Consider the following 72,089-nt stretch of genomic DNA (forward strand, 5'->3'; position numbering starts at 1 on the left):
GCATCTACTGTCTCCTGGTAGCCACGGTACTGCCCATCTTGTGCTGGGTAATTAGCTCGGATGGCCTGGACAACACAGGAAGCCGATACTGTCTAAGAAAGAAAGAGAACAACATTAGCAAAGCAATATAAATTATGCCTTGAGTATGCCTTCAAGCTAACGTAACGTAGCCTATGCTCTGCCAATAAGATCGGCTACTTTCGGATAACTACATTGTGTCACGCCGAGTCCTGTTACGCGGTCCAACACCCCCCATCTAGTGGCCACTTGACGCAACTGTACCTAATTTTTCCATCACACCTGTCGTCAATCATCAATCTCCTCTTCCTACTTCAGGACTGGATCTCCATCCAGTCAGCGCCCGTTCGTTGTTTACAATTACCCAGTTCGTGTCGGTCCTACCAGCATTCTCTAGACCCAGTTCAGTGTTCCCGTTCTCTTGATAACCCTCTCCCCTCTTCCCTAGTTCTCCATACGTCACTCTGACTACCTGTCGCCGTACCCCTGCCTGCCTGACTGTCGTCGAACCCCTGCCTGCTTGACTACCTGCGTGTTGTAGAGTCCTTGCCTGTCTGACTGCCTGCCTGACGCTGAACCCTCGCCTGCCTGACTACCCGCCTGTCGCAGAGTACTTGCCTGCCTGACTGACTCCCTGTTGCCGAACCCTCGCCTGCCTGACTACCGCTTGCTTCGCCCCAGCTTGTCACCTACCCCGTGTCCCAATAAACCCTGTTTCCTTTTACCCCGTCTCTGCCTCCCTGTGTCCAGTGCTTGGGTCCCCTCGCCCCGTTCCTTAACAGTACGAACTCGCCAACATGGACCCAGCTGACACAGAGGCATTCCGGCAGATGATCTACCGCCGGGGGACTCTCCTTGGTCAACACGACCAGATCCTGCAGGAGATCACCTCCAACCTCCCTGAGTTGTCCATATCGGTACACTCCCAGCGCCCCGGAACCCCCAGTCCCGGGTCCATCGGCTTCTTCTCAGGAGTCGTTCATTCCAGCTCCCGAACGCTATGAAGGGGACCTGGGATTCTGTCAGTCCTTTCTTCTTCAGTGCTCTCTAGTGTTCGAGCTACAGCCCCAGACCTACCCTACCGACAAGTCACGGATCGCTTACCTGATCGGCTCCTTGCGAGATGAGGCTCTCGAATGGGCAGCGGCCGTGTGGGAACGTGGTTCCGCAGTCTGCTTTGATTATTCCGCCTTCACCGAGGAAATGCGGAAGGTCTTCGATCAAAGACCTTCCGCATTCGATCAAAATGCGGAAGGTCTTTGATCAAAAAAGCATTCGATCAAAAAGCAAAGCGTTGCATTGCTTTTTAATATTACAATAGCGATTTCATAATGATAGAACGCCCGTTCTGAATGCGTGAAGTATCCCTTTAATAACAATATCTATACTTGAACACAAGCCTGTTCAGCATGAGCATTTAAAAAAACTTTCAACAAGAAGCATGTTTTTGAAAGTACTGATTGTTAGTATTGTTCTGATCATTTTACTTCTCACATTGAATAAAGTATGAAAGGCCAGCTTACATTGTGTTTGTTTTACTATTCAGAGGAAGGAAAATCAATGAGATTGCCTGTTAACTGCGTAAATGCATTTATTTGGGCTCATTTATGAAGCAACATGTGTATTATGTTTAATAACACGTGCATAAAAAAAAGTTTTGATATCCCTTCGAAATGTCTGGTTCAACATCATATATAAGGTGATGAAAAAAAGAGTGGTAATTTATGTAAAAAAAATATTCTTCTCACGATTTGTACCTCAAGCCTATTGTTAATTGGCGATGGTTTGGTGTGTAAGTTGAAAAAAAGGGGGGCCCAAACTTTTTTCTAGGGGGGGCCCTAGAAAAAAGTTTGGGAAACACTGCTCTAGATCATGTCTTTGCCTGTTCTCCAGAAGTAGACCAGCCTTCTGCCCCCTAGAGTTATCATCTGCAGGGTTGGCTTTTGTGTTCACATATCGCCATTGCGACATCTCTCGGGCCTCCCTATGCTGGCGATCCTGTAGGCAACAAATGTTGCTATATACTTAATATATACTTACATACGTATATACTAGATATATACATAGGCTGTGCCCTTCCACACACCATGCAGAGTCCCTCTGCCGCTTATGGGAAAAGTGAAGGAGGAGATAGACCGTATGGAGAAGATGGGCGTAATCACCAAGATTGAGTAGTCGACTGATTGGTGTGCCGGGATGGTGGTGGTGCCGAAAAAAGCAGGTGATGTTCGCATTTGTGTGGATTTCACAATGATGAATGAATCAGTATGCAGAGAAAATTGTATCCTGCCTTCTGTTGAGCACACTCTGGGCATGGTAGCTTGCGCAACAGTATTCAGCAAATTAGATGCAAACATTGGCTTTTGGCAAGTACCATTAACAAAAGAGTTTGCCAAATACACCACCTTCATCACGCCTTTTGGGCACTACTATTTTAACCGTCAACCCTTCGGCATAGCATCAGCCCCCGAGCACTTTCAAAGGATGATGGTGACAAAAATGGCCGGGGGAGGGGGTACTGTGTCACATGGATGTCTGGGGACAGACGCAGGAGGAGCATGATGTGCGGCTACATGCGGTGCTAGAGAAGGCACAAAAGGCTGGCATTATGCTCAACATGGACAAATGTGAGCTCACATGACACAGTCAGACTCCTGGGTCATGTTATTGCAGCAGGTGGAGTGAAGCCAGATCCAGAGAAGACAAGAGCAGTACAAGAGATGGATTAAAAAATGTCAACGAACTCAGGAGTTTTCTGGAAATGGTCAATCAGCTGGGCTGCTGCTTGCCTAACCTTACTGAAAAAGACTGTGCTACGAGACATGCTGTCCAAGAAGAACCACTGGTACTGGCGGACAGAGCAGCAGGCCACCTTTGATCAGTTAAAAACAGCTGTCATCCACAGCAGTGCTCACACTATACAACCCAAACAGTGCAATACAAATCTCTGCTGATGCCTCTTCCTTTGGCCTGGGGGCAGTCCTGCTACAGAAGAATGATGCCATGTGGTCACCTGTGGCATATGCGTCCAGGTCAATGACGCCAACAGAGCAGCGCTATGCTCAAGTAGAGAAGGAGGCATTGGCTGCAACGTGGGCATGTGAAAGGTTCAGCTGTTTCATCCTGGGAAGACCATTCGGGCTGGAAGCTAACCATAAGCCATTGGTGAATCCCCCCACTATTTGAAACACGAATTTTGTCCCCACCACTTTTAAAAATGTGCAAACTCATTGCGACTGAAAAAATCCCCACATACTCAACCGAAATCGTCGACTCTAAAATCATGCGATAGGCGCGCACCAAGACATCATTTATTAGATAGGCCTACCTAATAAACCGTTGGAACACACAAGACCGGAACCCATAGCAACGCCGGTAAACAAACCCTGACTCCTGGGAAGCCCAATCCCTATGAGCTCCCCGCGCTACGGCCATCCGGAGGCACACAGAGCTTTTGGCCGTGATATTATATATACAATTATATTATATTATATACTATTATATATAGAGCTCCGAGAGTCGCAAATGCCAACAATCACTTTCTCCTCCATGCTGCAGTTCACCCCGGACTGCACTTCACTGAGTTTGACGGTTGAACGCTGATTGGCTGTTACGTTACACATGTCACTCAGTGGCCACACTGTTGAACGCTGATTGGCTGTCATCACGCGAAATTCGTGTCAAAGTTGAAATATTTCAACTTGAGCGAATTTGTCGCCCACAAATCCTCGTGAACGTGCTCGCCTGTGCACGGCGAAAGTGTGGCGCGACAAATCAAAAAAAATTGCCCGATACGCGTCTATACGTTCACTTTGTATGGGATCTTGTCGCCCGTTGCGTTTGGTGTGAACGCACTGGAGAAGTTTCAAGACAGACAGCCAAAATTGACATTTTTATTCAGAAAATAGCCGGTCCTTTTGCTTCCTATAAAAAGCATGTTTGTGACACTGGATAACGATATGGATGCATCATCTAGCCTGCATGTGGAGGGCCACAAAAGGAAAGAAATTGGTTTACGTAAACTTTGCTGCTGGTTCTGTTTGCTCGTGATGACCTGGCCAAAGGTTACCCACGGTCCTAAGCGATTGTGATCTGATTCTGGTTGGTGCTCCAGCTAATATGCATTGTATATATAGATTGCAGGTAGTAGCAGCTACACACGGTGCGATTGCTATGCCAATGTGGTTATAGTTGTTTTGTCTGATTGAGATATGTGACGACTTGGAGTCTGGTAGGCCTATCCTGACATAAATATGTTTTCGCATAACCTGTGTGATTATCCTAAACTTTAGGGGATTTTATTTGCGGGCAATTTGCTTATGATGTTGTAACGAGTGAAGTCTACATTGGTCCTTCGCAAGTGTTTGCTGGTGGTCAGGATTTGGCAGATGCAATTCTCCTCTGGACGCTTGTTTTTTTCTTCTTTTTTTAATGCAGCATAACATGCTACCAGCAGCCCTTGCTCGTCTTCAAAAGGCTGATGCTCAGTACCTCGTTTCATTTCGTACCCCCTTTACAGTCTGGCATTGTTTGTCTGGTAAACTTTGTTGATGTCAAGATAAGTGTTAAATTGCCAACACTGTTCTTTGTCCTGTGTGTATTAGTATTACATATCCCGAGCCAATACCCTGGTGTTTCCAACGCCGTTTTGCAAAACAAGCCAAAACACAAACTGTGGTTTTCAACTTTTATTGTTCGAATAGGATTTTCAACACCTGACCATACACTATAGAGCATATTGTAATGCAGCGTTGAATGGATGAATAGCTTACATAAGGGTACCCAGCACTTTTCAAACCACACTCAAGCTTATGGTTATTGTCCCCACCACTTCTAAAAACAAACTGACGCCCTTGAGTGTCCATCCACAATCTTCGAGTCTTCATCTTCATCTTCAATCTTCATGAACTGTTGGTTCTATAGACATTTATTCATCGTCTTCATATGATTTTTCATTGAGTTCACTATTGTAATATGAGACCAATATCTCATGTAGGTTGACCAATGAAATCCTATTGGCAGAGATTAAGTGATTACTGTCACCTTTTTCTTTTCCCCCTCTCAATGGACCCCTAACCACCCAGCCTAGCAAGGTATTTACTGCGTGTGAACCCTCTTGCTCTTTTATTTACCCTCTTCTTGGCTGTTGATGATCTGCCATGGTGACATTATTTTTTGAACCTTTGAGGTATGGCCACTTGGAAAGGTCATTTGGGTTTGGGATGTTTTGGTTTGTTACAAGGTCTTCTCGGTGTAAGCATCTGGGAGGGCTATGCATTTGTTACCATGTAGCTCACTCACCTCCACACCTGAGACAATATGACTGCCTGTTATTGATCCATTGTCCATCCATAGGTCCTAATGATATACATTTTTCCTTTTCCATGCTACCTATATGAAGAACAGTTGGGTGTGTTTGAATGCGCCCTTTGCATGAGAGACGCCTACTACAGTCTTTGCTCATGTGCCCTGAGACACGCAAAACTGATTCCATTTTCCTTTAGGAAGCTGTTCTTGTCTCATGCATTGTCTTGTGCATTTTTCTTTTGAGTTGTGGACACATGTCTATTATGTGTCCACTTGAACAGAACAGACGCATTGGCTCATGTGTGAGTTAAGATGAGATAGCTGCTATCTTGAGGCTGTGGTGACCTTGAATTGGCATTAATGTTCTCCTTCTCCTCTCCTTAGACCTAGTGTTGCAATAATTGACAGATTGATCTTAAATGTTGCCGAATACAGGGCCTTTTTTATGTATCCGTTTGCGATTTTGGCAGAGTGGAAAGTTGTTATTTCTTGACAAGAGTGGCAGTAATGTTAGTTTGGCTCTTCAAGATGTTGCACAAAGCTGCCTCTTGCATGGGGTTCAATTGGGTTGAAGCACTTGGTTTTCTACGTGTGATTGGGCTTGCATAGGGATTCTTTCTTGTGTTTGAACTGTGTGGTGCGGCCCATCAACCTCCCCTTGAGCTAGGTGATGCAGTGAATGGCTGAAATTAGGTCCTTTCTTTTGGACGCACAGTGAGTGTGTCTGCATGTCTGCTGCGCCCCTTTGCACTGGTTCCTTGTGGGTGAAGCTTCTTTTAGTTTCCATTCCAGAGATTTCATGTACATTCTCCTCATAATACTCATTCATTGCATCCACATGATGAGTTTTGATTTGTGTTTCCATGGTTAGGGTTAGGGTTAGTAAAGATCACCCTTGGGCTCACTGGGTATCGGGTACATTAGACGCTTGATGGTTTGCGATAAAACTGAAGATTTCCAGATGAGATATAAATAAAAACATCTTCATTTGCTGGCGAGTCTGATTCCATAGCTGATTCAACCAAATATTAAAAAGTATTAAAAAGATCATTGTTGTAAACAGGACACTTAGGACAAGTGAAGACGCGCGTGGCCGAAAGAATATGTGCTTTTCAAGTCCAAAGGTCCTTTCCTTTAAGGATAACTGGCCCTGTAGAGGGAGCCCACACAGTATAAACAATAAGAAAATAAGTGTCAGTTTCTATCACAACAATGTCTTCTCATAATGAAAGATAATTTCACTCATTTCTATACAATTACACAAATTCTTGCTAGGCTTCCAAAATGAAGGCGGTCATTGCAGTGTGACATCATGATGTACAATGTCCTATAGCCTATCTTCAACGTTGTTCCAGTCCAGAAATAAACAGGAATACATCTCACAGATATTAATTTATAATAACTACATCCATCTCCTATACTATACGATTTTATATAATTCCCAAGAACAACCAATCCCCCAGTATTTTAACAATAAATACATTATCTTTTGTGCAAAGTCTAAATGGCATCAGATCTTTTTCTGCATATTTTTTTACTACTAGTTGTGTGAAACAAATTACCGGTAAAAGCCCGATCAGTAAAGTACCAATTGATAAGGGAAATAAATTGACTTGCGGCAGTGTTAGGATGGACCAGTGAAAAGTCTCTACTGACCCACTAGTCCCTGCGGCTCATCTATCTCCCACTACTGTCTGGTGGTAGATATCCCCCTCCCCCTGCTCGTTGATATATGGGCAAAAAAAAAAGTATTTTGATAAAATTGAGAGATTCAGTGCAGATAAATCCGGATCTTTACATTCAGGTTTCTGGCTACTTTCACATTCTGGGAACATCAATAAAAGAGCAACCTGAAAATGACAACTAATCAATAGCTTTATAATATTCTGGGGCAGTTTTGAAAAGCAGTAACGTTTATATTTAGAGAAAAAGTGGTGAATCATTGTTTACAATTGAAAGAATGCCTTGAAAAGAGGGTCTAGGTGGAAAACAATTGAGTTTGTACTCCTGTCTTGATAGAAAATTAAACCCTTCCCCGTATTTTTGTTTCAACTTATATATTGTAAACCAGCCCTATTTCATGTAAAATATGATGAATGATGTTCTTGGCAAAAGTCACAAATCTTGATTAATAAATGTTGATAATTGTTGTTGTGGATAATTGTTTTCTTCCATATACATGAAGAGTCAAACATATGATGGATATAAGCTGAAACTGTGCGTGGGTCGCAGAGAAATCTAGTGTTTGTGGGTGTGTGTTCTAGTGTGTTTGGGATCAGGTCGGTGTTTGTGAGAGAGAGATTTTATGTGCGTAAGTGTGTATGATCTAGGTGATCTTGTGGGTTCATGTGTATTTGTTTGTGTGCATGTGTGTGTGTGTGTGTGTGTGTGTGTACATGCGTGTATTTAGTGTGTGGGGGTTTGCGTGAGTATGTGTGTAATCTTGTGTGTGTGTATGTTTGTGTGTGTGTGAGCGTGTGTGATCTATTATGTGTGTGTTTGCATGTGTTCTAGTGTGTGTGTGTGTGTGTGTAATCTAGTGTGTGATCTAGATACTAGTGTGCGTGTGTGTGTGTGTGTGTGTGTGTGTGTGTGTGTGTGTGTTCCCCCAGCACATGTTCCAGCTGACTGCGTTTGACAAGGCTCCTCAGTCCGAAGGATTCAACGTCAGATGTGTATTTGGTTTCTCATTCTTTACAATGTAGGTAAGAGCAAAACAATGTGTGCTGTTGCTTAGCACAGGTGTTCCTCGGGCCCAGATAAATACAAGTACTGTTCAACCGAGATGACAATTGACTCATATAAAAGCCTACTGCTGATGCAATACCTCAACACAAAAAAGATCTGCTGTGCAATTTAAAGTGATTCACTGTTTTTGGGGTAATATAATGGAGTGATGACCACCAAATAGACACATCTAAACTCAGAATGAGGAAAAATTATACAGGGAGCCACTTTCACTGGAGGGATAGGTGGTAGGATGTTGGCAATCACAGTAAACCGAAAAGATACTTTGAATGGATTAATTTTAAACAAAACAAATGCCTCCCAAGACAGAGGGAGGGGGCAGAACTGGAGACAGACCAAATAGGGGAGCTAAGAAGCTGACTTTATCTTTTGGAATAGGACAGGAAGAGGAAATGTAAAGTATGCCCTTAAGAGGGAGCCGATAAGTGAGGGCACATCCAGGTGAACCCCCTCTTTGAAAATGTCACTTAAGAGACTATTCTCCAAGGAAGATTTCATTCACAGCGCCAAAAAAATAAATAAGTTGTTGAAAATGTTCAAGCTGGTTGTGATTATAGAATTCAATGGGAAAATCGCATTCCAGAACTGCTAAACGTATTCATTAGACCAGATAGCATGGCTTTATTACCATCTCCATCATATGTTGTGTGTACCTAAAAAACAGGTCAACATATAAAATCGGACGCGGATGCAGAATCTTAATCTGTTTAATTATTTACAGCGCTTTTAAGGGGCTGATGTGATTACAAAGGAGGAGTCTTCCCTCATATTATTCTAGGCTATGGTTTACTGTTGGGGGGGGGGGGGGGGGGGGAGAATATGCAGTTGCTCAAAGATAGACTGCTTTTCTGATTCCTACAGCTTTCCTTGACGACAGAAAGGCTATGTTAATTTAATCTTTCCTGGACCAGCATGAAGTGCCACCAGAGAAGGGCGGGGTGGGTGGGGGGGGTGGGGGGGGGGGCGGTAGAAAGGAAAGATGCTTGTCCTTATCTTTATAATCATACTGCAGAGGCCACGTGCCCTCCTTCGCCCCCCATTATTCCAGACACTAATCTTTCATTTCATCTCCCATATCACACAACACAAATGGCTCAATTTGCATGACAGGATTTGTAACACGGACCAATCAGGTGTCAGAGCCCATTAAACATGACACCGCAGCGCGCTATCATAATCAGCCGTCTAATGAGCACGGCCGGAGGTGCCAAATGCCCTGGATGGATCAAGCAGAGGGGCTCTCCATGCTGCCCAGCGGGGGCTGAGTCACTTGGGGGATTACAATTTTGAGGTGTGGCGAGGAGTCCCTCCCTGGTTCTGAGAGAGAGAGAGCGAGAGGAAGAGAATGAGAGAGAGAGAGAAATTTCTCAGCGACAAGCCGAGGTGGGCCACACACAGGTTTTTTCTTGGGGGGGGGGGGGGGGGAGAAGAACTGACCTGGAAGAAAGAGAGTAGAGGCTGCATCGGGGGACTGATTATTCCTCCTGGGTACGTCCAGCGTTGAATACTAATGCATATTGGACCATAGAGGAGAAGCCCTCTCAGTATTTCAATCTAACAGGCTATTACTGACATTTTTCAAAATATGTCATTTTTGCGATGTATGCTTTGATAATACCTTTATTCAAAGATGCTTCACTTTCCTGTTTAAGATAGCCGTCTCATGATACATATCAAGACTAACTGATTGGTAATCCTAAATTTTTTAATTCTTTACAATAATTACAATTGTACCATGAACAGATTGGTCAGATCCCCCCGATGCTCATTTTGATGTTCTGCTCATCGGTGTATAGCTTTCACCTCACAGACCAAAGATACTTCCCCTTCCATGTATCACCTCCTCAATCAACCCTGAGCAACAGGCTGCAGCCCACCTGCCCATGCCTCCTCTTCTACGGCTAACCCCCACCACCACCACATTTGGGGGTGACCTGGAGTGGTGTTCTGATGGTCCTCGCGCCCTAGAAGCTGTCAGTGGCCTTCGTCCTTCCCATGAGCAGAACACACAATAGGGAAAGGGCTCTGGCTGAGAGGTTCAGTAGCCATTAACCCTTACCAGCTGTTCCTGCCCAGGGTATTCTGTGCCACAATACATGCCCCCGAGGGGGCCCTCACGTCCACTAATCTAGCCATTGTTGGCCAGGAATGCTGACAGAAGAAAAGATTTTTTTCTTGTGTCCATGCAGGCGTGTGTATCCATGTGTGAGAGCTGAGAATCGTAGGGCTAATTTCTATAGTTGCCCGTGAAGAAGGGGGGACCATGAAGAATACCCTGTTTAGCTGCTTGACAAAATTCTTTTGCTTAGAAATAAAGGAGAAACAATGCCAATTGTTTTGAGAAAGGACTCCTTAACACTATCCATGTCTCACCGTTGAAATGCTTCATATTCTCAGAATGTCTGCCCTTATAGTGATATAACTCTTTGAGACTTGAAATAATTAAGAGTTTTCCGGATTTATTTTAAATGCATGAATGGACAAACATCCCGAAAATGAGCTATATTGGTTTGAAAGCAATTTCTAATTACATTTTGGGAAAAATTATTCAATTTTAAAGCTTTGCACTCTGAATATATTAGCAATTAGTCCATTTCAATTAGCATGAAAATTAAACAGCATTTTCCAGTCAATTTAACATTGATCCATTAGGGTTTTCTGGTTTGCTGAGCAATTTTAGACAATACAGAAGATACTCTTTGTAATTTGCAGAAAATGTATGGGTTTTATTTAACTGTTTAAAAGCAAATAAAATAAGCTGAACACAGACTACAGTGATTTGAATTGGGAATTTATAAAATGTTCCTTAAAATAAGGAACTGTGATGAGATATTGAAGAAAGCCTGTTGGAATAAGGAATTGTGTTCATAAAACTGAGTCCCAAATACAATAACCAACAAACAGAGTAAGTCACACAGGGGTTAAGCTCTGTACAATCAACAACAGATTCTCCTATCAGTTTGTTTCTCCCTCCATGGGTTAAAATCAATATATGCAATAGCAGTGTTGACGGCAACAGGAAGCTGCTCCCCATAACTTTCAACAGACCAAGAGATCCCTTATTAGCATAGGGAAACTAACAGAGCAGCACCTACAGAAGCAGTACACACATTTTCATGAAAATTAGATGCGTCATAAAAAGAGAAATGTATTTTTTTCCCAATTTATTATTTGCCCCCATAGCCTGTGCATTGTTGTCACAGACGGAGCAGCTACGTCAGTCAATTATATGTCCCAAAGACTTTTGTGCTAATGAGCCCAGGCTAGCCATCGGCAGACTTCCCCTGTTGCCCAGGAAAGATCACTTTCATCGCTTGCAGAACTAATTCAGGGCACAAAAGTGTGAGCTTCACCATTGCAGCCTCTTTTACTGCTCCTTTTGTGGTGGCTTTAGAAGTACGCTGAAGAGAGGGTATAATGTTCAGGCCTCTTCATCTCCAGTCCACTGGCTGTCATTAACATACATATCCATATGAAAAGTGGGGTACGGCCTGAACAGCTGTCCAGTAAAGAGCCTGGTGGTTCCCTTCGCCCAAACACTGAAGGAAGCCTTCAGCTTTCCTTGGGCAATAATAAACCAAACCATTTAAACAGTCTTTCAGGCAGTGAGAGAAAGCCACAGGACCATAATGCTGCATTCACTCAGGACATCCATTTGCTCCCATTGGCTCGCTACAGTCTCCAGTGGATACCGTTTAGGAGGTAGCAGGAGAGTATCAAAGAAACGCAGGGACACATATGAAATGATAAATTATAAGAAAAAATCCATATCCATACTGCCATATAACTATCATGTGTGTATTGCTTCATTTCCAAGGCACTTTGAAATTTCATAAATGTAACTGTTGCAAGATTTAGAACATTTATCTATTCACTTGTTGTTGCCCTGTGCATGGAGATGACCCTGAGCAAAATGATTTGGTCCAGAAGCACTTTGAAGAGTGTATTGGGATGGAACTGATCAATCCCCTTGTTTAAACTTGGCTGTTGAGCATGGAAAAAGGGGTTAAGTGCCCCAGTTCACAAGTGAAGTCATTAACCTAGGATGGATTTGATCACCAAACCCTTATATCTCCACTGACACTAAATAGTTTGCATAACATTTGATTCGTTTTTTGGTTCATCATAATATTTAAAAAATATATTGAAAATACATAATAATCTTTATTTCTTCATTCATTTTAGGACTGATCTCCTTGTATTGGTGTGCTTGTAAAATTCACTCTTAATCTAAAACATTATCAATCATTATTTATTTATTTTGTTTGAGAAATCAAGTCAAGCTGGAGTCACTGAGCTCCGAGCGTATCGATGCCATATCCAGAACCACGCTATAAAGATCCTTTATGAATTTTGTTTCCTTCCATTGAGTGGATTTCTATGCTTAAAATGCCCCCTTCTCCCAAACAAAAGGTGGTAAGGGAGAAACCCAGTATCCGGATCTAATGAATAAGAAAAGCCTTTCTTTTAAAGGGGACTGGTTTGTCTCCTCATGGGTCGCCTTTCATTGAGCTTTAAAAAGCAGAGGAGGGCTGATTGATAAATCCCCTCTTGGCGTCTGTGACTCCTGGGTCATCATGACACAATGCCCTGGCACCTTAAGGTTTCCAAATCTGTTTCTCTGTTTGAAAAATAGAAAGAGCGATTCTGTGTCCATTCACAGGTCTCTGACGTGCCTTTATTGCGTGGGTGATTATCCCCAGCCTGCATGCCCCAGCGGGCTACCAGTTAATATCTGCATGGTGTTTTTTATGTCCTATTTGATCCTCCTTGTTCTCCTCCTGCACCTCCTCGCCTCGAGATGCATCATTAGAATCTAAAAACGGCACTGTAATTGTATTTGTTGCAGACATCCCCCCTCCATAGAAGCAGCATACTTTTTTCTTTCTAGACGACCAGCCAGAAGCCTCAGACCAGCGGCTCACCCCTTGCTGCCCAGCCTTTATTTGTCATTGTTAGCTTGTTTGTTGTCTCTGCATAGTTTCACCATTCATTCAAAAAGGAGGAAATTTGGGAGATGAGGGGAGCAAAGGGGAAAAGGGACAGGAGCAGCAGCAAACTAAGAGGAGGAAGGGGTAACGTGGGAGGGATAAGGATGACTTCTTAAACACATTTTCTCCCCTTTGGCTGTAATTACACAAAGTAGGCCAGTGATTAGTGCAGCGTGGGGAGCAGAGAAAAAGACACCCTTATATCCCAATGGAAGCGCCTGATGGAGCATTACTGCCTGACAATGGCCCAGTTTTTTACTGAAACCTGCTTACCCTCCTGTATGGCTAACCATGGGAACTCCAGTCAGGTGGAAAGTGCTTCCCCTTTTCTTCTCACTCTTTCTCTCTCGCGCGCACGCGCCCTCTCACTCTCTCGCTTCTCTATCTCTCCCTGGTAAGCAAGGGAGCCATAGTGCAGGAGCTCTTGGTTCTGGCTGGAGGCACACTACTCCCCCATGGTAACTGAGATGTTTGAGGATAAGCTCTTATTTTTTTGGGGGGGGGTGGGGAGCATGAGCTCACACTTGTCTGCTGTTGTTGGAACGCAGTTAATGATGAGCTTCATCTGTTTTTTCCTCCACCTCCCTTCCCTCTCCCCTGTCCTCCTTCCCCTGCTCCGCCTCCCCCTTCTCCACTTCCCCCATCTCCACCTCCTCTCCTCTCTGTCCTTTTCTCTCCCTCCCTTCTTTTTATTTGAAGCTAAGCGGCTGTTTAAGTGGAGGGCCTCCTCCCTCCTCTTGGGAACGCTCTCATGGGGCTCTCTACTGGCACTGTGTGCATGACACATAATGAAAACAATTTTACGCTGCAGAGGGAAGTATCCAGGCAATTACTGAAGTGACAGCCACCTGCAGACACACCACCCGTCCCTCCACCAACAACCCCCCTACAGTCACATATTGCTCTCTCTCTCTCTCTCTCTCTCTCTCTCTCTCTCTCTCTCTCTCTCTCTCTCTCTCTCTCTCTCCCTCTCTCCCTGTCTACTGACTGACATGCCATTGCTGCAACCAGCGCCGCATCCCCCCATGCACACACACACACACACAAACTACTCCCCAGCCAATGGCTTCATGAATATGTGATGTCTTGATGATGTTGTGAATGACCGGGGGAAGGTGAGGGGGATGGTGGCTGGTTGGATGGGGTTGGTCATGTTGGAAAGGATGGGAATAGGATGGGCGAGAAGAGAGGGTAAGTGAGAAAGAGCAGAGCTGTAATAAGTTACCCAGCTGGAGGTGGTGTTGTGTTGCTGTCGCCCAGTGGCAGTCCATAGAGGGAGCTCTCTGGGGGATCTGACCCCAGGACCGGGCTCCTAAAGGGGGAGCCAGGGGATGAAGTGACAGGGGCGTGCAGGGGGTTCCCCCAAAATCTCTTGTTGGCCAATTTTACACATGAAGCCTGGCCCAAAAGCCAGAGTGGCAGGCCTAACAGAGCCCTGATTTAATTTGATAACCCGCTAAGCGAATGTGATTTAAATGAGTATTTCACATACAAATTATCTCTTTGGCCCAAAACCCACAGAGAACCACTTCTCTGGTTGCTTTATATACCCCCCCAAAAATTCTGGTTGCCCTGCACCATGTGTCACTGATGTTAAATATGTCCCTGCTTTGTTACCGTCACATGGCACTTGCTTCCACACCTTCCTGTCTCTTGCATCGTCCCCAGTGACCTGAAGATTATCTGTCATGCATCCTCTCTGAACTCTTTGTAGCATATTTAAATTATTTTGTTGCATTTAAATCTGTGCTTATTTCAGATAATTCAATGAAAGGCATCTAGAAATGCATCACAGCCCAAATACTTACATGTAGTGCCCAATGCTGGCGTGAACCGGGCCGCGTTGCTGTTCAACTAATGGTTCCGTAAGCGTCCGTGAGAAGTTGGTGATAATACAGATTTACTCATTAGTAATTTTTGAACTTTTAAACATTTAATGAAACAAGGCATCGTTTATTTTGCAAGCAATTCATTTAGACGCAGAGGCCTTCAATTATCGTTAATGGACTGAGAGCGTATTGTGGAAAACAGTCTTATTAGTTATTAAGTGATGCCAATATTTATTTCTTCACAAGGCTCTATTACTCGCAAACCTCTAATGTAAATGAGCCTATTCGCTCAAACGCAAATCATTAAAAACGTTTTTGTTTTAAAATATTCTTTTTAATGCACCTTTAAGACGCAGTGCAAAAAAGCTGACTTTTTGTATTCCCTGGATTATGATTCTCTACCTTATTCTCTGGACCCCCATTCTCTGCCTGGCTCCTGCCTGCTTTGTTTGCCCTGATTTGATCGATCTTCTGATTATGATCCTTGCCTGTTTATCGATCAAACCTTGTTGGATTACCCTTTGAAACTGATCATTTTGGTGTCTGGCTTTTGGGTTTGTAATGTTTTGAGTCTGTGATTGAAACATTATGTAAGGTGAACCCTGGGGTATATAAATCTAGAGAGCTCCCTGCTGATAGCCTGATCTGTCCTAAATGGCCCTGTTGAACTGTGGAGACAAGCAGAGTGATAAACGAGTGGACCCCGAGCTGACACATTACAGAAAGATAGAAGAAAGATGTGCTTGTACTCACACATTCACAAACTTGCACACTCACACACACACACACGCACACACACACACACACACACACACACACACACACACACACACACACACACACACACACACACACACACACACACACACACACACACACACACACACTCAATGTCTCACACACTGACACACACACACACACGTTCACATACACTCACATGCACAGACGTACACACACACACACACACACACACACACACACACACACACACACACACACACACACACACACACACACACACACACATACAAACACACACATGTGAAACTCTCTGGTACTGTGTGAACATGTACAGTGATCAAATGAAACATAGGATGGCATCCAGTTGACAAATGGTTGACTTAAAGTTGATGTTATGCAACGGTTTCTGTAACCATCTATCCAATACGACTTTATTCTCTCATTGCTGTTGGAGAGCATACTAAGATAAGTTAGGAGATCAAGGTTGAATAAGAAGGAATAAGTAAAAGCAAGATATTTTGGCATGACAAAGATCAGACTCTAATCATGTAAATGAGCAAACCTGTTGCCAGTACCGATTTGTTATAACAACTCAAGACAGATGACTACAGTTAATTCAGGATATTTCAGCACATTCAGGTAAAGGAAATGCAAGAAAGACTATACCTTTCAATTTCCTTTCATATATTTTACATTTCATATTTTAATAACATCATATATTCATGGGAGGGGGGGGGGGGTTGGGGCGCAAGGGGAAATTCATCCATTTCCCCTTGCGCCCCGCAAAGGGAAATGGATGATTTGTAAGAAATCTAAGTACAATAATGAAGGGCTTTCGGCAACAGGGATTGCCACAGCGGACACATGTGGGATGGAGGCCGTCGATACAACCTTAACAAAATACAGATTCAGACCAGAATAAGGAGGCTTGAGCATGTAACCGATCTGTGGAGTCTTCATTTATTTTCCTGTTGCAACTCAACTTTTCCAACAATGACAGTGTATGCTTATCGATTTTACACTCAGAGATCAGCTTTGCATTGACTCAGAGAAAAAGAACAGCTTACCCCATTATTACCACACTTCCCTCCGCATTCCATTCACCCACATTTGTTTGGGTTGAGTAGAGAAAAGTTTATATTGCCCCCCACTTTCTCACACACACACACACACACACACACACACACACACACACACACACACACACACATGGAGAGATATAAATCTATCCACATACACTGGCACAAGAATAAAAAAACATCCAGATTTATTTGTTCCACATTTATACATTTACATGATCACACACGCTGAACCACACACACACACACACACACAGAACATATCCATCATGCAAACACAAGACAACAGTGAGAAGTATCCTTTCTTCCTCTTCCGCCATCTTCCAAAGCATTCTCAAGACTCTCACTAACACCTCATCCTCCCCTGTCTGTCCCCAACTACTCCCGAGCCTGTGGACCTTCCATCAGCTGAAAAGTGCGGAGCATAAGTACTTGTTTGTCTGTGGTAAATTATTTGGTGCATTTTGTAGTGGAGAGTCACAAACCCACTCAAACTAGACGTAAAGTGTAGTGCTAGGTGGTCTGTTCCCCATAGACTAGACCTAGAGGGTCCAGCTTGACGTTTTTTCACAGACTAGACCTCAGCAATTTTCCCATATGAACTCAAACCCTGCTCAGGTCGTGTGCATTCTTTTATACTCGGTTACCTCCATATAGTGACTCAACAGTCCTCTCCTTTTCCCTCCCCCTTGTCAGCCCTGCTTAATGTGGGTGAAGATGGAGGATAGGCCAGAGAGCAGCCATCTTGTTGACCCATTCAGGGAGGGCAGGGCCTTGATCACATCCCTGTCTCTGGCAGCGGTAGCACACCAACACCAGCTGTTCTGAAATGACCACACTGTCATAGGATGGGACTAAAGCATGCCAATACCCGGTCGATTGGGACCTGGCATGGGGCTTACAGACATTAGCTAGGGCTATTACTTTGCACTCAGGTCGGATGGGTTAATCCAGGGTTAATTATTTTGGCCCCTCTTGTTGGTAGGGGGTATGACTGTCTAGCATAATTGAACAAAGTAATAGTGCACTTCAATGTATGGGGATAGCTAAATACCATATTGCATGAGATTCGCACAATGATATAGCATGATTGAACGCATATGTATACACCCAAAAAGTCTGGTCAAATACTGCTTTCTAACCATGTGACCAAATATTTTTATATTTTCATTATTTGTAACACAGTAAAAGGGTATTATGGGCAAACAGCTGACAGATCCAGAGAAAGGATATTTGTAAGGGAGACTATAACCAGGAGATTTCCACAAAAACGGTTGCTTAACAACATGACATCAAACAGATCACATTTTTTTCTCTATCACTGTAATATAACCAAACTGAAACCAGAAAGTTCATTTTCAAAGGACTAGCCTTTGCAATCGCAGTCCTAATGCAGTAGTTGGAGGAAAGGAAGGGTAATTGGTTTGGTAAAGATCGCTTTCCGTCGCACCATAAAGCACTACACAATAGAAAAGGTCGCCAATTAAGCAATCATGAATACCAAGTACCATAGCTGATGAAAATAGGCCAGTGGTTTAAATAGATTTGCAAGCAATTTACCTTTTCACAATGTTGGCAATCTGATGCAATTTGCTGGCAATTTTGTGTGCTTTCACAAGCACTTTGAGCTGACACTACAAAGTGCAAATGGCAAGAGGAGACCACATAGAAAATGTAAAACTATCTTGGCCACATCAAGGTATCAGAATGGCGCTTCATCAGGAAAATTACAACAATTAGCATAAGTGCTCCAAAATCAACACTTTAAATGTCAGCGCCAAAGGTTCGGCCACAGATGAGGAAGGGTGTGCAATGTCCTCCAGGATAGACTTGCCCTAGAACGCAAAGCAATCACCCATCATGCCCGGCCAGTGATGGCCCCACAATTGCTGTGACATTCTCCCAGCACTGTCATTCTTGGTCACAGACTGTTCTTCCTTCTCTGCGTTCATTTTCTACAAAAACGGCATTGAGTGCCTCTTATTCTCCTGCTTTTTCTCTTTTTTATAATATTGTAAGTTGCAGGTTGTCACAGGTGGCTAGCATGTTGTTTTGCATTATGTTTTATTGGATGTGTCAAAAAGCAACATCAACACAAACAATTAATAACCAATGCATTTCTTGATATCATTTGGGATTCAAGTACACAGGTGGCATTTTTCCATTGCCACCGCACCATGACGTTATCAGCCAAACTGATATTTTCCCCGAGATGGACCTTCTCCGAGGTCTGGCCAAAGTTGGCTGTGGTGACGTCAGCCCTGGTTGTCGTTCAGAGTGAGAAGTTTCTCTCAAAATGTATGAATATAGACTTATAAAATACAATAATCTCTGTGCTCTTGTGTATGAGACTCATCGTAATGCACGAAGAGTATGGCTATGGAGGTCTCAACAGCTCTGATCTTTATTATTTGTTTGTTCCGATAACTATATAAGCCTTATTATAAAGGGCAATTTAGGATGGGGGTTTAGTTTTTTTCCCCTCATATTAAGGACATTGTGTGGGACTATTGGAAATATGTGTGAAACATTGTCCAATGTGTAACTGGAACTAATCTGATTAGCTCTCAATGAGCAATTGAGATTAGGATGCAAATAAAGTATATTGAATGTCAAACTGAATTCTTCATTGCGAATATCATTGTGTGTCTTGCAAACTCTCTGAAATAACCCACATTTATTAAATGTGTCTTAAACGAATCAATCCGATTGATTCTATGATATTAAACTAAATAGGCATGAAAGTGTGTTGTTGAATCATCGACTCGAGACAATCGTGTCATCAGTTGAAGACATTCAACCTTCAGGGAAGCCCGGTTGTAATGGAAATGCAAATCTCAGACACACTGGTATATGATATAATTTGGCGCCAAGTCAAACCCTACAGAGCCAAGCCAGTATAGTACTGTGGAAAAACGACCAAAAGCTCTTGGCCTCTTCATGTTCACAGGATTTACGATTAGAGATACAATTTCAAAATGCACCTTCTCTGTCAGTGGAGGCTTCCCCCCTAAACCAGAATGTATTGGCAGTTAGCTTACAGTCAGACACTTAGATGGACAAACAGTGGCATTTCAGGTGCTGCCCATATTTATTTCCATTGTAGCTCTCACAGTGTCCTTTCAATCAGCTCACAACCGATTTTCCATATATTGCAGAAACAGTTAGGGATTAGAATGATATCATCATCATCATCATCATCATCATTCTTATCAACATTGGAAATAGTTTTAGATTGCTCTCATATCATATATTGATCTAGAGTTGCCATTGATTCAAAAACATTATTTTTGTCACCCAAGGAATGTAAATTACTGTTTATTACATTATTTCAACAGTTGTTGAAACCATTGGACTGTGTATGGAACTGTAAGGGTTTGCATTATTGAAGCATGTCTCGTTTGCAGTTAACAGATGGGGATTACCACTCAACCTTATCACTGTTTCTGATCTGCAGCCTTCAGGAACTACTCAACAGGAATTTTTTACTTGTATAGCAGTCACTCCCCGTTTTCCTTAGATGAACTTCTCGTTGATTGTCATTGGGGATGGAAGTGTACATGGTTAGATCATGATCGAAAGATAAAGATAGACTTTGCCGCTTACGAGAGGATGCTGGGAATTTTACTGTTTTACGAAATAATAATAATAAAGATTGAAAAAAGCAGTTTCTTACTTGCTTGACAGAAAAAACTTGTATGATAGGCCTAGTTTTAGTGGTCTACAGTTGGAATAAAATCGTCAAACAATAAGCTATGCACTTGCTGCATTGAAAGTTTATTTAGACAGTATAACCCACTAAACATTAAACTCTTATAATTTTCAAGATGTTTCTAATCAAGTCAATAAATGTTCTTGCTATGCAAACTATATCATATATCTAATGCACTAATAAGATAATAATACGCTGTGAATTAAAGCATAGTATGGTATGATTTATTCTTTAGGTTTGAGATTTAAAGTTCCATCATTATTGTTGTGTTATTTTTGATTGAAGCCAAGGTCTTTGTTAATTTGTCCTTATAGATTTCTGCTCATTCCAATCCTTCTAAACCTGCATTTAGTCAATAGCAGGAAACAGTGTTGTTGAATCATTTCAGAGCGCATTTAATATTTGCCAACGGGAGCCTTATTAAACCAAGATGAATTGGCTTCCTCATATAGATTTCCCTTCACCCCAGAATGAAGCAGAACAAAGTTGAATTGAAGAAGGAGAAGGCAGGGGGAGGGGGAGTAAAGTTTGTGGTCTCTGGGTGAGAAGGGACAATTAGTACAGTGGGGGCCCCTAGCTCAGGAGCGGCCCCAAGTGTTGGGGATTGTGCGAAGCTTACTCCAACTGCTGCTGTTGATGGTGGTGGAGAAGGCTGAACAGATGGGCTCCAGGCTGGCACCCGGCTCCTCTCCTTTGTATCGACCCTTCTCTCTAATTACAGCTGATGGCTGTGTATGGGAAAGAGCGCGAGACAGGGAGAGATGAGCGAGAGAGGGGAGGGATAGTAAGGGGGGAGAAGGCAGGGAGGAAAGGGAAACAGTGGAAGGGTTGGGGGGGAGGAGGGGGCAGGGGGACGACACACAAGCAGGTGACAGTGCGTGAAGACGAACCTGTAGCAGATCCAGGCCCCATCAGGCACAACCTAGTCACAGCCTGACAGCTAATTAGAAACGACACAGATTCATCCCAATGTAACAGATGTTGCCTAATCAGTCCAGCTTGGAAGAACCCAGCGCCAGCAACATTTCATGCACAATTTAACCAACTAAAAGGGATGAAATACTTAATGCATTGTAAGGCCAGCACAGCTGTTTGTCTCATCAGGAAATGTCCCAGTCAAAAATATGAATGTTTTTTGTAACTCTAAGTGAGGGTTTATAATGCGTTAATAGAGCAGGAAAAATTGAAATCACACATCTGGCAAAGATTTCAGCCCAACATTGATAGAGCAAAGGACCAATGTAGACTAAACTTTTTATCAAAGGTTGTGTCTGAAATTGATTACCTTGCACACAACAGGAAATCTCACAGACACACATACTGACGTGAAACACTGTATGAATATCAATTAATTACTTATTATGATTAGACATACCCATCAATAATGGGTATACAGAAGTTTGTTTTCGACATTAAAGATATTTTTTGTATATTATTTATCTGTGGCTGCCTTTTATAATGAATTATTTATGTAATAATATGAATGTAATACTTATACTTAATACATAAATATAATTTATTTAATTATTTTCATTATAATATATACTTTATATGTTAATGTTTTTATTGTTGCTTATTTAATGTAAAGAATGTATCTTCAATTGTATTTAACTGCTAACATTTTCCAGAATGCCTCTATCGTCTGTGTAATTATGTAGAATCAAACCTATTTGAACTCACAATATATTAAACACACACATGATCATTCCTAAAATGAAGTATTAGCGATTCTCAGGTATGTTCTATTGTGTTGCACCATCAGATAGAATGTGTACATTTGTGTCCTGCTGTTCATTTCACATTAGCTGTCTCCATCCAGATCTTTGTCTCTGTATCCATAACAGAATTGCCAATATCTCTGCATGCTCTGCATTTTTATCTGATGCACTAGATGACAGTAATATGGCTGAAAGATTAAACAATTGCACACAAAGAAAAAAAAGAAGAAGAAAAAAACAGCAGTGCCCTGGCTGATGAAATCTGGGCAGTTATCACACTAACCATTACCTGTCAAGCCCTCACATTCAATTTAAGGCTGCATACATTTTCTGAAGAGGAAATCAAGGCAGAGGAAGAAAAGCAGTGCAGATAAACCGTGAAAAAATGCCTATTTTCTGCTCCTTTTATTTATGATGGGATGTTGCTATGTGGGGACCATCGGGTGATGGCTTTATCAGGCTGACTGATACATCTCTGATAGCACACACAGTAGAGTCCCGCTGTTGATGGAGTGTTGCTCTTGCCAAATAACATTTTGAACTCAAATGACTTTCCTTTGCCCTGAGAACACAGGGTGACCGAACAAACAAACACAGCCCTTCAAGCCCAAATGTGTTTTTCTTTAATATCTTTAACATCATACACATTTCAGGTTAAGGCAGATGTTATGAGTTATTGGTATTTGATTAAAAATGGTCTGATGTTTTTATTTATATGCCCGGGGGTGCTGTTTAATCTGTCAATAACAGCTGATTAATCTAATTATGGTTTATCTCTGTCTACACAGTTAACTATCACCATGGGAACCCTAAACTGCTTCTTCCTGATAGGCAAACCTGTTTACTTTCATTAAACACACACAAACACACAAAAACACATACGTACACCCACAAAAACACACATGTTTTCACACATACGTACACACACACACACACACACACACACACACACACACGCATACACACACACACACACACACACACACACACACACACACACACACACACACACACACACACACACACACACACACACACACAAAAAGTCCCATGCATTTTCAAGCATCACCAAACATCAGGTTCACCATGCTCGTGGATTATTCTAGATTATATGGTCTATATAATTATATATAGAAACATAATGACACACACCTGTTAGGAGCCAATCAACAGATAGAATATGTATATATATATATATATATATATATATATATATATATATATATATATATATATATATATATATATATATATATATATATATATATATATATTCTATATATACATATCATAACATAATATGATAATATTTAATGCTTGAATATTTTATTGCTAATATTTTCTGACACAAAACACAAAATAAAACATAGCGATATGCATTGTTTCGTGTTCTTGTGTCAGAATTATTAACCAATAATAACAAATTTACAAAAGTAAAATGTTAATTTTATAAAATGTTAATGTTGATGCTCTGATTGAATACTTGTTCTGTCTATATTGAAAATAGCAATAACAATATTAAAATGTTGTATCATCTGCTTTTTGCATTAGGTTATATTATAAATTAATATTATGTTTCTATATGTTGATTCGCTCCTAAAAGGTGTGTGTCATTAGAATAATATAATAATCTAGAATAACTCTCTAGCCCGGTGAACCTGATAATGGGTGATGCTTGAACATGGGACTGTGTGTGTGTGTGTGTGTGTGTGTGTGTGTGTGTGTGTGTGTGTGTGTGTGTGTGTGTGTGTGTGTGTGTGTGTGTGTGTGTGCGTGTGCGTGCGTGCGTGTTTATGTGTGTGTGTGTGTGTGTGTGTGTGTGTGTGTGTGCGCTAATGTCTGTGTGTGTGTGTGTGTGTGTGTGTGTGTGTGTGTGTGTGTGTGTGTGTGTGTGTGTGTGTGTGTGTGTGTGTGTGTGTGTGTGTGTGCGTGTGTGTGTGTGTCCCATGGAGATACTTACGCTAGTTAACTGAGTAGAAGAAGATTAACAATAATTTGATTCATCAACTTTTATTGACAGAGGAAACAGCACCCTCTGCTAATAAATAATAACGTAAGACAATTGAATACCAATAACTCTAAAATTCTTCCTTAACCATATTAGTTACACATAGATAATTAAATCTTTCCCATGTGTGTATCTGTAGTAACTAGGTGCCATACAATAAAATGTCTCAAGTTTCAAGCTAAGATGATGAAACAGCCACCAGCACGGGCACATGAGTGGGATGGGGACGGTGAGCCCCTAAGACACAATTTGATCCATTGATTGTGTGTATTTTGAATGATTTAAGTCATAAGCCATAAAAGAAGAGTCAACCATTTTCTTGTTTTGCATAAAGTACATCATCGGAGAGAGAAAGGGTGGACTTGTGTATGATCTTAATAAGGTTTGTTTAAGCACAGCTGTATGCTTTATGATATAATATTCTCTACCACGGGTATCCTGCTGGCCTCCAATATCCCATCCTCAAAAGGCTTTTTAAAGTGATCCCCCCACCCCCTCCTCAATCAAAGAAGCCATTATGATAACTATCATAGGTGCTCTCAAGGTCTGCACCATTAATGTTTGACCACTTAATTTCTCAGCAATTCAGAATCAACTGATATTTGTTTGTTACCTGTAAATGCCTCGATTTTATCTCTCCAAATCGTATGGACATTATAGCTCACTTGCAGCTTGCAGCGAGGTTGATTCTTTTTTTTTTTTTTTGTATAAGGCTCTTGTCCTCCGTAAGTTTTATTTTAGTCATGGCCTATTTCAGTTCACATTTTCTGTTAACTCATTGCATATTTTAAGTTAATTGTGGTAAATGCAAATCATTACAGGCACGTGATAATTGATAGCAAGGCTAGAAAATGTCCTCCCAATCATGTGAGGACATTGTCTAGCTCTATGTATATTCCAATAAAGCGTTTGTCACGGCACTAATGACTCGTTTAGGTGCCAACTCATGAAACTGTCAAACCTGTACCACACTGAGCTATTTTCATCTGTTAAACAACCTTTTATGGAAAGAAAATATATTAATAAGTTATTGCTGCTTTGATAAGAAGTTGTTATGAACATGTCTCATATGCAACCAAATATTTTACATACAGAGTTGAATGCTATCTATTGTAGTGTTTGTTTATTTAAAAAGGAAATGTAAATTTGTTAATGTGGGATTCTGACAGGATGTTATTTAAATCAACCAGTCACGTCTTAACCAACCTAACCGACATAACCTGACAGTGAGAGAGGGAGATTAAAAACATGGTTTATATGTCTTTCATTTTGATCTGACCTTTGAACTTCCGCACTGCTTAATGTCTTATGGGTCTAAAAAGCACCAACATAGACATCCACAAGCCTACAAGCACATGCATACAAAAACACATGTCTGCATGCACACATACAACCACAGACACACATAAAATAACACACACTATGGGAGTCACAGTTAATGGGATTACCCTAGTGGTCCCTTACCTCACCTCCCGGTCCCACTGTGGCAATCAGAGGCAGATGCTCAGGGGATGGCATCCTTCAGACATCACGCAGAGTGCTTATGCTCCCATGTTGTAGGAGCCCTGCTGTCTAACCCCCCCCCCCCCCCCCCCCCTCCCCCCACCAACAGCAGCACTCTAACTTAACTGCACTGACCTCAGAGCAATATGACTGCTCCCCAGAGGAGAGCTAAAGACAAGGAGCAGGTCATGGCACACACACACACACACACACACACACACACACACACACACACACGCACACACACACACACACACACACACACACACACACCCACACACACACACACACACATTAACACATTAACACAAACTCACAGTCCTGTGTGTGCGCTCGATACAGCTTAAAAAGCCCTTCCTGTGGCGATCAGAACATATAAACACCCACGCAGGGTCGACCCGTGTCACACCTCTGACATTTCATGTAGTGGAACAGTTCAGATATGTGATCTCTGAAGACGGGGTCACATGGTGACACCTCTAATGGACCTATACTTGTGTGTGCGTATTCTGTGATATGTGCAGTTGACACGCAAAAGATAAAGGCAAATATAATTTTTACGTCTTTTTTTATGCCTGACTTGATTCTCCAAAAACAGGAAAAGGTTAAACATTCCACTCTGTCTCACCCCCCCTAAAAGAAACACCACAACCAAACGTGATTACTTCACGGAAAGAAGCGTAAAATGGAAGCGGTTTATTAAGGAGACATAAGAGGAGGTACCTTTAATAACCTTCCGTCCTGCTCAGCAGGGGAGCCCAGTGGATTACACCACACTGGTTTCGGTGACATCCAGAGAGGAAGTACCCCTGCCGGGTGTGTGAAGAGCGGGGAGGGGAGACAACAATGGCCTGCTAGGGTTCTCACATCCCGCTCTGTGCCCTCACCACCGGGGGGGAAGGACAATGGGTTAAAAAGGCATGAATGTCCTGCCTATCCAGGATATAGTGTAGGTGGCTGCCACAGGGCCTGAATGGCTCTGACAGAGCAGTGAAGAGAGAGAGAGAGAGAGAGAGAGAGAGAGAGAGAGAGAGAGAGAGAGAGAGAGAGAGAGAGAGAGAGAGAGAGAGAGAGAGAGAGAGAGAGAGAGAGAGAGAGAGAGACAAAGAGGGCCCAGTATAATAAAAGAGATTCCTTGGGTCAGTAAAGCATTGCATTCACAGCTGCCCTCCATGGTCTCTCTCTCTGCTCTCCCATGCGTCTTGAGACAGAAACCCACCAGTGATGGCCCATGGAGGAGCCCATTGGATGTATTTTAACCGACACGTTAGGGGACAGAGATTGGTGAAGGGGGGGAATTATTTAAGTGGAAATTGATTAAGAAACGATTATCATAACATATGCATAATACATGGTAAACAATTATTTCCATAAATAATTAGACATTTGTTCTTACATTTATGTGTGATCTGTTGAGTTATATATACCGTTTGTTTTGTCTTGTTCTTGTTTTTGTGTATTCTATGAATAAAAGCCATATGTGCCTCTATGTAGCATTGAACTGGTAAATCAACTTTTAAAAGGAAGTGAAAGATGATGGACAGAATCTGGTTGATTGCTCTTTACAAAGCATCAAGGATTCAGTTAAAGGTCGCATCACCACTCCCCTTAAATGCAGAGGAAAGGACAAGAGGAATTTTACATGTAACAGGTAACATGTCCATGCAGAAGTCGGAGAAATCATTGGCTTGATAATTTCTTATTTTCTTTTCATGTGTTCTCAATGTGTGTGCACAAATGTCAAACACATGTATCTGATCATGGGTTAATATCCACTGAGTCCACATACCTCGATTGGAAATCACAAGATATTGCAAATATTTATTTTATTAAGAAAATTATACATATTCTAGGACTGCCAACAGTCAATAGATAATCACAGCCCACATTATTATCCCATGATTCTCGGATTCACGTCAATTGGTGGTGATATGATGTGAAGTGTCCCCAAGATATTCGGAGTGAATCTAAAACATGTTTGATGAGCAAATGCCGTTTATATGTGATTTAAAGCATTATTGGTAAGATTTTTTTTGATCTGCATAAGATTCTTTTTTTTTTTTTACACATCTTTTTAATTATCCGAATAACATTTAATAAGACATGTCATGATGACGGGATATGACGAAAACAATCACTGTACAGAAAAGGATTTCCAGACAGATGAAGATATATAACAAGATTCAGAAATATTCTTACATTGGGGCGTTTGGGCTGAGCGTTTTTCTTGACAGCAAATTATATCGCCCCCTTTAGGCAATTTGGGAAAATGTTTTTGGAGGGGGAGTGAGCTATAAGCGTTTTAAAATAAAAATAATAAGTATCTATATGCATTAAATATCCACATATACTCTGGGAAAAGCTAATGATATACATTTACAAACGTGTGAGTATGTAAATACACATTATAATTCTGTAGCTATTGTTCATCTCTCATACTGGGGATCAATCAGAATTAGCAACCAGACAATGAGTGTTTTGCTTTGAGGACAACATGCCTTTACCACTGCCTTAATTAAATTAAAGTAAATAAAGTTATAACCAATCTCCTTGGTGACAAATTGTGACAGAGAGGGCTAATTTGCTCCCTCGTAGGGGAACCCGCAACAGATAATACTGTTTATTACAAAAAAGGTCGCCAAGGAAATTAAGTTCAGGAGGCCAGCAAATAAAAGAGAAAGTCTGGCACTCGGAATAACAAGTACACACTGATTACATTCAAACAGTTCCCCCTGGAAAGGACACTGACCTTTCTCCTTGCCTTATCCTGACATAAGATATGTAAACGTGGGAGAAAAGCGTGTTGTATTGTGAGAATAATTCTGCCAGGCAGTCATATACAAAAATATTGCGAAAGGTTTTGGATTGATTTAGGTTCACTGGAAATAAAAGAGGTTTGTTGTAGGAGGGCTTTCGATTGGATTAAATGTATTTATGAGACAATATAATGTATTATTTAAAATAAAATGATTTTAGAAAATGTTATAGAATTAGGTTTAATGACAAGTAAGTTATTTTACAATACAGATTTATTTTTCCTAAAGATTGAATCTAAAAAAACAAAATCAAACAACAAACAAGGCTCTGTTGGTTATTTTATTATTTTCTGATTGAGCTTTCCAAGAAACTTAAAAGTGGAATGTTGTCTTTTGCCAAATCATTAAAAAGTTTAATTTAATTTCTTTCTTCCAGCCACTCCGTTTAGTCACTGTCTCCTTCCGGGGCCATGATTGATGTTTACAGGTCATTGCAATACTCTTAACTCATTAGTTAGAAAGGGAAGGATGGGAGCACTTGCTAGAGTGAGATATTGCAGGGGAACAGAGGGAGCTTTTCTAATGAAAGACAGAGAAACTTAGCCTCAGTGTGATAATAGCCCCTGAACTATTGCATGTTTCAATCAATGAAGACAGAAGTAAATAAAAAGCAGAGGGGAAGATTCACAGGTATCGATCCTAGCTCAACACAGAGCATGCTGACAATCTATGGTCTGGACCAGTAATGCTCCCAGTCATCCACAAAATCAATGAAACTCATCCTTTCAATAGCATCCAATTATTAGCACAAAGTAAAGGTAGCCTTCCACAATAAATCACAAAACTTGATTGAAAGGAGACAAAGACAAGATGAATGTTAGTCAGAAAGTGAATAATGTTAAAGCAGTTTCCAGTTGAGATGGTGGGTTAAAAATATTCTGTTTTTGATTGGCCATTAATTGTAAACAAATTATGTTTGTGAACATTAGCAGTCATACGACATTTCTGTGGTATATATAAGTACATTTTTGCATCTTGGTGGTTTTTTCCAACAAGTTTGGTGAGTTATATTCAAAGAACTTTTATGATAACAATAGTATCCCACAAGCCAATTAAAACAACTAAAACAAAGCTTTTATTAAAGAATAGAGAGGAGATAATTCTCTTTTGAAGGCTGAGGAAGATTTCAATTCCAAATTCCAAAAACATCTGCTGTATTAGCGGTCAATAGCCAAAACTTCATCAACTGCACACCATCTTAGTATGCTCCTTCAGGGATCCCTGTACAACGAGAACACATCCAATGTAACCCTCCAATGCTTACAGTTTAGTAATCATACATTTTTCATTAGAGTATGAGCTTAATTAAAAAGGGGTGCAAGTTGAATTGCCATTGCATGTAATTATGTAAGATCTAACGTACACATGTTTAGCTTCATCCATCACCATCTGGTTCCACCATGTATCCCTTGTCTCTAATTATCTGCATTGCTTCATCATTAAATATCAATACAAAACATGACGCTTAATGGAAAATATATTCCCACTGAATAATATTTGTTCATGCTCACAGGAAAACACATTTGTCAGGTGCTTTTTTTGCTAAAGTGTCTTTCTAAAAAAGTGTATTTTTTTGTTAACAAATGCATGTTTAACATTGAAATTGACAAGGGTTGGTTTCCATGTGATTTGTTTGTCTTCGCTTATGATAAGTCTGCAATGCAATGTTCTGTAGAAGTGACTAAATAAAAGCAATTAATGTAGAGCTTGTTTATGTGTCTAATCCTTGACTAGACACCCCTCATTATGAATGATAAAAATTATCTATTACTATATAAATATGTAAATATTTATACTATTTATACTATAATTTATATATTTCTTCTTTCAGTATACCAACCCAGGACATGGAGTCTTTGAAATAATAAGTAAACCTCCTTTGGGTAAATGTTTCTCTGTACACACGTTTTTTTTTCATCTTTGATGTTGAAACACTAATAAGAAATAAGTACACACATCAAAGCATACCTTCCTGCCATTCTGTGAATGCAGCTTTAGTGTAGTCTCCTCTTTGCTATTTAGTCAAAAAAGAGAACAAGGAGCAGTTGTTGAATGTCGTGGCGTACGGGAGGATTATGGGTATTACGTTGTTAATTTATGAGCTCCCTCTAAAAATGTCATAAATCCATCGTCTTTAACACCTCATGGATGCTGACAGAACATAAGCCAATGTAAGGTCAGGTAAAAACAACATCAACATAAAATACAAACAAAGACAGCTTCAATGTGGCAAATATTTGTCTGTTCATCTGGCCAGACTCGAGGTAGTACTGGTTGGTCCATCCTCACAGATTTACGTATCCTGTACATGTTAGTATGAGAATTAGAGTTCATATTAGACCAAAGTAAGTTAGTAAGTCCTAACCACACACACACACACACACACACACACACACACACACACACACACACACACACACACACACACACACACACACACACACACACACACACACACACACACACACACACACACACACACACACACACACTTTGGTTAAGTTTATATTAAACTTTACTTCCACCACTGGTCATAATCCATAATATAACTGCTCCAAGTACTGTAGTCGATGGTTGGTTGTGGTGTCGAAAGAAAGGAATTTTGTATTAAATTAGTGTAAATTAGCCCAGACTGCAAAAAGATTGGTCTCAAGTGCTGGAGGCTTAATTCCGGGAGATTTTCGACTCCTTTTCACACACTGTTTAGCGGTTGATTCATATCCCTCAAGCAACATAAATTCCCCATACGTAAACAAATATGTCAGAAAAGAAAACTGCATTGGTCTCCGAGACCTTACATGCATATCTATGCACTTCAGCATATATGGCAACGTTTTACCATGTGCACCTCAACCCCAATCACTGTAAATGCCCGCAACTCTAAAACGCACTCTGTGTGGGGGGATATTGTATGTTAATGAACTGTAAGAAAGTATGTGATGAGTTGGATAAAAACTTTTTTGAGATTGCTTGTTTCGATCAGGTTCCTGTTGTTGGCATAAGCTTTGAATCAGTAAGTAACAAAAACAAAACACATGTTGACTGCATGTTGTACTTTTCATTAGTTTGCTTATGTGACAGCCTTGAGCTGTTTTATAGTCATTGTTATATGTATATTGTGTGTTCCTTTAGGGATAAGCTATACTTACGTTTTGTCATTGTTTTGTGATATAACATTGCGTTCTGCTGTGGTGTCATATTGTGTTGTATTATGCCGGATTTTGAGGAGTTGTGTAGGTAGCATTACATTGTGCAGCAGGTTGGTTAGCTTCACTCTCACTTTAGGATTACAGTCAGGGCTACATTTAGGGTTAATAGGGTTAATTTAGATGTTAATGCCATGTTTAGTAAAGGATATAGCGGGATAATAAAGGCAAAAAATGTGAAGCACAAGCATTTACTAACAATAAAACAGACACACACACATCCATCGAGCACTGACACAAGAGTGGAGAGGAGCATTGCCAGGCATGGTGACATGTTAAATTACCTTGGTGATGTATAGCTTAATGAACCCCTTGTGTTGATCATGCTTAACATTAATCAAAAGCAAGGAGCAGATTTCTTTATTTTCTCAATGCTGCCTTGATAAACTGCAATTTCATTTAACCTTGGACAGCAACTTTAATAGCTTCCACAGGACAACTGTCAATACTTCCCTGGGAATACAGTGATTAAATTTCAAGGCAAGAAATGTGTCCCGGCTCTTTGAATCCCACTATTTATCTCTCTCTTTACCCATCCCCCGACCCGTCAGCCCCACTCCTCCACTTCACACAACCACAATCTGTACCTACACTGTGTGCACCGCCTGCATTTAAATGGCTGGCCAAGTCAAACCGGACCATAGCAAATCGAGTAATCATCCAAAAGTGATATGTGTTTTTAATTTTTTGTATCATTGTATGTAGGCCTATACCTCTTGATTCATCAAGTGGAATTGCAAAGATAACTAGCTGACATTATTGATAATAAGCTCAAAAAAATTTATGTGTGTTTGTTATTATGTGTGTGGCTTTATTTTCCTTGCTTTGCAACATTGCAAACATTTTCCTATGTGTTTTCCTCTAATACATTTTCTGAAATAAATCATCATTGGTCTGTGTACATTCTGTATTGTATTTTCATTTACCCTGCTAAGTGTCAGCCCATTGGTGAGAACACAGCGGTGACAGCCAGTGACATGAGCCGTGTCAGTTGGGTGTTTAGTGATAACCTACACCCTTGTCAATTGTGCATAAATTGTCTACCATGAGCAACCCGCTAGCTGATTAAAACCAATTGTCTGGGCAGGAAAGGACAAGGTAACCTCTTTATTGTATGATAAACTAACTTAATGGAGGAAGGCAATCTGCCCTCTGGGAAACTGCGCTGACTGTTAATTAAAACAACTGGGATGTCCGTGGAAGGTGGTAATCTGTGGTTTGTGCCAACCGCCACTTGAAGGAACTTTAGAGAGCCTTTGAAAGATTATCTCAGATAATGTCTGCATTATCATTTGGGAGGAGAAAAAAAATGTATTTTATTGAATAGTACATGTTTGACAGATATTAATAACTAACGAATATCCTTGGTACGCAATAAATATGGATGTAAACAACACATAATATTGTGTAAACAAATGTGCATTGGATTATGAAACCTTATTGTTACGTTATGTCTTTATCAAATTAAAATACAGCTTCAAATCAAAACCAAACCAAAAAATGTGTTGGGCACCTGTTTGACCTGACACCATATTAAGACTACATCATTCACTGCACAGCTTCATCTCTCTTTCACCCTCTCAGAGAGGTGTTTGAAGATCGGCCCTATGCTACTCCATTGTGTGCCATAATGGTGGCACACAATGTCATGGTGATAAAACAAGGAGGGCAAATATTTCTCTGGCCTTGCATTTCGCTGGATTCCTCCACCCACACTTGACACGTGACAGGCATACACAAAGACTTCTATTATTATCCAATACGGCTCGAATGGCTGCAGGAGGATAATTAGTGAAACTTGAAGAGCCAGAGCTAATCCTTACTACTCCACTTTGTATCCCTCGCCCGTCCGTCTCTTAGACGGCCGCTAACACTTGACAAAGTGCAAAGGGCTGGGTGCAGGGAAAGTCAATAAGGGTTTCATGGGCCACAGATGTACAAGTCAGGCCAAATAGCTGCAGACTAAACTATTTTTTCTCTCTCTCTCAAATTGTCAAGAACAAGTACGTTTAAAGATATTGGTTGTTTGCTTTGTACAAGTAGGCCCAAGTTATTTGGAAATCTTTGAAACAAACATATTTATAAGTGACAATGACCAAATTCCTTTCGTTTACTTTTTTTAAATTGTGCAGTTGTTGATCCAGGAAAAACATCCCAAAAATTATATGCAATATGTTAAGAAAAGTAGATTAAAAGTTCAAAAATATAATTAACAGTGCAGTGGAAGAACTCTGGTGACTAATTGAAAGACAGTTGCGAAGAACGCCATGAGCATGCCATCTCCAAAGACTTTTGTTTAACGGCACTCGTCACATTGACATAACTTCACCTCTGTGGACATTCGTAATTTAGCATGCAATTATCCTAACATTGGAAGGAGATCAATTATGAACACGTAAATTACATAGGCGGTCTATAAACCAACATAATGACAATTGAAAGAAGTAAGGCTTTTATATATATATGTAAATGCCAGGAGCTGCTTACAAGAAACGATTTTGATTAAGGCAAAGCAAGTGCACTGATATGTCAATTTCACAACTCATGGAGTTCAAATGTAGTTAAAATTTATTGAAGAAAAGAAGGAAATACTTTCTTGGAAACAAAATGTGTTCAAAGGAAAGGAAAAGCTGCTTTTTAAAGTTTCATTTTTTGAAAAGGAGATGCCGAAAGTGAGTATAAGGTGGGGAGAAAATGATTGTGTGGTTGTGTCGATCACCCCCATTGCACTTTCCAGACCAGAGGATCCCAGGCACAAAGACTGAAGCAGCTGGCTGATCGATAGCCACAAAGGCTCAGAAGTTAGGGCAGTCAAAAGATTGTTAACTAGCTATTTTATCTGCCAGGCATTTATATCATTGTTAATGGTCCAGTGGTCGCCTTCAGCTGTGTGTCTGTGCTGTACACACCTGGGTCTGGGGGTTTTGGGATGGAGGGATAATGTCAGGTCCTTGTGGCTTGTAGGACAAGCACTGCACTCAGAAGGGGAGGACATTTAACGGTACATTTCAGTGACAAGCATGCATGGGCCATCAAATAAATAAGCAGCGGGAAACAACAAATGTGTGTGTGTGTGTGTGTGTGTGTGTGTGTGTGTGTGTGTGTGTGTGTGTGTGTGTGTGTGTGTGTGTGTGTGTGTGTGTGTGTGTGTGTGTGTGTGTGTGTGTACATGGGGTGCATGTTTTTGTTTGTGTTGGTGTGAGTATTTATGTATGTGCTCAATAACCTGTAACACATGCTGCACCAATCCCCCCCCCCACACACACACACACACACACTCTGGCTCCAGATCCCTGCAGGCTGGCAGAGGGGGAGACCCTCTCTGTGGCTCATCCAGGCGAAGAGTGCCTTCCTGCACATCCTTTGTCACACCATTTGGACCCTTGTGTCTGTGACTGCCATGCTCAAGACCGGCTTGGCAACCCACCACACCCCACATGGACATCTGCTCCCCTAAAACCACTTCCTGGTCAACAAACCCCAGTATCCAAAAGAGAGAAGGAAGAACAAAAAATGGCAACGATAAGCACAGATCTGTTAACATGATCAAAACACAACAAGGGGAAGTGCAATGGGGAATTGTCCATTTACACAATGCAATACTTTGCCTGCAAAGAAAAAATTCCATTCTCTTGAGGAATTACAACTTCAGTGCCCAACAAAGGATTACAAATAAATTGCGTGGAGCAATAGCAGGTTTACAATGCCCCACGCAAATATCCTCCGTTTCTCCATATCTCGTCATTTAACAGGAAGGGCTTCACATTATCTCGTTGCATGAGCAGATCCAAATCTGTACATTAAACGTAAAGTTCTGCATTTACAGCTTGACTCATTTATTCGGGCTGTTTAAGCAGAATGATTCCAAAGCACGCAATATTGAGCACATCTTGTTCTTGCTCAGCGGCCCAGAATAAGTCGGCCATTATTGTGGCGAAAGGGACAGGTTGTGAGTTTGATTTCATGATGGTAATATAGCCCATGTGTGTAGGAAAATAAAGCCCTCAATGGGGACATCTGTTCCGCATACAGTTACTGCCCTGCGAACAACCTTCGAACAACCAGGCGAACTAAGGCCTCTTGGAACACAATTAAGAAGATTAAGAAAAAGTTTGATAATATTTCCAATCCAGCAAAAAGTAATGGTGATTCTTTACGGACAAATATTTGAATACGACACGGTGTCTCATTGAACATGTTTGTTAAGAGGCTGATAATTATCAATCTGTGGAAAACACCATTCTACTTTTCTTTTCTCGGTTTAAAAAAAGACCTGACATGTAGGCCTATCAGTAAAACGCTGAGGCTGTAGCCCTGCACATTAAGGAGAACAAGTGGACAGAACCACTACGTCCTACAAACTGAGGAATGGGCCTTAACCTTTTATGGTGTCTTTATTTATGGGATTCTTTCATTTTTTATTGAGTAGGATGCAATCCGTGCGCCGAGGTGAAGACCCGGCAGCGGGACGCCCTCTCAACCAGCGAGCAGCCGCGGCTCCCCGCTGCTGGCGGACTACGGTAAGAAGACCTTTATCAACAGGATTAAAATGTTATTGTACTATTTTACAATAGCAGTTTATCTGGGGCGAAAACGGTGTAAACATATCGAGTTAAAAATACTAAAGTAGCAGTTAAAACTAATTAAAAGGATACAAATATCTATATATATAGGCTATATAGGCTATATATATATATATATATATATATATATATATATATATATATATATATATATATATATATATATATATATATATATATATATATATATATATATGTACACATATATATATTTATACATATATATATATATACATATATATATATACATGATAAAGACTATATCACAAATTCGGTTTTGTTGCAATACATTTTCAGTAGGCCTACTATGATTGATATTTTTGACTTGGTTGAAGTCATCAGTATTTTGTAGCCTTCATACTCTATTTTTCTATTCATTTTGTTCATATATATATAGGCCTTTTTGTACATTCGAAGATGTGGATTTGAATTTTTTTTTTTTCATGGACGTCGTCCAGAAACACGCTGTCCAGAGGAACATGGGATTAATCAGCCGCTCCATCCATCAGGTGCGTAATAAAGGAGCGACATGGTGAGCGGAGGATCGGATGAATAATCGCTGGTCGTTTTAATTAACTTTTCGCTGTCCTGTAATGACCAAGCTGGTCAACATACCCAGTCAATAAGCCTGTTAATATCAAACAAATACAATTGCGGATGATTAAAAACCTCCTGCGTTATTAAATTTGAAATTCAAATCAAATGTATGCTTGTGTTGGCTGAATGCTAATCAGGGACAATGTCCGAGATCGTATTATGTAACTGGATGTCTCTCTATTAATTTAGGCCTGCATACCATGTCAATGGCCTGTGTCTGCACGGTAACACAAATTAAACGCAATCGGCTAATGAAATATTTTCTCCTACAATCTAAGCATAACCTTCCAAAATCGGGAGGTAAGGAAGGCTTGGGGGGTTCCTTATTATTATTATTATTATTATTATTGTTATTACTTACAGCCTTAAACATTATTGTGTTTGGTTAACTTCTGCTACATCGTCTTCCTCGTTCTGATCCTCCTCGTTCTCCTCCTGCTCCTTCACCTCCTCCTCTATCATTCTCATTTTTCTTCTTTTACTACTACAACTAAGCCTAGTCGTACTACTACTGCTAATACCACTACTAACACTACTACTAGGCCAATCCTTCCTTGTTTCTCTTGATTCAAAAAGGCCTATCAAAACTTTCGAGATAATTGGATGTATTTACAGTAAAACAAAAGTTTGAGACAATTTAATATCCCTTGTTCTTAGTTTGGAACAATACAGCCTTTATATCGATATAATAGTTGTGTATATTAACTGTACTGCATACAAGATACCCTGGATCAAATCATGCCACTGCTATTAAGGACCCTGGAAGTTTATCATCTAAGGGGTGCAAATATCTGAAAGTATAAAACAGGATAAAAATAACAATGCCCAAATCCAAAAACCAATCAAAATCCAGCGTACAAAAAGCCATTTATGGCAATCGATATCCTTTACATTTCAATAGGCCTATATTTCCCTATTAATATATATATAAACTTTCCCTATTTTCACTATTATTTAAAATATCTTCCGTTCTTTTATTATGAATTAGGGTGGCGGAGGGGTTGGAGATCTGTCTGAAGTAGTCTATTGATGACCTCACGTTAGAATTAGGCTGTGTGGTGGTACAGAGGAGCTGATTGGTCGCCGGTGTCACAGCGGTACTTCAAAGCCGGAGAGGACCTACACTTGTGGTGGAATGGGCGGAACACATCATTGTATTGCAAACCTCTAAAAAAAACACTGCTCTGATTCATAAATATAAAAAGATCCTCTGAGGAGGGCACTTTTTTGTGATGGCAACTTCACTTCTAGGGGTGAGTCTAAGGAGTTTCTTACTGGTCTAATTAGTTCATTTTATTGTCCAGCGGAGTGGATTAAAATAACTTTGATTCACAGCAGGAAAGACAGTGCGATGTTTATATTTTAGTAAGCTGGTTCAAAACGCCCGACGCGGAGATTTGAGAATTCGCCTTCAAAAGGGAGAGAAGTTTCTAGTCGATGCCCAAAAACACTTGCATGTTCTCCTTGATGTCCCATTTGGCGTAGGCCTATAGTTAACATTTCGTGACTTTCCCTGGTTTCTTGTCGTCTCGTCCTGAAGGTAGGGGCTATTAATGACCTGTATTGATGCAATCTGTCGGCTTTGTGATTTTAAAATGCACTATGTTGGGAAACGTTTTATTTGGTCACAAAATTGCAGCAAATGTCCGTTCTATTTCAATTGAAATGTTATATTCCGTAACTCCATATGCATTTACTTACTTACTCTTTTGTTATTGCAGGAGGAACGGAGATTGGGATCGACTCCTTTAGCAATGTTAGCTGCAACATGTAATAAAATAGGGAGTCCGAGCCCTTCACCCTCCACCCTTTCGGATAATTCTTCATCTTTTGGAAAGGGTTTCCATCCGTGGAAAAGAGCCAACAGCTGCAGCCTGGGACCCAGCCTCTCCGGGTTTGGTGTGTCTCGCAGTGGATCCGGTGTATCGGACTCTTTCAACGGGTCAACCGGATCCAGCGCCTTCTCCCTGACGCCCGGCACCGCGTCCGGCCCCCACTTTGGAAATGACTACTCCGTATTCCAAGCGTCGGTTTCCAACAGCACTCAAGAGTCTGGTCACCAGCCCGTGTTTATCTCAAAGGTGCACTCGTCAGTGGACAGTCTGCAGGGCATATACCCAAGAATGAGCGTCGCCCACCCCTACGAGTCCTGGTTTAAATCATCGCACCCTGGGATCCCCACGGGGGAGGTCGGTACCACCGGGGCGTCCGCGTGGTGGGATGTGGGCGCCGGGTGGATTGACGTGCAGAACCCGAATGGAGCCACGCTGCAGACCTCCCTGCACTCAGGTGGACTCCAGACATCCTTGCACTCCCCTCTAGGGGGATATAATTCCGATTACTCGAGTTTAAGTCACTCCGCGTTCAGCACAAGTCCCTCTCCACACCTGTTGACCACCGGCCAGCACCTCATGGACGGTTTCAAACCGGTACTGTCTTCTTATCCAGACTCATGCCCGTCTCCTTTAGGCGGGGCAGGAGGGGCTATGCTCTCCGGGGCGCCACCTGCACCTCTAGCGGGGTCCCCGAGGTCCTCTGGTCGACGCTACTCTGGAAGAGCGACATGCGACTGCCCGAACTGTCAGGAGGCAGAGCGGCTGGGTCCTGCGGGTGCCAGCCTCCGGAGAAAGGGTCTCCATAGCTGTCACATTCCAGGTTGTGGTAAAGTTTATGGGAAAACGTCGCATCTTAAAGCTCACTTGAGATGGCACACAGGTGAGAGACCGTTTGTGTGCAACTGGCTCTTTTGTGGTAAGAGATTCACGCGCTCCGATGAGCTCCAGCGACATTTGCGCACGCACACCGGCGAGAAGAGGTTCGCGTGTCCGGTTTGCAACAAGAGATTTATGAGAAGTGACCACTTGAGTAAACACGTAAAAACTCACTCTGCCGGTGGGTCTGCAGGATCTGGCTCCGGGGCCAGCGGGGGGAAGCGGGGAAGTGACACCGACAGCGAGCACAGCGCACCGGGGAGCCCTCCGTGCAATTCCCCCGACCTGTTGCCGCCACCTGATGCACACTCTGGAGTAGGAGGCATGAACAGCCTCTAATTGGCCTATTAAAACAAACTGAACATAACATTTTATTTGCTAAAATGTTCTGAAGGAACGGGGACATTTCTATATGCAAAATGAGGAATTAGACAAGAAATCAAATTAGACTACTAAATAGCCAGATTTCACAATGATCTTCTTTCGGTGAAATACTTAGGCCTATGCAATATGGAACTGTAATCAAGTGAATTAATTTAAAATGTTAAACTGGTTCCCACTGCCCATCAAGGCATTGAAATCAAGAAGGCCTACATCAGACGACGCCCATGGTCAAGAAGCGGTATTTGTGGCCGGTAAAGTTTACTGCTGGCATAGAATATTTTTCAAGACCAAACTCTGGCACTTTATTGTTGAGCAGGAGACATTATTCGTTAAAGTCACTATCTGTGGTTACTTCGTAAGTTAGCCTAAATATTTCTCTATTCTTATCTATCTTATCCCATCCCAGTTTTGATAACGTGTAACAGTTATAGGTTTATTTGACGGTATTCGCCTCACAGCCTCTGTGCGTTAAACCAAGTGTGTAAGTAGCCCAATCTTGGTTAGCTGCCAATCTGTTGTAAATAATAACAAAGGTATGTTAGATTCTAAATATGCACCAATGTAAAGGTGAGTTATGTATTTGACCAGGAATCGATAATTTTGTATAGTTATTTCTAGCTCTATATGGACAATAGAAAATATTGGAAGCTGATGGAAATGTACTTGGATTTGCTTTGACTTGATATACAAATGTATCGTGGTAAGTTATATTTAACCACAAGTTTTATTGTATGTAGGGGTCCTCAATTAGGCGCACTTTGATTTATTTGTAAGATTTTGAAATAATTTACTGTCATTGATTCGTTTAATTTAAATAAGCATGTTGTAAAATTTACGTTAATTTTCAATGCATTTCTTTTCGATAATGGCAATTTATGTAAGCCACTGAATAAACTCAGTATGAATCAGAATTAAGTAATCGACTCAGTTTATGATTTGATTATTGAGCTTACCCACTATGCATATTAAGACATATTTAACAAAATGTGTGTAGACCTTAACTCATTATTGAATCAGTTACAAATATGCCTCTGTAAAAGAAAATGTGAAAAGGGGCCATTGAATCAATTACAAATATGATTCTGTAATAGAAAATGTGAAAAGGGGCCATTTCAAGAATTACAAACGGGGGACGGTACTTAAAAGGTAGGTTATTTGCGCAAACAATTGTGTTTGATACGGTACTTAAAAGGTAGGTTATTTGCGCAAACAATTGTGTTTGATTTAGAGCCTGTCCGAAATAACATCCTTTCCATTGAAAGTGTATTAGAGATGCTAAAAGCGAAAAGTCTATATTATTATGATATAGACTTAAGATAGGCCTATACCTATAAAATCACAGAGTAGTTAAGGGACTTTCATAGTAGCCCTAACATTTCAAAATATCATCCCTATCCCCAACCTACATACATAGGCCTACTACATCGGCACTCTTCGCCATCCATTATTGCACAGACAAAAGAGAGAAATATGCCGTAAATGTCTACCTTATCCAACATCTATTATGATGTGGTCTATTCAAAGTGAGACACATATTAAACTGCGGGAACTTGGTGAATTTATAAAAAATAAGATTGGTGGTTTGACTTTGCTTTGTCTCAAAGGGGTTCTGTGTCTAGATGCCTTTAGATTCAGATTCCTCATTTAACTTCAGATTTAAGCAAGTAACTAAATAAAAATAAGGTTAACATATGACCACTCATTAGTAGCCTGGCTTCCTGTCGCCGCCCTTACAAAATATTATATTTAGGCCCTTTATCTGTACTTGTATCTGCCCTTTAGAACTAGCCACAAACATGGATTCAACAATTATTATATCACTCAATTTATCCGTAATCCCATTACTCCGTTAACTAAATAGTGCAAAGATCATGTAAAAATACCCAACAATAAGCTAAAATAATCAGATAGTCTTTTTCTTATTTCTGCAGTACAGCTCTGTGTTTCTTAAAGCCACGAGGTCCCTCTTATTTACAGGAGAACAAGAAATGATTTGGCCTACTATCAGAAGTTTGCAAGAAGAGCTGGCAAACCAAGAATATTGTGCAAACTTTTAATTATTCAGATTTTTTAATTGTGTTATTGAGATTGGATTATCTCAATAACACAATTAATTGAGATTTTCCTTCATTGGACTCTATTCAGAGGAAAGTTTTAGCACAGCCCTTCCCAAGTAGGCTATCTGTGAGAAGAAAGTAGGGGTCCCCTCCTTTAAGGATAGCTTGAAAAGAGCACTAGGAGCCAGTTGTCCATCTCAATGAAAACAAGAAAAAGACCAATGAAAAATAATTTATTAATTTCACTGTGATACAACTGAAATTATAATGAATTAAAACATGCTCCTCAACTGATAGACACCGTGGTAATTTTGGTGAGGGTCGATTGACCCAGCAAAGTGGTCATCCCAGCAAAGTGGGATGACAGGGCAGGGAAGCTCATGTTGACACTTGAATTGAGGTATATCAGCACTGAAAATGTATATATTGCACACATATATCTATATGATAGTACAATTTAGTAAAACATCAAAGATAAATACCCTTTATAAGCTTCCTGGAAATAACTTATTTTAAACATGTCCAGTGTCGGTGTCCAAGCGTTACTTTCTGGCTGGTTCGAATGAACTATAGAGGAACATCGCCACCAAGTGGTTCACAATTTACATTGCTGACATACAATGCAGCCCACTGCAGCCCACTATACAAGACAGTTTCAATGGTATATATTATGAAGTTGTGTTTGCACTAATGAGAGATGTGTTAAGGATGAATGGTGGTTGGTTGGTTTATCTTCTGGGGCCAGAATTGTGGGATTTCAGGTCATTTTCGTGGTTTTCATTGTGTTATTAATTCCACATAACCTTGTGTCAATACAATAGGCTATAGCTGCAACGTTAACGCTTGAGATTCCATACCAATTCCGACTTGACCCTGCACTCCTTTGGCCCTCAGCCAAAGGAGTTGGCTTGTTGCAGCTTTCTCAACAGCTTTCTCGACAGCTGCTCATTTCACTCAACACTGTACTTCATTGGGTTCCCAGCAATACAACCGCCAACCGTCAATCATCGATGGATGGTCGAGAAAACTGCAGGACATACACACATACAGAGACTGGTTAAAGTTATTCTGTCTGATAGTATGATATCCAACATCCAAGGAGTGTGAACTGCAGTTGTAGCCAGGTAATAGATAAAAATGATATAAGACAGCAGAAATAATTCCACAGGGTCTGGGATCATTTCACATACAAGTAGAAAGCGCGGATGTGAGTTTGAAGAATGGACACAATTAAAACAAGCAACAATCACAGGGTCCTACAATATGCAGAGTATACTGGCCATGGCCTAATAAATACAAGATAGAAAACATTGCTTGATTTTATGCCATGTCTCGAACCAGCAACACAACGGTAATTTGACCGAGTCTATACAAGTCAATTACACTACATGGACATGTATATCCCTGAGGTCAGATTGGATTACATTTTGAGAAATAAGTTTTCCAAACACAGAGGTATAGTGAGCTTGTTAGGTATGGTAAAAAGGTTTGCATGCCTTAAAAACTGGTTTACCTGAAGTAAGCATATCAAAACAATCACCAACCATGTTTCTATAGCTTACTCTGTGTCAAAACCCACTGTCAAACCAGATGTTTGCGAAACGATGTGTACATTGTTTTCTTGTGCAGATATAAACTTCCAATTTGGCATGGGTATACTATGGAGTCTCCTTTTGGTATCCACTTACGAAAGCTGAGCCTACATGGTTTTAACGCAATGTTATAGTTCAAAGGTCCCATGGCATGAAAATCTCACTTTATGAGGTTTTCTAATATAAATGAGTTCCCCTAGCCTGCCTATCGTCCCCAGTGGTTAAAACTTGCGTTTGGTGTAAAACGAGCACTAGGTATCCTGCTCGCCTTTGAGAAAATGGAAGCTCAGGCACGCTGATTTGGAATGTGACCCCATATATTGTCATAAGGGGCCAAGTTACCTCCCCTTTCTCTGCCTAGCCCGTCCAGAGAATTTGGCCCGCCAAAGAGACAATGAGCTCCGACCGTGCGAGCGCCACGTGTGTGTGTGTGTGTGTGTGTGTGTGTGTGTGTGTGTTTTTGTGTGTGTGTGTGTGTGTGTGTGTGTGTGTGTGTGTGTGTGTGTGTGTGTGTGTGTGTGTGTGTGTGTGTGATTAAACACACTGTAAAGCAAGTGTTGTACATTTCTTTGTTTGGATAACCCTTCTGCTGTTGGTGTCATGGCGCATAACACGCAGCCGGCAGCAGGCAGTGCGTGGATCAGTCTACTTTAGATTGATGTGGAAGTGGATGAAGAACCAGAGACGTCGGAGAACCTGACGCAGTCGTTTGTGATCTTAATATCGTCTACACACGCCATCCGTTGGTTGGACAGGAGGATAATATCTAACACAGTACAAAGAAAGACAGTAGGCCTACCCGCAAGGTATTTCTTGACAACGGCGAAAGCTTTGTTTATTGAAGAAAATATTGCGCAAAAGTTTGGCGTCCTTCTCGGACGTCCTACATGGTTGCTCTTTGTTTATTGTGTCACGTTCTTCTTTTTCCTTGGATTTGTTAGCACTGCGTCAGGCTGCTAAGAGGTAACGATGCGTATGTAGCTGTCGTGGCTATCGCCATCCGGCTTAAACCCCACTCTACCATAAGGGTAGGCCTACTGTCAGCGGTTGAAAAGCCAGCCGTAACTGAGCTGGGCCAAACCGCACCTTCACTACTGGGCCAAGGCGTACTGGGCCGAAGCGCACCCGCCGTTGGAAACGCGCCATAAGTACATGTGTGCCAAGTTTGCAGATTATACCACCTCCGGCACCAAATCATTTTGAGTGTTGACGTTTGTTCAAGTAAAAATACTAATACTACTACTAATAATAATAATAATGATTTCAATAGGGTTCCTAGGTTTTCCGTAAGACCCCTAATGAAGGATTTAGTAATTATAAGGCTGTGGCAATAAGTAGTTTGAATATAAACACCAGAAACAGGTTTGCTCAAAAGTATTATTATTATTATTCCTTTGAAATAAGATTGCCATTCATGATTTAATGAACACAGCATTCACCTCGAAATATATTAACAATTCTTCGAAGTGCCATGTATGAGAATAAACAAATAAATAGAAAAGTCCTTGCTGCAGCATGTAAAAGTCATTCATTGTGCACCTGGTGTCCGAATGTTCAAGTTCCAGTTGCTTGGAAACTTATGAAGGATAGGTCTTGTGATGTGAAGGAAAGAAGCATCACTGTCCAACTATAGCCTACTTGTGTTGCAGTCTCTGCCTCCCCCTGGTGGTTTTGTTGGGGGAAAATCAGGCCCCCAGGATAGGGGCTTACTTCCGCAATCCACCAGTGCTCAGAGGCCAAGCCTGGTATTGCAGCTGTTTAAGCTGGCAGTGGACGGGGGTCCGTCATTTCATGTGGCCCAGAAGTAGATATCGCCGTCCACTCCAATACAAGTGGGGAACAGGATTGTGTCTCCGCAAAAAAGTTTTTTCTTTTCAAAACGCCTCCTCAAGCGTTTTATTAGCAGTTGATGTTGGGTGGGCAGCTGAAAGGAGCCGTACTGAAACAAACGGCTCCTTGCTATGGACCTATTTTGAAGTGCACGGCTCCATTAACTTCCGAATTAAATTAAATTCCGAATTAACTTCCATTAACTCCATTAACTTCCAAAGTCGGAGATTTGTCCTTTTACTTAACATGAATGGCGTTGAACACGGATATATAACACACATATCATTGAAATAGCTGTAACAGGCACGGACGTATTGATTACCTGAATGATTATGGGAGACCTACGTAATTTTCATAATATTGTTAATTGTCTAATATTAACATTTCAGTTGCGTTGGTAGGTATTTCATTTTCATTTGCTTGTTTAGCTATGTATGACAGGGTTATGGTTAGCTATGTATGACAGTTGACAATGTTGGTGTATTACAATTCATTATTTGGGTAGGCTACTCCAACTTCGTTGCTGGTAGATATAAACAATATTATTAATATTAAACCATATTAATAATATTCAGATTAAAGTGAAAGCCAGATTGGCCTTTCTCTTCCGTAACAAAGCATCCTTCACACGCTCTGCTAAACTTTCACTTGTAAAAATGACCATTCTGCCCATCGTTGACTATGGTGATACAATCTATAAAATGGCTTCAAAAACAGCACTACACAAACTGGACGTTCTTCACCATTCAGCTATCCGCTTTGCCACCAATGCTCCCTTTAATACACACCACTGTGAACTTTTCAAACTGGTGGACTGGCCCTCACTCCAAACCCGTCGACTCCGACATTGGCTTCAGTTTATTTATAAGGCACTCCTGGGCAAGACCCCGTATTACCTTTCCTCCCTTCTCCATCTCTCTAGAAGCACTTACCGCACAAGATCATCTGAACTTATCAAACTCATCAACCCACTCACCAGGACTACCTTCGGCCGAAACTCCTTTCATTTTGCAGCAGCTTTTGACTGGAACAAAATTCAAGACACCCTCAAACTTACAGCTTTCATATCACAGTCTGCCTTCAAGCAGAAACTTGGCTATGTTTTGGTGGACCCCCCCTGCTCCTGTTGATTCCACTGTTTCTCATTTGCATTACACCCTTCACACACAGTATAACATTGGCCCATCTTAATTATTATTATTATTTATAGTGCATTGGTGTTTTCTATTTTCTTTCTGTAAATAGGTTGTGTATTTGTGTATCCGTTTTGTATTTGTCTAGATTGGTCATGCTTGTGTTTTTGTTGTTTGTACCTTTTGTTCCTGGTGGGGCCTCTTGGACCAGATCAATATTGTAAATAAGAAACTGTTCTTAATGTTTTATCTGGAAAAATAAAGGTTAAAAAAAAAAACCATTTACTTTTATATAAATTATTGATTGCATTTTTCGTAAATAGTTAGTTGGAAGGAATCTGTTTCTTAAGCAATAACATTGAACTGAATTTTTTAGGCCTACATACGTTTACTATGTTACTATGGTATTATATGGAGCAATCTTACATATTTATGAAGTTTCCAGATCAATAAAGTTCTATCTCTTTTTATTTGAACTGCCTGTATGTCCTCTTGATTATAGTATTACAGTGTGTACCTTGGTTATCAGCTATCATAGAATGGTGTCCAAATGGCTGCATGTGTAAGAAATAGGATTTGAAGTGTTACAATAAAAAAAGCTTTTATTACAAGACCCCCCACCCCAAATTTTAACAAAACACTTTTTTTGGCTGTTTGGCTGGGGCAGAAGAGTGGAAGGGGAAACAAAGACAGGTAGCCTATAGAAGAAGTAAGGAAAGGAATGAGAGGAAGAACAGTGAAATGAATGAACAGTGTGATAAACGCAAATGATTACCAAAAAGGTTATAATTACTGATTTATCAAATACGCAGAGAAGAGCATCATCGAATAAAGATTAAGGACCTGGATTATATTTTACAGTATTGAAAACTGTTGAAATGACAATTCAGAGTGGAGAAGGCTGAAGGCATTGGTCCTAAAAGTGTCAGTTTCACCCACTCTGGATTATCGCTTCAAGAGACTGTGAAATGCTTTTAAAAAAATGTCATTTCCCCTATTGGTGAAATGAACCTTGTCTTTTAAGTATAAACCACAGCAGTTAAACCTTATTCCAGGATGCTCTACGCTGTTGCTTCCTAGCTCTACACTAACAAATGCGTTCATCACACTGTTCACCCATTTCCTAGCGTGATTTAGCTTCCCCGGATGGTCAGCCCTCCACCGGCGTCTCTCGTTGATGTTGGAGTACACGATCAGCATCGCTGGGAACTGCCGGTGGAGGTACTGCAGGTCCTGCTTCATTGCGGCAACAACCTCAACTCCCTCCAGGCGTCCGAGGTCGTTGCCGCCACAGTGGATGAGCAGGACATCCGGGGCTGTTCTTCCTCTCAGGGACTGCAGGAAGAAAGGGATGAGGGTCTTCCATCTCAGCCCGCCCCAGCCAAACCAACTGACCCTGGCCTCTAGGCCAAGGTGGGGGCCACAGGTTTCCTTGGCTCTCTCCTCTCCACGGCGGACGTAGCTGTCCCCGATAATCCACACTTCTGGCCCTAAAGATTACAAAACACAGATTACTATACATGTAAATACATAGTGAGAGGACTGTTAATTTATAGAACAATATAGCTTAATATATCCTATTCATACAGTCATTAGCTTATGTCATATGCAGTATTTGTATGAATTCAGTAAACATGTAATTCTAATCATTTGTCATATTAGGGGACACACAGACAATACAAAATGATGTTCTGTGAATATATTCTCCTCAGTCAAGCTAAATACTTACTTTTAATAGGGGGTTGCCCTGGTACTCCAGCCCTTGTCTTTTCCATTTGATTTGCAATAGCTACAATATAAATATAAGAAAAAAGGATTACGGTACCTAGCAAACATGGTTCTAAAGATCCCAAAGGACAATGTGGTATTGGCATATATATTCCAGAATTTGAAAAAGGATATGGATATAGAGTGGGTGACTTTATCAGTATACTCAATCGAGATGGCCACAATAATAACCGCTCTTAGATGGGTTGTAGATACTAAGTTTTATAACAGATAATTCAATACGTGAAGATTTGGTGATAGAGGTAAAGCATCTTCTTTTAAATATTATAAGCCTTGGTTTAGTTATTCAGTTCTGTTGGATTCCAGCCCACCATGGAATATATGGCAATGAAATTGCTGATAAATTAGCTAAAAGATACTAACCTAATTAGAAGAATTTAACCTTAAGTATATATATATTTTATTTTTATTTTTAATTTATTCAATTCTTTTGTTAGTTTGTTTTATTTTGTTTCGTTAGTTTGGTTTTTTCTTTGAATTTATTTTTACGATTTAAAGTATCATTTGCCAACGTCCTTGTCACAAACTCCTGTGTAGTAGTCAAGTAGGTGGCGGTATATGGGGAAAAACTATGATCCACCACTAAACTAGAAGAAGAAGAAGATCTCTGCATCCGGTACGTCACGGAATAGGTCACGTGTCTTGGCCCCATAACGCGGAAGCAAATCGCTCCTGTATGATGCCCTGCGCCACTGAGCAGTTTCCATAGGAATGAATGGGCGGCCATTTTCGGTCTGTGGTCCATCCTTTAATATGTCCATGGGGAAAATACGTTTGTGTGGCGCATTAGGTGTGACGTAGTAGAACGGGTGTGTTGTGGGTAGTGTAAACAAAGGACCGCGCGGGAAATCAGTCGGAGTCGACTGTGCGAACGTGATAGTAGCCTTTAATGCTCGTGAATGTACCACTGTGAAGAAATAAAGCTAGTTCATTGCTGCAACCAACCAACGCCTCACTGTTTGTGCTTCGGCTATGTTAACCGGACCACTAGACAAGCAAGTTACCTGCAACGAGCCAAGTAATTTAATTGAAACCAGCTCGCTCCCAACTACGGTTCGGAGCAGGGAAGCTGTAGAGGTAACACCAGAGAATGTCTAATATGAGGAGAATGGGCACTCGCTGGTTAGTTCCGGTTTTCTGGAATGGTTGCAGTAATAATCTCTGTCCACGCGGGGCGCTCGTAGGCGAGTCCAGAATGGATGGGAGCCTATGGGGTTTTATCCTCAAAATAAACTTTTCTCACGATGTAATTTTTTGTCAAGTAATTTGAAAGTTGATTTCAAAAGGTGGGGCTAAAATAATAAACTCAGCTGAATATGGCATTTTTTAAGGTCACGTATCTGTTCTAAAAGGTGTTCAAAAAATGCGATGACGTCACACTGTCAGAGGTACTGCTTTACGGCAGTTTCTGAATCACTTCGGGACTTCCTTTTTCCCCGCAAAGTGGAGGTAATGGTGCGTTCGAGTATTCTCTGCGAGCCGACTCGGATCTCGGATCGGACGCCACGCCCACACTAAAATCGTTTTATTATGTTTTGAGCGTAGGTCGTCGGAGAAAAACATGGACGCCACCCGGAAAGCTATTGTTGCGGTAGCATTGGCCGACTACTACTACTATTTTCATTTATATTATTTCAGGACTACGAAATAATATAAATGAAACGGTGCGTTTTCACCGTACGAAAACGCAGCCATTTGAACTTCTACAATTTTCACTTCATTTCATGTTTCAATGTATCTTCTGCATATGTAAGTTATTACAGCAATACGAGTGATTGAAATTGCGATTTAAACCACCAAAGCGGTCCAAACACAATGAAAACAGTTCACTGAATGTCACACTGGGCGCATCCATCTTCAATTCTATCTCGGAAGCCTCGCTCGGTCACCGCTGAGTTCAAACGAGATGGCGAGATCGACTTCCGAGGAAAAGGGGCGTGTTTGTGCGTGTCGCTAGGCAACGTCCTCGGAGCTCCGAGACGGATGGATATTAAAACGCACCATAAGGCTTTTTTTTGCTTAATGCACTAGTTAGAGTTTTAGTGAGTTAATGTCAAAACAAGAAATGGGCGAATGTTTCACATATGTATGTTACTTACAGAGTGTTTTTTTTCTATCTAGTGCTAGCTGATATCAGCTGGCTGGATGCTGGCTGTCGGCTGATTATTGGCTATGTAGCCTAGCCAATTTATGGTGGCTATTGAAAAGTAAAAGAACGGTATATGTATTAACATCATTTGATTTACGGATTAATGAATATATCAATATAATGATGTTATCGTACTTTTGGTATTATATTTAACCCATTTTCTGAAGCCAGGCGTCATACTTAATAATACATTTCGATGACCCTGGTGTGTGCTACATAGCAGCCCAGGTGTGAAATAAAATGCATATTTTTTTCATTTAAACTTAATATAAAGTTATTTCGAGCCATTTTGTAAAATTAGGGGGTAGCGGAGCCAGCTAAATATCACCACCTAAATACAGTAGGCTAGTGTTGCCTCTTGCTGCACCAGTAGTAGTAGCTGCTAGCCTATAGGTCGAACTACTGGTTGTTCTTCTCGAGGGCAAATTTGCGCAATAAACACCACAAAATGAAGTTGTTGTATGTCTCCACCTGTCGTCTTCTCCCATGCGAATTATCCTGTAGAAAAGAAATAATGATGGCTGAAAAGAAGACGGAGCGCACGATCATTAAGTTATTGATTTTTCTCTGGTCAAAGCGTATAATTTGACTCAGTTAAAATTCAGGGGCACATTAATTGAAGTTTGATTTTCTTTTGTAGAACAATGTAGAGCAATGTTAAAGGACAAATTAATAAACAACAATCGTTGCATGTAGTTAAAGAACAACCTCAAATGATCATTTATATTTATAGCGTATTCCAAAACGTATTTATTTACTTTACTAAAAGATATATATTTAATTTTTAATTGTTTGAAATTTTTTGAATCTTTTTATTACTATTATATTCTCCACAGGAATAATTTGAAGACCGCTCCATCTAGCTCCCTCCACAGCCAGACACAGCAACGATCCTCCAGCTCCATTCAGGCCGTGAAGGTGGACAGCTTTCTCTGAGCTGCTTTGGCCGTTTGCTGTTTGCTCAGCCTCCTGTTCCTCTCACGGATTTCCCCCCCGAGCCTGCACATCACATTTTTTATTGCTATTGTCTCCAATATAATTGCATGCTCAGGGTGTGAGCTGAAGAGGCTTTTTAACACCCCCAGACTGCCCAGAGCCCTCTCCATTTTTTTGGTGATCTGGGTGAGAGGCCAGAAAGCGTTGATGTTCCGTCCAAATTCCCCCTCCAAAAGCTGGATGGCAGCGAAAAACCCTTCCAAAGGCCTCATTAGGTTTGCCGTTGCCGTGTATTTTTTTGCCTCCAGGAAGGGGTGGTCCTCACTTGTGGCGTAGCTGTGGTCCTGATGTCTGGCACCCAACAACAGCACCTCACAGTGTGGACAGGCCTGAACAATTTCCTCCTTTTGAAGGACCCGGACAAGCCAGCCAGCAACGTAGAACAGGCCCTCCTCCTGGATGCAATCGCCAACAGTCTACAAGTAAGACAATATACAGTGTTACATTGAATATGAGCATGATCATATGTGAATGTCTTTCATGTGATTTATGACTGTAGCGGTGTGTCAATGCAGTATTTTGTCTTGTTGAGTTGACCTGATCTTCCACAATGTCCGATACCACTGGTTCTTCATCCTCAATCTCTGTTGTCAGGGTGGTAGGGAGGGCCATTGAGGTCATTGGAGCTGTTGAGGTGGAGGGGATTGCGTCCTCTGACATACTGGCTAGGAGGGTTGTCCCGTCATCCAGCTAGCAGTTTGATGCAGTCGATGCAGAAAGAGCAGGTAAAATGTTGGCTACACTCAAACCCCTGAGTGCAGCGGTGAATTCCCTCGCACTGGGATTGTATTTGTGCCCCCCTTTGCCCCGAATCAAGGAGAATAGGTTCTTAAAAAATAAAAAAGCAGGTGGTCAAAATCCTAGTTTTCAACAGGTAACTTTTATATTTGCAAAGTAATTGTGTGTTGACCTACCTCAATGCAGTCCTGGTTCAATTTTGAGGTGCACAGATACTTCATTCCTGTATCTGTGCACCTCTTGTGGACAAGAAGGACACTTTTTATGGAGAGGCACATTCCGTGCTGGGAAGGTGGTGGCTTACGCTGAGATCTGGGGGGGGGGGGGGGGGGGGTTGTTAGTGTGTTCCTTAGCCTAGATGTTGATTTGGTGCAGTTAGATTGTTTGTCTTTTCTTATTGACTGACCTGAACTGCCAGCTTGCCACCCAGCTGATGCATTCCCTCAGGAAGTTCTCCTTCTCCTGGTTTCCTGAGCATAGGGGTCGTCGCCAGGGGTTAGAATCCTTGACTGATCTGCAAGTAGTATAGTTGTAGATAGTCGTAGTTAGTGGGGTCAAGGTAGGTAGGTCGTAGTTAATAGGCTGTAGTTAGTAAGTTGTATGTTTGTAAAGTTAAGGTGCTATTTTTTTTACATAATTACCTGGAATTTAGCACATCAAAAAGGTGATTTAATTTGGCTACACAGTCAGCTGTATCTTTTGCCTCTGCTGGCAGTCTCCGCAATGTTACCATCGCAGAAATGCCTGGATCACAACAGATACGACCATTGAATAGGTGGTCAGTGTCACATTACAATCTGCTGTTAGTAATTGAAGAAAAGTTTTTGAGAAGATGAAAAAATTTACCAGCAGAGACAGTGTGGCTGACCACCTGTGCAGCCAAACTGACACGCATCTTGGAAAATGCTGGCAGCAGAATGTGCTTATCAGTAAGCTTCGGGGCCATCCGAATAGTGTGGAGCTTGTCCAGCTCATAGAATTGGCTGATGTGCTTCCAAAGAACCGTTTTTCCTTGTGTCTGTGAAGTCAACTTGGAAAATCCCCGCTGGATATGGAGGGGTTAATATGCAGCGCCGACCGACAGCTGGGGGAATCCCTCCTAAGGATGTAAATACATACATATGTGAATCATTGTGATATCTTGTATGTTCAGTATGAGTCCTTGCAATTATGATTGCTGTGTTTACTGTGCTTACCTGTAGGGCATGTTTGAACAGGTTGTTCCTGATTGATTTCAGAAGGTGAGGGACATCAAAAATCACAGGAACCCTCTGAACCCCCACCAGGATACAGTGGGACTCCTCACCTCCCAGAGGGTCCAGGCTAGCCCCAAGGTTCCGCACACCCTTCACATTAGGGCTTCCCTGGTCACATATTACTGCCTGCACCTTTGAAATTGGTTAATACATTGTTGTCAATACAAGGTTGGAGTTAATGTTCATTTGTTCATTGTTAATGCTGCTATTTAAAAAATAAATAATAATAAAACTCTTCCCACTACATACTGTCAGCCCTATATGATGTAGGTGGCATCCTTAATGACGGTAGCAATATCATCTGCTGGCATTGAAGATGGGGAAAAGAAGTAACCAACCGTCTGTTGAAAGACATGCTTTAGGTAAATGTGTTTGAATATACACAGCAATATCATAACAAATGTTTTTCTAAGGTATGGCTTGCCTGCTTCCATTTCCCCATAATGCCCCTAGCCATGACGACCATCGCTTGTTTTGCTGCAGCCCCAGATGCAGATACACCATAAATGGCATCGTTCTTGCGATCATAATCAAATTGTTTTTTGATTGACATCTCGTCCAGGACGAGCGTACACATCCTCTCCACAGGGGTCATGGTGGCGGCGATGACTCCCATTTGGGAGATGATTTCCTGTAGGAAGCCAGGCTGTCAGGAAATAAAAGGTTAATAATCAGATTTTGTTCAATCTTAAAATTGTGAAACTGGTCGAAGTTGAGTAGTCTTATTTAATAAATTCGTATTTACAGAGAAATATCCCACACGTAACGCCGAAGTGTCCTTCCAGAAGGAAGCGAGAATATGGCCTTCATTTGACGGTAGGCCTTTGGGCTGCTGTGTAACAGCTGCAGCCCTAGATCCTTCATGTGTCTGTTGAACCTTCTCCCTCTGTCCTTTTTCCTTGCCTCTGACAGTTGTGCCCTAATGAAGTTCCGGCAGCCCTCAGGACACCTCAGGAGCATCTCCTCCATAATTGCATGGGGACTACGAAAGAACAAGGTGGTGTTAAAATGCAATATGCATTCCCTTAAATCAAGTGTTGATAATTCTAAAGGCATATTTTGTTTTTGTCTTTCATTGACATTACTTGGATTTTTTTGGCATGGCAGCTGGCTTCCTTTTCCTGCGTCTTAGCCTTTGCAGCCTTGCAAGGCGTGCCTGTAGTTGTTTTATTATCTGAAATAACAAAAAAGGCATCCTTTATGTGTGTCTGCTACATAATAATGCTACAGTCAGAATTTTGAAATTGAAGAAGCTCAGAACATCACCTGGTCCTTCTTTTGGAGACTGCTGTGCAGAATTGTCACCTGAGCCTCAGCCTGTTCTTTGGTACCTCCATTTGACTCTACTGTCCCTTCTGCGCTCTCCTCTGTCCTTTCTGGTATAATTTCTGCTGTCTCCTCTGTGCTTTTCTCTGTCCCTCCCTCTGTGTCTATATACCTGTCTTCTTCCTCAGATTGACTCTGCTTAGCTTTTGAGGATTAAATCAGTCAATATCAAAGGATCAGTTAAAGTTAATTCATTCAATGTAATGTATGTAAATGTTATTTCAGGGGACTGTCTTAATTATTTGTATGTTGGTCTTGGTCTCAGTTATGTTACCTTATTTTTTCCCCCGCCTTTTAAGAGGTGGGGAGGCAAGTGGTGGCGGGTTGTCGCAATCCACCAGTGTGGGGATGGCATCTCTGGTGAGTGCCACCTTTCCATTGTGCTATTCGAAGCACACACAGCACAATGTATCAGTAAATCTATAATTTTTTATTATATTTAATTTAAATTTTCATTTCTTTCAATATGCACAACTCACTTTTTTAAGGAAGCATTCCTCAAAATGCAGTTCACAGACAACATAGCCCCCCTGCATTAACTCCTCGTGTGACATGGAGTGTCTGAGGTCACTTCGCCTCATGTTTATGAGCCATTTCTTTCTCCTGAAATAGAAACCTGGATTAGAATCATAATTGTAAGACTGCATCAACTTAGTTTACATCAGTAAACAATTTCCTAGAGAGCAGTGTTCTGTTGTACTCCTCCTCATGCCTCTTCCTTTCTTGATCTCTACAGTTGGACCTTGATGCTGTGACAATGGACAAGTCTTCTTCCTCTTTTATTATATTGTTGTTCCTCTGTCCTTTTTTCCCTGCCTCTGTTCAGTATGTTCAGTGTTGTTAAATCATTTCTCTTTTTTTTTGAATTATTTACTATGTTACTGTGTTCTTATTGTGTTCTTGTTAGTGTGATGTTTGAATAAACTTGCCTGTTGCAATGTTGGTATGTTTGTATAATTACTGTTATACAACTGTTACTGTTTCAACGTGACCTAGACCATACTTCTCATTTAACAAACATGTGTAGCTTATAATGTGTTGCAGGGCAGAGCAATTATATTCAATGGCTTAAAACAAACCCATCTGTAAAGATCACTGAATGCATAGAAATCAATGACAAGTGGTGTAGATGGTTTTCCCTCTGTCATTAGCCCAAGGCCTACAAAAAAAATAACTACAGTAATAGCAGATTTTGAAGTTGTTAAATCGTTAACAAACGATTTGTATGGGACAATCGGTTAAGGTAATTTAAGTGCTTGAGTCTCGACACTTTAGAGAATGTCTAGCGCGCAACTTGAATAAGCCATGTGCGATTTTACCAGGGCTCCAGCGCAACTTTCCCTACCAGGTGCAGCCTCAGGTAGCCTAGGACCATTCATACAGGAGCAAGCAAGAACGTTACCTTTTTCTTTCCTTGGGAAACGAAAAGAAGGACAATCCCTTTCCACTGTTGGAGCAGTTTATCATTGCACATTTTCTAGGCTTTTTTCTTTTTTAACTATCTTTATTTTCGAAAAATGGACAATGACAGATGAAATGATATTGAGCGGGACATTGACTGTATAATTTAAGGTGGTCATACCGTACCATGTATATAACACATTGAACATTGAACACGAGAAATGGAAGAAATTCCATCTATACCCATGTACTTTCACCATACATAACTATATAAAAAATAAAAGGGCCTGCAGGAAAATATCAATACAGTACGCAAAAATTAACTTCGACGGAAAGTCCTCCTTAAGATAATGTTTCCGATGCGCTTCAGCTTCAGATGCCGTCAAGAGGGGTCTCTGGTCGTAATCAGTCGCAAGTCTGTCCCTGATTCACCAATCAGCATTCATTAGCAGAATGCTAGCGTAGACGGCCAACAACGGCCCAAACTAAGAAATCGAAAGGACATAAGTGCTCATTCATTTGACTTTTGAAATATAATCTATATTGAACTTGCGGAATCTACAATAAAATTTGCGATATTTCAACGACAAGCAGGTGAAAGAGACATATTTAGCCGTCTAGCCCCATTGACTCCCATTCATTCTGGACTCGCCCGCGATCACCCCCAGTGGATATCTACTGGAACTACAACCAAGATCGGTACAATGGGGCGTATAGGGAGTGCCCAGGCTCTTCGTAGACGGGCTCTGGTAACACTTGTAACAAGCTCAAGCATGCACGAGTCCCATGCACAACCCCTGTCCCTGCAGCCAAGGCACCGCGTCTTCCCCGCAGCACACACTGGCAGCAATAGTTGTAGTATTTTGTAACTTATAAACACACAACCAACAGACGTCCTCTGCTGCACAGGGCCCCGTTTCCCGAAAGCATCTTTAGCCTAAGTGGATCGCAGAGTGGGTCGTACGAGCATCGTACAGTTTTCACACCGTTTCCCGAAAGCATCTTTGGTAACGAACGTCTTGAAAACGCTCGTAGCTAACGAGTGCTCCAGGGTACTCGTAGGACGCTAAGAGCCTCGTTAGCCTATTATAGCCTCAGTGGCGTGACCAGCGGACATTCCTAGTATTGGATGCGTTTTATTATAACACATTGGTAATGGTGTATCACGTGCGTCTGAGCCTAATGCGGGCCATTATGTTTTTAGTTTGAGAGAGACAGTCCAAGAAATGTTTGAGCAGGCACTTAAAATGTGTGAGAGAAAGTGGGGGGGATTTGTGCAGACTGACATAGGCTACTCATAAAACGTAGCCTAAAATAATGTATAAAAAAAAATATATATATATATTAATTATAAAAATATTTAAAAAAATGCACAGGAGCAGGCAAAAGGTTGGGATATGGTGGGGATTGGTCACGTTGATGGGAATGTTTAGTGACATGTGGGAGGGTGGAGGGGGTTAAAAAAAAGTCTCAATCCCTCTTCGACGTGCATGAAAACCAGCCGCGTAGTTATGAGGGAGGCCGTCCTCACACCGATCCTCCTCGTCGTCATCGTCCTCAATGTCCTCCGGTTCAACCAAAGCTACCCCAGCCTTAGCTGCAATGTTGTGCAACATAGCTGTCACCAGCGTTCATTGAACGATAGTTCATGAACTCGTTCATATTTTCGGCGAACGTGAACTGAACGTACTGTATTACTGCCTGATGAACGTTACTGTGAACTCGTTCATTCTGGTGTCTGTGAACGGCACGCGCACTCGGTTTAACTTCGTTCAATTGGGGGGTTATTTGTTTATCAAAACGGCGGATGCGCTCGCAGAATGATTTGTTTGACCGGTTGCCATGGTTATCTCCGTGTGTTTCATTTGCAGTTGCGGCGTTGTCAGCTTACTGTTACATTAAACTGCAATCAGAAAATGCGGTTATATGCTATAGACCCTATAGTGTCTGTGGTGTAAAGGCTGGGACGAATTAAAAAATATAAATACACTTTATGTTGAAAGTATAGACCGTCCCGATTCCCATTGAAACGAATGGCGCGGTGATTATTCTTCAGAACGAGATCTGTTAAATAGTGAAAAATGAATCAAACTGTAATCAGACAACACGGTTATATGCTATGGACCCTAGAGTGTCTGTGGTATAAAGGCTGAGACGAATTTCGAATTATAAATATGTACAATCCATAACGTTATCTCCCGCTGGCTCATAGCTCAGCGGACTAGAATACCTCCTAGAATCATTGCTTGTTGGCCGGAAACGTAAATGGGGGCTGTTTACGTTTGGTTGTAGTCTTTTCGCTCGGTTCTCCGACTCAACAGTAGGGCTAGAACCGAGCGAAAAGACTACAACCAAATTTGAACTACAACCAAACTAGTTCCCTTTCCGCTTCCGGCCAACGAAGCAATGAGTCTTCCAACAGAAATCAATGGGATTTACAAAATGCGCTAAATGTACAATACATTTTCGCTACGATGCTTGATTCAACCACTCTATATCATCCTAGACAAATCACGAAGTGGGCTCGATGTTCAAAATACCGGAAAAAAATAATAGCTCACACAGCAACATATTGAAAAAAAGAACTATGAACTAGTTCATTTTTTGGAACTGTGAACTTAGTTCAAATCTTTGAATTATGAACGTTGAACTGAACTAGTTCATTTTAAAATTTGTGAACTGAACTTTGAACTAGTTCACGTAGAAAGTGAACTATCCCAACACTGGCTGTCACACATATCACAGCGCATGACTTGGCCGGCGAATACTGGAGCCCTCCGCTGGACATCTAAAGCGCAACTTCCACCTCCCGATCGTGCGCTCAGGATTAGGACTGATATATATGTCGGCCTAGGCTTAATCAATTGTGTTTTAATATCTTTAGCATTCATATTATTGCAATCTATTCTTTTCGTAGGCTACTCTGCGGTTGGCCTTGATGGGGAGATATTTTAACCCTTTTAAACCCCATTTTCCTCCGACATTCCTGCGTCTCCCCCTGCGTCATAGCCCGTTTCAGCACCATGTCAGTGGACAGGTACAATCCTACGATCGTCGTGAGTGCAGCGAATGCGCGTTCACGTTAAGAGGAGTTTCGGGAAACGCTCCAAAGAAATGATCGATGGTTCGAAAGATCCATCGAGAGAAAGATCTTACGAGCGAAGCAGGGCCATGCAGAGACCCTTTGAGGGGCAGGGGCTCAAATTCAAAAAAGGGCACATGTTTGTTCATGAACTCATCAGAAGTGGTTTGGTGTTGATATCTATAAAAACAATTAAGCTATTACAAAATAAAAGCCTTGAATATGAATTTGCCTAACTATACACAATGTATACGTATGACTTTATTTTATTTTTTTAATGTCTTTCTATTAAACAGAGGGTGGTGGGAACTCCACAATGAGTTTATGAACACATCAGAAGTGGTTTGGTGTTGATATCTATAAGAACAAGTGAGCTATTAAAAATAAAGCCTTAAATATGGATGCAATACATGCACTGAAAACTTTTGCATTTTTTAGAAACAATTAAAAGTTTTTCTTTAAAACAAGGGGTAGTGGGGACTACAAAACGAGTACATAAACACATCAGAAGTGGTTTGATGTTGATAGGAATAATTTCAAGTGAGTTATTAAGAATTAAAAAAATTACGTTGCACTTTTTTGACGGTCCCTAAGCACTTGACGCTATTACAGATACAACCCCGGAAAATAGACGAATGTCGAATATAAAACCAATTTCACCCCGTTCTGCCAGAGACACTGAGACAGAGTAGACATGAAACGGATTTGGCCATGGCATGTGGCCAAGTAGTTACTACAGAGTATACAGATTAAATATAACGATGTATGCTTTCCCTTTGCAATTTCAAAAGGTTTCCCAGATAGGTTAGCTGTATAGCTAGCTGGTAGGCTATAGAAAATAAACCGAGTGGTAGCCACTTTCACAGGTCAGTTAAAACGATGCTAGTTGAAAAGCTTTTGCTGGCAAACATAGGCCTATACTTCAAAATGACACTACAAAACGAGATAACTGTTACAGTTTATTTAGCATTATCAACTTTATGGTTTTGGAAACAACTGTCTGTGTCTGACTCTGTAGTGATCTTACCCTGCGTTGTACCGTCTCTTAAAACAACAAGCGCATCTTGCAGGCAGGCAAATTGTGAAAGGTCACGTTGATAGCCTATGACGTCACCCAGCGGCAGCAGCGCACTGAGCGCCGGTAAACGAGGCTACAAAGTACAAACTTTACTTCTGTATCATTACTTTTAGACATTTTTATACTCGAATAATTGATTCACATGTTAATGTGTAATTTTACAAAGCATTGAAAATTTAAACGACCACTCAAAAGGGCACTTTGGTCCTTCAGAGGGAAAAGGGCAGGGGCTCGGGCACCCATAGCCCCCCCCTCTGCACGTGCCTGGAGCGAAGATCCATCGATATCGGGAAACGGGGCCAAGAGCCGCTGCTTTGAAACTTATTTTTTTGTTATCAGTATTGAACGTGTCACACACACACACACACACACACACACACACACACACACACACACACACACACACACACACACACACACACACACACACACACACACACACACACACACACACACACACACACACACACACACACACACACACACACGCACGCACACACACACACGCACGAGCACACAAGCACAAGCACACGCACAACTTGCGGAAACGGTTGATCACAGAGTTGGCGTGTGACGTTCCCATGGATGACACGCCCCCTCCCTTCAACCCTCAGCCGAAACCGGATATTTACGTCAGAGCTCAGATATGACCTCGCTGAAACTGTTCCGCAGCTGATTCACAAACTTGAGTTAACTTTGCTTTTGTTGTAGCGTTACAAGTTTTATAGAGCATAGTTGTTGCCGGTTGACCAGCAAGTCTACAGGAATTAAAGGTTGGTTAATACTGCACATTTCTATCGGTAAATGTCACTTTCCTGGTTTCCTGTATAGCAATACCTGTTCGCAAACAGGGAAGGGCTGTGGGCATTGTACAGTAGGACATTTGGAGGGTATAATAACACCCGAAAGTGCGCGCATGAATTTGAACTTAAAATACCTTATATGCAAACAGATGATCGCTCAGTAACGAGAAGAGGTCTGCCCGTCTGAAGACACCGCCAGGTCTGCCCGTCTGAAGAAACCGAGAGGTCTTCCCGTCGGAAGACACTGAGGTAGTACTCCCTGCGAGTCGACCTGGATTGTCAGGGTGTTGCAACCAACGCGTATGGTAAGTGAAAACAATGTTTTATTTATGTGAATGTTTTTTTATTAGATATTAAGTGGCAAATTACCTAAACATTGTTTTATTGAAGTCTTGTGATCCAATAAATAAATCACAGCTTAAATTAAATTTATGGTGATCATATATTTGTATTGTTGCTGATAAGAGCTATTTTATGCTTAACAAAATATTGTAGGCTATATTTTAATTTAGGTTATTCTAACAATATCAATCAACAAAGGTCTGATATCTTGTCCTACTTTTGAGATGCACTCTTTTCAGATCTACAGTTTCTTTAATTGTTTTTTGGAATAAACCTTACAGTAGCATAAGCAACAAGAAGAGAAGCATAATGAATGGAAATATGGATACTATCCACCATATGCAAATATTTTATTAATAGTATGTTATGTCTTGTTATGAGCATAAAAACGGACAAAGACAAGATTAACCTGTTTGTGTCACTGGTTTAACAACATCATTAGTGACTGACTCACCGGAGTGGGCAGTGTTCCTTTGTCAAAAAGTGACATGCTGTAAAGTTCACGTTTTATTTATCTCGCAGGCTTAATCCTCTTTATAGAGATAGACTACAACCAGTTGCAAGTACCCCGCTGCTGACATTATTTGGCCATCCTTATGGAAGTACCAAACAAATGTACAAATGTGAATGATCTTTATTTGTCAAAGTACAGGTACGGGTACATCAAAATTCCGGAGAGCTCCCCCCTGGTGCTTAAAAAAGAGAGGACAAGGAACATATGTAATCGTATCTTTTATGTATAATCATTTTTTCCCAGTGTCCTATCTCAGGTTCAGCAACAAAGGACAGGACAGATTGCTACAGTAGAGATCAGATGGGACAGAGGGTAGAGCTGTAACCTAATGTGTTTGATTTTTATAGTTTGGCCTATAATCTACTAATCAACTCTGCTACAAACAAAATACCATATTTTTTTACCCTCACTGACACAAGACCCTGCTACTTTTCATTGTTCGTTATGAAAAAAGCATATGAATTACATATATGCGTAATTTGACTGCTATATTCAACAAACTACTCTTTATTATCACAGATGTAACTATGGAAGCTGGAAGAGCAAGATCTCTCTGTCATGTTGGCAGTCTTATAAGGAGCAGATCGGAGGGGACATTGATTGAACCGGACGATGACACACGCAACAAATCAAATGGTGAATTGCTTGTACTTGAACTCTATCCGTCTGTTTCATCAAAGAGAAATCCTTAAAGGTTTTCCTGTTTTACAGGTATTTTTGCATCCCAAGCAACCAAGCATTCTGAATGTACAGTTTCACAACCAAAGGTCACACCTCTATTGGGAACATTAAATCCATTCTGGAACAAACTTGCTGGATCCAATCCTTTCTTAGATTACATGGTGCATGGCAGCACAGAGAAAAATCTGTTCAACGTATCAAATGCAAAACAGGATCCTGACAACTTAAAAGACATCAATAATGAAGATTCAGTTAGCACATCTTCAGATGAGGGCAATGTGGGGAACCGGCTGAAATACAAACACAAGGTTAGGAACGGACCTGGAAGATGGAGAAGTGCCTCAGATATTTTGGATGAACTTGAGAGAAAGGAATCAAAACTAGAAAAATACCACAAACCACCCCAGCCCATTTTGAACCCAGACTTTGAGTGGCTAAAAAATGACAGGGAAGCATATAAGATGGCCTGGCTGAGCCACAGGCAGCTAACCAGGTCATGTCTTGACCTGGGATTGATGAGCCAAAGTCCTGGATGGGCTCAAACACAGGCCACTGACGCTATGGCTGCCTGCAAGATTGACCACAATGGAGGCGTGGTCAGTTTACCAGACTCACAAAATAGTATCTGTATCCCAGAGGGTCACGTTCATCCAGGGGAGGTTCAAGAAGTTTCATTCAAAGTTAACCTTGACCCTCCTCATTGTCTCAACACCCTTTACACAGCCACCATGAGTCCACTTTTGGAAGTGAGGCTCAGCAACCTGAACACCAAGGAAGGGATCACCCTGGAGCTGAAACTAGATGGAATTGTAAAGAACGATCCTTTGAGTCAAGTGATGACCACACTGGTAGGTCTCATATCTGACAAGAAAGAGGGGCCTTATGGCAAGGTCAACGACTGTTTCATTCAGGAGAACGTCATGCAGATAAAGCTGCACCATTTTAGGAACCATTTTTATGCTATCGCCGCTGCAGAGGCCACTGATATCCAGTTCCCTGCAACATCAGTATGGGACTACCTTGATCATACGTTTATGGTTGCTGTATATGGTCCCAGGTACATTCACCCATCTTTCAAGGCGGTAATGGTTGTCTCCCGTCACAATGATATTCCACCAAGGCTTCCATTTCCAGACATCCGGGAAGGCAACAAAAACCTGCCCCCAGTTGTGCTGCATCTCTGGGGAAAACATCAGCTTAAGATCGAAACATTTGAAGATCTACTTGTTGACATTGGCATCACAAATTCAACATTTAACATAAAAGCTGAAGACGAACGAAAAGAAGTCAAACCAAGTAAACTTAAATTGGGGAAGTTTTTGCATTTTCCATTTGAATTATCCCATTCTGGGAATGCACAACTGACTTGCTTCAACATAGATTTACAATTGCAGGACTCAAACTCTGTTACCATCGCACATTTCCAGGTGTCTTCCCCAACAGCTGCACCTGTACGGTCAGAAAAAGTAGCTCCTAAGCAACTGGCCAGACGAATGGAGATGGCGAGATCTTCATCTATTCCTGAAGAAGTATTTCCAGAATCACATAAATTCCAGGTCAAATCTGTGAACCTTAAGTGGTACGGGGTGGCCCTAAAGTCTGTGCTCCGTCAGCCTAGGATGGAGTACCTTCTGGAGTATTTCAAAGGGGACACTTTGGCACTCCTCTCCAGAGAAATGGTTAGGTCAATTGGAAACTTTAAAGAAAAGCAGTGGTACATTGGATTCTGCAGAGGAAGGACGGGCTTAATTCATTGCAAAAACATTAAGATAATTACCAGAGAGCAAGTGCTGGACTTTACTGGTATAAATATCACCACAGATGTCCTTTTGTACAACATGACACTGCCCTTCAAAAAATTAACTTACATGTACTCAGCCATCCAGACCTTGGTGACTTCACAAATAACCAGCTGGAGAACCTTTGCTGATGCCCTGGGATACTCCAACCTTTCCTTGGATGCCATTACCCATAGGCATACGGAAAACGAGGCAGACAAGGTTGCGTGTGTACTGGAAAAGCTGAAGGAAGATTGTCATGCAGAGAAAAGCAGAAGAAAGTTCCAACACGAACTCATGATTGTAAGTATATATATCGGTGAGGTGTCTTTATTTCGGGCGAAACTGTGCAGATTGGTGGCAAATTAAACTGGTTACGTAACCAGCTGTAGCTGGTTACACAGGTACGAATTATTAATCTTCTGTCAATGTTTTCTTCTTTTCTTGAAAGCATTTCATCAGCTCTACTAACATCTGCCACTTGTTTACTTTTCTTTATTGTCGTTGTCATTAAAGGGTCTTTTGAAGATGGACTATGTCAGTCTGGTGGCACTGTTAATGAAGAATACAGTCATCTTGTCCACTGCAGTCGAACTGGGTATAAGATGGAGGGAGCTGGCTGAGAAATTTGGAAAACTCAACAGTGCTCAAATAGCAAACTATGAGGCTCCACATGCAGGGAAGACTGGGGAAATCAACGCCCAGGTCAGTTAGCTCCTCAGTGACTAATATTTAATATTATCAATATATACAGTGTTATTTAGTTTTTCCCTATTTGCTTCCTGTGAGTCTTTAATTCTCTTTTCTTGTAGTCCATGTGGAAACCTGCCTATGACTTTCTGTATTCCTGGAGCATGCGCTATGGGGACAGCTATAAAGACATGATCCAGGATCTCCACCTAATTCTGGACAAAATGAAGAACCCTGTTACTAGACAGTGGAGGCAGCTCACTGGAGCACTCATCACAGTGAATTGTCTCGAAGCTCTCAGATTCTCTGAATACCCTTAAAATCTAGAATGTTCTGTATGTACCCATATTGTGAGCTGTTAATGTGGCTCTTAAGGCATATATTTAATTGAATACACTTTCATTCAAACAGGAATGAGCATGAAAATTAAATATCTTATATACTGTATGCACACATACACTGATAGACTGGAAAAAAGTTTGTAAATTTTGGAAATCCTGTAACTGTTCTCAAATGCATGGCTAGTCCAGTGATCACCATAAAATTGTAACAAAGAGAATACTTCCATAGCTCACAAGTTTATAAAACAGGGAGAACATTGTATGCACTGAATATGTCGGACATAAGGTCTAAGTGCTGAATAGTGGTTGAATGTTGATTAATGCATTATTTAATGTTACATTGTCAATATGCCAAATATTGTAAAACAGCTAGGAAAGATGCAGCCTGCCTGTGTCCGGTATTTTATTATTCATTACCTATCGTTATCTAATTTTAGTCAACTGTATATAGCATTAATGTACCGTCGGTGTTTATATTTTTTTAATACATAGCTATTGTTTAATTACTTAGGGTTACGGTTAGAATGTTTTCTAATATGGATTTTTTTCACGGAGAAGTAAACAAAGATCAACAAATATAACTATAATTCATCTTTTTATTTATTGTCAATTAAAAACAATGATAAAAAATGTCTTAAAACAGAAAACTGAAGCTTCCTGTTCCACTACATTTGTGCTTGCTTGCTTTATTTATTTTTTTCCGTTAATTCAAGCCAGATCCATCTGAAAGCATTGTTTTGGATCAATATCATAGTAAGTAAAGCACACTGTTAAAACCTGGAGTACCTCCTGTACAAAAAATGCACTTGACATTAACTCTTTAGAGGAAAGCATTAAAAAATAACTAATCACAAGTCCTTTGTCCCAACCAGGTAAATCAGAAATCAGAAAATGGACACAAAAAAACGACAAAGGGAATCTTTGTCGTTTTTTAGTGTCCATTTTCTCAGGGTTTATAATAACTTACGGTACTTTCTTTCTTCAATCTAAAATGGGAGAAAATACTCTCCTTAAGCTAAACTAAAAATCGAAATTATAAGCGAGAAATCTGAAACGGTTAGGCACATTGAATTAGCAATCATGTGTAGGGCTGCAACAACGAATCGATAAAAATCTATTGCTAAATGCGTTGGCAACGAATTTGGTCGTCGATTCGCTGCGTTGCGCGATTAATAAGTTAAGGTATGAACACACCAAACGCGTACCCCGCGTATAGACGCGTATAAAATCGGCAATTTTTCCATAGGGAACCATTGGTTTACGCGCGTATGAGCTGCGTACATGCGTTACATGCGCTAAAGCAAAATTTTACCCGCGTTAGCGGTGTATGAGCTGCGTATATATACGGGCGTACATATACGCGCGTTCATATACGCGCGTTCATATACGCGCGTACGCGAGGAGTTCAAAAAATTTAACTTTTTACGCTCATACGCATGACGATTAGCCGCGTTGCCCAATCAGCGTTGAGCTTGACCCGACGTCACTGGCAGAGAGTAGTGACGCTTGCACAGAAGCATACGGCCGACATCTTTCTTTATTCTGGGTGGAAATAGTAACATAGTTACGCCATTAAATGCGTTTATGTAAACATTTTTAGCGAGTAATGTGCATTTTACTTTCATAATGTTCGCTCGGTGAATGTGAAGGATGTTTGGTTTGATAGTTATGACGCTCCGTTCACTTGCATGGACAGAGTCTCTGGTTGCTAAGCAACCTCAACGTCTTGGCGGACTATATCTCTGCTGATCAACACTACGAATGCTGGAAACACACCAGACACACCATGTGAAGTTATTTAACCCGATTATTGTTATTTATATCTGAGATTATTTAATCTAACCCAATCCAAGCTCTATCATGCACCCAAACACGGCGGCGTTTGGGTTTCCTTCCTCGGACTCCTAAATCCAGCGCAGCCACAGGCGCGTAGCTGCGTACGTAGGACCATTTTTGACACAAAATGGTCAAGCAACATTTTAGCTGCGTTACGCGCGTTAATCTTACGCGAGTACGCGTTTGGTGTGTTCGTACCATTACTCGTAGGCGCAGCACTGTTTACAGCCAGCCGCCGACAGGTTGGTTCATGGTTCATGCACGCCCACAGCGAGCTTTAGTGTGAGCGACCACAGCTTGTATTTTGGTCATATCTTAAAACTGGACTGTAGGCCTACATAAAAGTGTTGTACCTTCACTGTCTTTGGGTTAAAAAAACTCCTTCACCTCAGTATCCGTCTAGTCCAACCGAAAACTCTGTCAGCTGCTGCTGCTGCAGACGTTGTGCAGACGGGCTCGGAGTCGGCACCGCGTGCATCAGCACCGCGTGAACAGTCATTCAAAGCAGCGGTAGTAATCACACAACCGGACGGTGTAGAAAGTCCCGTTAGTTAAAAATAGTAATGCCGTTTTTAAATCCATGTTAAAATCGGCAGGATATAGAGCTAGTTAGCCAAAAAAAAAAAACTAACCAATGGTCACAAACAGTGTCAAATGTGATTCAGGTCGGCTCAGAGTAATATGATTGATGCGTTCAAATGCAACAGAAAAAACACAATAATAATTGAGATTTTGGTGAAAACTTGTTTTCCTAGTAATATAAAATAGTTAGTAAAGATTGAATTATGACCTGTTTAATGTCCTATCTTGAACTATCATCATCTTATCATCAATTAAAGCAATATTACAAGTTCTATTTCAAGGAGTCTCGAAAATGGTATCAATAGGTTTGACTGGTTAACCATGGACATCCCTTATATACATATAAAAGTATATCATACATTGTATGTTTTTTTTTGTGTTATCCCAGTTATGTTTTTTTTATTTTTTTATTATTTAATATTACTTTTAATAGTTCCGGGACGTTGGATCAATAACCTGGTGTTTTACACTTCAGTCTGCACTGTGAATTTGAAGTAATGTTCAGTTTTTGAATAAAGATGCGGCAATTCCAAATGTTTCTTTTTTTTATCCGATTAATCGAAAAAATAATCGACCGATTAATCGATTATTAAAATAATCGTTAGTTGCAGCCCTAATCATGTGGAAGGACTGGTTCTCTGAAAGTTAACACTGAAATAAAGCAGTGAAAACTTCATTACATGCTTTCAAAATACTTTTGTAAAGGAATGCATCTTATTGTTTTTAGTTTTTTTATTGTGAAGGCAACTCATGATGAAAATGTTGAAATTGGAAAGCAGGTTCTTGAAAATCCTGAAAGTTTTTTTCTAGTATGTGTGAAAAAAAGAGTGACATTGTTCAGGAGAATGGGGACACTATTATTACAGAACCAGCAGAGAGTGTCTACCCTGGGCCCAGCTCTGCTGCAGTAGAGCAGAGTGACAGTGAGGGTGGGTTGATGGAGGAGGAAGACAGTAGGTGTAAGCCCCTTCTTAAAAGGAAACAGGCCAGTGAAACCTGTGGCTCTAAAGCAAAGAAAACAGCAGATAAGGAGGTGCAGACAGAGTCTAGTGGTGAAGAGACAGAGTCTAGTGAGGAGGAGGAGGAGGAGGAGGAGGAGGAGGAGATGGAGGACTGTGTAACAGACAGCCAGCCCCTCACTGACTCACCACTGGCTTCTGCTTCACAGCTGGATGGGATGTACTCAGTACATAGTATTGTAGCTGTCATGATATGTATAAATGCAGATCATGTGTAAGCCACTGGTGGCGCTAGAGTTGAATAAACTACCACAAGATGGTTGCAACAGCTGGCTGAGTGGTGTGTCTGTTTACTTTAGATCAACAACATAACATGGTGTCAGAAGTAAAAGGAAAAACACTAACGAGGATTTGCAAGGTATTGCAAACATGGAAGGACTTAAGCCGCCCGCTGGACTTGATCTACTGCACGGTAACCTGTCAGAAAACTGGAGGAGATTTAGCCAGAGTTTTGAGCTGTATTTAACAGCTGCTGGGGGCGCGAGCAAGTCAGCTAAGGTACAGTCCTCACTATTTCTTCATATAGCCGGCGAAGAGGCGGTGGAAGTGTACAATACCTTCACATTTGACGAGGAGGATGATAGGCTTAAACTGGCGATAATTCTGGAAAAATTTGAAGAATAATGCAACCCCAGAAAGAATATAACCTATGAAAGGTACAAATTTTTCACGTGTGTGCAAGGGGACACGTCATTTAACCAATACCTTACAGAGTTAAAACTAAAGGCAAAGTCATGTGAATTCGCACAGTTAAGAGAGTCCCTTATCAGAGATCGAGTTGTCTGTGGAATCACGTCTGATACGTTGAGAGAGCAATTGTTACGTGAAGTTGACATTTCTCTTGAAAAGGCAGCACAGCTGTGCCTCGCGGCAGAAACAACAAAAGTACAAATAAAACAAATGCATGAAGAGGATCACAATGCGCAATCCTTTGCAAGTGAAAGCAAGGACATAGATGCAGTGAGGCACAAGCAGACACGCGATAAAGAATACCGAAATAAAACCCAAGTAAGCATGCAAGACAAGGGTCGCACGTTTTATTGCACAAGATGTGGAACTGAGCATGTATCACGAAAATGCCCGGCTTTTGGCAAACAATGTAAGAACTGTGAGAAAATGAACCACTTTGCCAAGGTGTGTAGGTCGATGAAGACAGTGTACTCAGTAGATGATGACGACACAGATCAACAAGCAAGTCTGTTCCTTGGTGTTGTGAATGCAAAGACACAGAGACAGACAGATGAATGGACTGTTGAATTAAAATTGGATCACAAACAAGTCAAATTCAAACTTGATACTGGTGCACAGGCCAATGTAATTCCTTTCAGTCTCTTGCAAAGAATAGGGAAAAAGAACATACTACGACCAACAAATGTGAAACTTTCAACGTACACTGGAGACAAAATACCAGTGAAGGGAAAGTGCAAATGGAGCGTGAAATACAAAAAGAAAGCATTTAATCTGGAATTCATTGTTGTAAAATCAGATGCCAAACCAATACTTGGGATTCAGGCATGTGAAGAAATGGGGCTAATCAAGAGAGTTATGGCACTAAATAAAAGTGACAAAATGGATATCTTCAAGGAGTATGCTGATGTGTTTGAGGGACTAGGCTGCCTAGAGGGAGAACACACTATTCAAATTGATGAAGGCGTGACACCAAAAGTGCACCCACCTAGGAAAATTCCTGTCACTTTGAGAGAAAAACTAAAAACAGAATTGAACAGAATGGAAAAAATGAAAGTGATTGTAAAAATCGAAGAGCCAACTCAGTGGGTCAACCCTATTGTTATCGTTGAAAAGCCTAATGGAAAACTAAGAATTTGCTTAGATCCACGTGATCTTAACACAGCAGTAATGAGGGAACACTACCAGCTACCAACAGTTGAGGAAATAACCTGCAGACTCTCAGAAGCCAAATACTTCACAGTGCTGGACGCAAGCTCAGGGTTTTGGCAACTCAAACTAGACGAAGCCAGCACTCGCCTCTGTACATTCAACACTCCCTTTGGTCGTTATAGATTCCTCAGACTTCCATTTGGAATTAATTCGGCTCCTGAGGTGTTCCACAGGACAGTGAGACAGCTGTTTGAAGGAATTGAAGGTGTTGAAACATACATAGATGACCTCTTGGTTTGGGGTGAGACAAAAGAGCTGCATGACTGCAGATTGAGACAAGTGCTGGAGATAGCAAGAGCCAAGAATTTCAAGCTGAATAAAGAAAAATGCAAGGTGGGCCTAGAGGAAATCAAATACCTGGGTCATATCTTCACAAAAGACGGTTTGAAACCTCATCAGACCAAGATTGAGGCTATTCTGAAAATGCCAACTCCAGAATGCAAGAAAGATGTGGAACGATTTCTGGGCGTAGTCACATATCTCGCAAAGTTCATTCCAAACATGTCCAAGCATACTGAGCCATTGCGGGGATTGACCAGAGACGATGTTGAATGGCAGTGGAAAGCTGAACAGCAGCAGGCATTCAGCACAATGAAAACGATGCTCACTGAAGCTCCTGTGCTCAGATACTATGATGTCAAGCTCCCCGTAACGCTGTCAGTGGATACATCAAAAAGTGGACTTGGAGCCATTCTACTTCAAGAGCTCAAGCCAGTCGCTTATGCATCGCGCGCACTGACAGAGACTGAGCAGCGCTACGCGCAAATAGAAAAGGAGATGTTAGCAATTGTGTTCGGAGCAGAGCGTTTTCATCAGTACATTTACGGAAGAGAAATGGATGTGCAGTCGGATCACAAACCACTTGAAGTGATAATGAAAAAAACACTGAGCAGTGCTCCAGCTAGAATACAGAGACTTTTAATGAGACTGCAGAAATACCAGGTGAATGTACAGTACAAGCCAGGAAAGGAGATGTACATTGCAGATGCATTATCCAGAGCTTACTTACCAGTGACCAGCTCTCCAGATAAAGACATTGAAGCGCAGGTGCACATGGTGATCTCCAATTTACCCGTGTCAAAAGAGAAATTGGAGGAATTCAGAAAGGAAACAACAAATGATGTGACACTGACTAAACTCGTTGAAACTGTTCTTAATGGATGGCCAGAAACCAGGAGCCAAGCTGCCCAAGAAATACGAGCGTATTGGAACTTCAGAGAAGAGATC

At 41.2% G+C, this 72,089-nt stretch overlaps 3 protein-coding genes and 1 long non-coding RNA gene across 11 annotated transcripts; 3 read left to right on the forward strand and 1 right to left on the reverse strand.

The window, feature by feature from the left end:
* The first annotated feature begins 36,659 nt into the window (after positions 1-36,659).
* On the forward strand, positions 36,660-40,862 carry sp8b (sp8 transcription factor b). 3 transcript variants are annotated; one of them, XM_060053611.1, is made up of 2 exons: positions 36,660-36,768; positions 38,578-40,862. In XM_060053611.1, the coding sequence occupies exons 1-2, from the start codon at positions 36,703-36,705 to the stop codon at positions 39,904-39,906; spliced, it is 1,395 nt and encodes a 464-aa protein (XP_059909594.1). In that variant the 5' UTR covers positions 36,660-36,702; the 3' UTR covers positions 39,907-40,862. The 3 variants fall into 3 exon arrangements, with proteins under 3 accessions (XP_059909594.1, XP_059909596.1, XP_059909595.1); XM_060053613.1 differs by lacking the exon at positions 36,660-36,768 and adding an exon at positions 37,916-38,396; XM_060053612.1 differs by lacking the exon at positions 36,660-36,768 and adding an exon at positions 37,916-38,109.
* A 10,455-nt stretch (positions 40,863-51,317) lies between these two features.
* Positions 51,318-53,573, reverse strand: LOC132459214 (uncharacterized). Of its 2 annotated transcripts, XR_009526145.1 has the most exons (6): positions 53,431-53,573; positions 53,081-53,252; positions 52,876-52,978; positions 52,641-52,748; positions 52,034-52,546; positions 51,785-51,912 (listed from the first exon to the last, which is right to left on the reverse strand). XR_009526145.1 is itself a non-coding variant. In XM_060053614.1 (2 exons), the coding sequence occupies exons 1-2, from the start codon at positions 52,154-52,156 to the stop codon at positions 51,406-51,408; spliced, it is 630 nt and encodes a 209-aa protein (XP_059909597.1). In that variant the 3' UTR covers positions 51,318-51,405. The 2 variants fall into 2 exon arrangements, 1 of the variants encoding a protein (XP_059909597.1); XM_060053614.1 differs by lacking the exons at positions 52,641-52,748; positions 52,876-52,978; positions 53,081-53,252; positions 53,431-53,573 and having other exon boundaries at positions 51,318-51,912; positions 52,034-52,156.
* Positions 51,780-55,955, forward strand: LOC132459215 (uncharacterized). The gene is made up of 6 exons (XR_009526146.1): positions 51,780-51,918; positions 53,473-53,852; positions 54,053-54,153; positions 54,403-54,487; positions 55,116-55,176; positions 55,553-55,955. It is a non-coding gene; the product is annotated as an uncharacterized LOC132459215 (long non-coding RNA).
* A 4,969-nt stretch (positions 55,956-60,924) lies between these two features.
* macc1 (MET transcriptional regulator MACC1) lies at positions 60,925-66,173 on the forward strand. 5 transcript variants are annotated; one of them, XM_060053615.1, is made up of 6 exons: positions 60,925-61,150; positions 61,330-61,485; positions 62,556-62,672; positions 62,748-64,798; positions 65,012-65,200; positions 65,308-66,173. In XM_060053615.1, the coding sequence occupies exons 3-6, from the start codon at positions 62,564-62,566 to the stop codon at positions 65,503-65,505; spliced, it is 2,547 nt and encodes an 848-aa protein (XP_059909598.1). In that variant the 5' UTR covers positions 60,925-61,150; positions 61,330-61,485; positions 62,556-62,563; the 3' UTR covers positions 65,506-66,173. The 5 variants fall into 5 exon arrangements, with proteins under 5 accessions (XP_059909598.1, XP_059909602.1, XP_059909599.1 ...); XM_060053619.1 differs by having other exon boundaries at positions 60,940-61,150; positions 64,145-64,798; XM_060053616.1 differs by lacking the exons at positions 60,925-61,150; positions 61,330-61,485 and having other exon boundaries at positions 62,748-63,565; positions 64,145-64,798.
* Positions 66,174-72,089: the final 5,916 nt, after the last annotated feature.

The sequence above is a fragment of the Gadus macrocephalus genome, chromosome 6, assembly GCF_031168955.1.
Source record: "Gadus macrocephalus chromosome 6, ASM3116895v1".
Classification (NCBI taxonomy): Eukaryota; Metazoa; Chordata; class Actinopteri; order Gadiformes; family Gadidae; genus Gadus; species Gadus macrocephalus.

Coding starts and splice junctions, on each gene's coding strand:
- macc1 (XM_060053615.1), top strand. CDS start 62,564: ATGGAAGCTGGAAGAGCAAGATCTCTCTGTCATGTTGGCAGTCTTATA. Junction 62,673..62,747: donor CACACGCAACAAATCAAATG/GTGAATTGCTTG, acceptor CCTGTTTTACAG/GTATTTTTGCATCCCAAGCA. Junction 64,799..65,011: donor TCCAACACGAACTCATGATT/GTAAGTATATAT, acceptor TTGTCATTAAAG/GGTCTTTTGAAGATGGACTA.
- LOC132459214 (XM_060053614.1), bottom strand. CDS start 52,156: ATGTCAGAGGACGCAATCCCCTCCACCTCAACAGCTCCAATGACCTCA. Junction 51,913..52,033: donor CGGACATTGTGGAAGATCAG/GTCAACTCAACA, acceptor TCTTACTTGTAG/ACTGTTGGCGATTGCATCCA.
- sp8b (XM_060053611.1), top strand. CDS start 36,703: ATGGACGTCGTCCAGAAACACGCTGTCCAGAGGAACATGGGATTAATC. Junction 36,769..38,577: donor TCAGCCGCTCCATCCATCAG/GTGCGTAATAAA, acceptor TTGTTATTGCAG/GAGGAACGGAGATTGGGATC.